Raw genomic sequence first — 72,089 nt, 5'->3', positions numbered from 1 at the left:
TTGTCTATTAACATAACGAGTTTGCAATAAACTAAGAGCTGACGGTGATGAAAAACACACCATTTTGAACTCTGTGTAAAGTGGGCACGTCGGATGTTTCGCAGACAGCTGAGAACATGAGAATAAGTTTTTCAACAAATGATACCACACAAAAGGATGCAGCTGTTGCGTATTTGCGGAGCTACTGAAGATAGGCTCATTTTATTAAAAACGGGGCGAGATAGTTGCGTAACGGCATTCAAAACTGCTGAAAAGAGGACTTTGGGGTTTCAGACGCTTGTTTTTAAATTTTCGTGAAATTAAGAGTGAAATGTGTGGTCACCGAGAAGTTTCTGTTAGTGCAGTACGACGTCACATAACAGGTGGAAAAATTCAGCGACCCTGCCATCATGGTCACCATATTTAGAACGTTAGAACATTGCTCATTTTCTCCCCTGAAGAGTCATAACAAGTTAGAACAAAAACCATTAACTATTCTCATCCACTGAATGCCTGCTCAGCTTGCACTAGTACCCACTTTCACAAGAAAAACATAGTTCCAGCAATAGCTGTGTGTATATGGAAATTTGCCGTTTGAAAATACTGTCATCACTTTTACAGAGTCTTATTTCAGCATCGTAAGCTAATTCTGGTCTATATACGTCTCGTTTAATACTCCGTATATGTCAGACAATGTTTTATTGCTTTATATTTATATGTTAAGTTTTATTTTGATTCAAGTATAGGGGAGTTACCTCTTTCCTTCACAAGTTTTTTGTCTACGGTGATTATTATTTTGCAACTTAATTTGAAACTGGTGCAATAGTTGCGCAGCAGCCAAACAGAAACACAAGACATCGAAATATCTTTTTGCGGAATATTTCGTAACGTAAATGGTAAAAACAGTCATTTGTGCTTATATCGTTACCTGGAGATATTGTACCTGTTGACCAAAAAAAAAAAAAAAAATGGCTCTGAGCACTATGCGACTTAACTTCTGAGGTCATCAGTCGCCTAGAACTTAGAACTAATTAAACCTAACTAACCTAGGGACATCACACACATCCATGCCCGAGGCAGGATTCGAACCTGCGACCGTAGCGGTCGCTCGGCTCCAGACTACAGCGCCTAGAACCGCACGGCTGCTCCGGCCGGTTGTTGACCAATCACACGCAACTGTAAGGGCGATCGGTGGTATAAATGGTGTCCGATAGGAGTAAGAACAAAGTGTTCTCAGCTTGTTTGAAGCTGTATTTTGTTGAAATGTTACTTGGACACCCCAATGAAGTGTTTTCAACTGTAGAATTTGTACAAATCTCTGATTACTAATTCCGGTGAACTACGATTTTCATATCGGCACGTGTTAATAAAATGATATAGGTAACATAAGGTACTTTAGAGATTCATGGCCAAACGCAGATCGCTGTGAAGATCATAACTGCTGGACGTTTTAATTAAATAAAATATTTTAATAAATCTTACTACCAAGACTGACACTAATTCTACTATATTTTGTTGTTACTAGGAACTGGGTTGAATCGCGATTCATCACCGGAAGAAATTGATGGAATTCTCGCGTATGCTGCCAGATCTTGACCCAATGGAATCACGTTTTATTGACTATTTCGAAACGACTTTAGTTCCTGTTCTGTTTAAAGCCGAAGTCAAGTAACAGATGATACGGTTAAACAAACTGAATTAAACCAAACGTGCCAATAAAAGAGTATATCCAGAGATATTAATTTTTTTGCTTATAAATTAATCGGTCCGCAGCTCGTGTTCTCACTTCCCGAGCACGGGATCCCGGGCTCGATTACCAGTGGGGTCAGGGATTTTCACCTGCCTCGAGATGACTGGGTGTTGTTGTGTCGTCTTCATCGTAATCTTTCATCCCCATTACGGTCGGAGGAAGGCACTGGCAAACCACCTCCACTAGGAGGACCTTGCTTAGTCAGCGGTGGGGGTCTCCCGCATCGTTTTCCTATGCTCAGTCAAAGAGTATGGGACTTCATCATCATCATAATTTAATCTGTAGCTTTGCAGTTAAAAGGCACTGATAATGGGAAGTTTGAATTGTGTCAATAATCCGACATCAGTTGCCTCGTAACAAATATACTGCATAACCATGTTTCAAGGATTTGATATCTGCTCTTCACTGTGCACGATAAATCTTGCATAAAATGCAAGTCCACGGTAGATGAAGGACTAGATTCTCGAAACCGTCTGTGCGGTTATAAAAAATATTACGGTATTCAGCAATTTCCAGGGGGTAATTGATGTAAACAAAGTGCAGGAGCGTTTCTACCATTAGGCAAGACTACGCGGCCGCCTACGGCGGCAAAATTTTAGGGGTGGCAAAGCGCGGAAAAAATAAATTTCAAATCAAATAGCGAAAAAATTGAGCAGATGACGAAAAAAAGGGAAAGAGGAAAAATTGAGGCACCGAATTGTTTTCAGAAGCTTACGAAACAGTTACTTAATAAGTCGTTACTTATTTTCACGAAGGTAAACACATAGCCTTCCTGTCTACCTGAAAACTACAGCCGGACGGCGTGGCCGAGCGGTTCTAGGCGCTTCACTCTGGAACCGAGCGACCGCTACGGTCGCAGGTTCGAATCTTGCCTCGGGCATGGATGTGTGTGATGCCCTTAGGTTAGTTAGGTTTAAGTAGTTCTGGGCTCTAGAGGACTGATGACCTCAGATGTTAAGTCCCATAGTGCTCAGAGCCATTTGAACCATTTGAAAACTACAGCTGCCGCTACTTTGTGCGAAGCGGAAACAAACACGACCCTGATTCATCTCTGTCGAGCCCTGGAATGGGTCACGTGCTCTTGCGATCATGTTGCGACTTGATGCGAAAGCTCCCTAAATCCCTCTAATCTATTTTTTTTTCTCTGCAGATCATTTGATAAGCGTCAGTTGTATAGTGTGGTTCTGCTGATGATTTTAGTTCTACTATTATTTCCTGCGGAAAATCAGTTACAAGCTTGACTTTGTACTCCTTCTTCAACAAAAGGCGTAAAAGATAGGTGCATTTCACAATACCAATGCACAAAAATGAGCTGATGTCTGCCTTAAGTCTGTCTCTGAGTGTCTGACACTCGTAGCACGAGAAGAGAACTACATTGTCTCCCCGAAACAATACACCTGTCGTTTTCTTAAAATTTGAAGTATACGCAAACAGTAAGAGAGTTTCATGAGTTGGCTATCGACGAAACACAATCGTAGAAATTATTTTAAAGGAACTGAGGATAAAGCATGAAAATTGAGGTCTGTCCCCAGAAAATGGGGACATCTGCCGGAGTGAGTTGGGATGGCAGTTAAAAGGACCGTCCGTCAGTTTATATTTCCCGCATAGAGCTGCACAACACCTAGCAACGGCCCTAATAAAGTCAAGTATTATCAGTTACTAAAAAAAAAAAAAAGAGTAAAGCTGTAGTGAACTGAAAGTTTGCTTCATCGCCGTAACGCTTTACTAGGCATAGACGTACTGGGTGGATATGGTATGCCTGACCTTTGAACTGATTTACACAGCCGTTTACAGGGGTCCTAGCCTTAACATGGATATCGAAACACAATGCAACTACCCATTTTTTATGAGGAACTGATTTAAGAAGCTATAAGTGAAAACCAAAAATATTACCTCGGGATCTTGTGCTGTACAGTCGTGGACAAAACGAGCGAGACCCCTCGCCTTTTCGTTATGCTGATCCGCACATCTTTAAAGTCTGCTGCACAGCATAACAATAAAGGCGACGAAGTGATACCAACATACTACGCACAGGCGTGAAATTGACAGACTAACCGAACATTGTCACGCTGTTTTCAATCATGTGTATGACTATGCTGATTAGTGTGTTAAACACAACACGTAAATATAAGATGTAAATGAAAGAAGAAACGATAGTTAGTATGAACTGTACTAATAAAAATGAATTTCAGTTTATCGAGGCAACATAACTGTTTTAGTAAGGCAAAGTAGCCCAGATCGTTACGAATTAGCAAAATTATTATGCGTATTCGGCTGTGAAACGGTCTGTGTGAACGTTCAGACCAGTCATACTCGATTACCGTTGCTGACCTACCATGAAAATGTGCAAATTTAGCAATGTATGAAGGTTAATAACGAAATTCAGTCAAAAATCATTCAGTGGCACACATAAGTTGGTTGGTTGGTTGGTTTGGGGAAGGAGAACAGACGGCGTGGTCATCGGTCTCATCGGATTAGGGAAGGATGGGGAAGGAAGTCGGCCGTGCCCTTTCAGAGGAACCATCCCGGCATTTGCCTGGAGTGATTTACGGAAATCACGGAAAACCTAAATCAGGATGGCCGGACGCGGGATTGAACCGTCGTCCTCCCGAATGCGAGTCCAGTGTCTAACCACTGCGCCACCTCGCTCGGTCACACGTAAGTCAATTCAGTTATTGACAGAAGCGGAAAAAGTAATCAGTAAGAAGTATGAAATTCTACAAGATCATATTTACATCCACAGGACGCCGGTATAGAATAAAGGTAGCAATAAATCGTGTTGGGGACGCGAGAATTTCTTAAAATTGCTTTACTGCCAGTCTATCTGTCTCCACCGTGATTAGAACCGAAAACAAACCAGACCTCCCTTGCAGTAGCAAACACCTTTCACTACGCTAGCAGACAACCCAGGCAAACAGCCCTCTATTATTACCCACGGCTTGAATAAGCCGGCAATTTCGCAACAAAAATTGCAAAATGATCTGCAGTTTCCATTGCACAGAGCTTTCTGGACTCAAAAACAAGAATTTTCTACCTTTATGTCACCGCTTATGTGCCAGTCATTCGGGATATTTATCGAAATAACAAAATACCTACGGTTGCAGGTTCGAATCCTGCCTCGGGCATGGATGTTTGTGATGTCCTTAGGTTAGTTAGGTTTAACTAGTTCTAAGTTCTAGGGGACTAATGACCTCAGCAGTTGAGTCCCATAGTGCTCAGAGCCATTTGAACCATTTTTTTAACAAAATACTGTTATTAGCGAGTAAATTTAGTAGGATAATTCTGCTCCACCCCAGGAAATAAACGGCTACATAGCTGTCAAACGTATTCTACAATGTTTCGAATTCTACATTAGACTCGCCACAACCAGAAAACGTTCATTAAAAAATGGTTCAAATGGCTCTGAGCACTATGGGACTTAACATCTGAGGTCATCAGTCCCCTAGAACTTAGAACTAGTTAAACCTAACTAACCTAAGGACATCACACACATCCATGCCCGAGGCAGGATTCGAGCCTGCGACCGTAGTGATCGCGCGGTTCCAGACTGAAGCGCCTAGAACCGCTCGGCCACAACGAAAACGTTCATTAGCCAAAGTATTTCTTAAGCTACCTGGCAATGGGAATGCTCGCACTTCTAAAACGCGGCGGCATTAATACTGGGATCTGAATTACCACGTGTATAGGCAAATGGATTTTATTAGCATTCCTGTAAACGTGATTTGGATCGAAAGCATAGCTACGAGTAATATGCTGATGTATCTACTGCAACTAGAACATTTCTAATAAAGAGTAGGGCGGGTTATTTATGCGGCCCTCATCTTCAGTAACTGTCGTAGCTATTTTCGTTATTAGTATTTCGTCACCTAAATCGGTAAAAATGGAACCCTACTAGTCTCACTTTCTTGACCGTCTGTCTGTCTAGCCAGCCCTTAAAACCCGTTTTGCTAATTCGTAACGATCTGGGGTACTTCGTCTTACTAAAACAGTTGTTATCTCAATAAGCTGAAATTTATTTTTATTAGTACAGTTCATACTAATTAGTGTTTCTTCTTTCATTTATATCTTATATTTACGTGTTGTGTTTAACACACTAATCGGCATTAATATACTCATACACATGATTGAAAACAGTCTGAGAAAATTCGGATGGTTTGTCAATTTCACGCCTGTGCATAGTATGTTGGTAGCACTTCGTCGCCTTGCCTGTTATGCTGTGTATCAGACTTCAAAGCTGTGCGGATCAGCATTACGAAAAGGTGAGGGGTCTCCATCGTTTTGTCCACGACTGTACATTTGTATTTGTGGGCTGTAGGTAATCAATAAGTCGCCGATTACATTTAAATCGGACATACGAAATCCTCTGAGTTCTTGTTTTCCACAAAAATGCTAACATATTGTGGAACAAGAGAATCTGGAGTACGGTTGTTGGTGTACTTACGAGTTTCCCTTCCACTTGTAGAAGTCGAGAGGACCCTGCGTGGAGGGCGCCTGGAAGTTGGGCACGATGCTCTCGAGCTTCATGGTGACGCTTGGCTGGCGTGTGACAGCGGACTGCCTGCTGTCTTCTGGCAGCGGCCTTTTATCTGGCCGCTGTGGGCCCCGCTTCGTCATTCCGCGCCTGTCGGCTGCGTCACGAGCGAGGCTGCTTTGCGTAGCACTTCACGCCAGCAACGGCAGGCGGGGAAACGCTGATATCACGACTGATACTGGCAGAGCCTGCGCCTAGGCCAGTCTGAAGTTCTAGCCAAGTGCTGTGATTGGCCAAGTGCTGTGGTTCGCCTGTTTGTGTACACACACACACACACACACACACACACACACACACAACACATACTGATTTACAGTTTTCTGGAACTTGCTTTTTAAATTTTCTATTATTTTAATTTTATTTCACTTTATTTTGTTTGTCTTCTTACTAGTTTGTAGCTTTCAGACAAGACTCGTATATGCGTGTGACGTTCTCAGTTTTTTAGTGCATATGTTCCAAATGCTACTTTTCTTCACATTTTTGACCCTCTACGACTCGTTCTAGTTCCGTACACTACTGGCCATTAAAATTGATACACCAAGAAGAAATGCAGATGATAAACAGGTATTCATTGGACAAATATATTATACTAGAACTGACGTGAGATTACATTTTCACGCAGTTTGGGTGCATAGATCCTGAGAAATCAGTACCCAGAACAACCACCTCTGGCCGTAATAACGGCCTCGATACGCCTGGGCATTGAGTCAAACAGAGCTTGGATGGCGTGTACAGGTACAGCTGCCCATGCAGCTTCAACACAATACCACAGTTCATCAAGAGTAGTGACTGGCATATTGTGACGAGCCAGTTGCTCGGCCACCATTGACCAGACGTTTTCAGTTGGTGAGAGATCTGGAGAATGTGCTGGCCAGGGCAGCAGTCGAACATTTCCTGTATCCAGAAAGGCCCGTACAGGCAGGACCTGCAACTTGCGGTCGTGCATTATCCTGCTGAAATGTAGGGTTTCGCAGGGATCGAATGAAGGGTAGAAAAAAATGGCTCTGAGCACCATGCGACTCAACTTCTGAGGTCATCAGTCATCTAGAACTTAGAACTAATTAAACCTAACTAACCTAAGGACATCACACACATCCATGCCCGAGGCAGGATTCGAACCCGCGACGTAGCGGTCGCTCGGCGCCAGACTGTAGCGCCTACAACCGCAAGGCCACTCCGGCCGGCATGAAGGGTGGAGCCACTGGTCGTAACACATCTGAAATGTAACGTCCACTGTTCAAAGTGTCGTCAGTGCGGACAAGAGGTGACCGAGCCGTGTAACCAATGGCACCCCACACCATCACGCCGGGTTATACGCCAGTATAGCGACGACGAATACACGCTTCCAATGTGCGTTCACCGCGATGTCGCCAAACACGGATGCGACCATCATGATGCTGTAAACAGAACCTGGATTCACCAGAAAAAATGACTTTACGCCATTCGTGCACCCAGGTTCGTCGTTGAGTACACCATCGCAGGCGCTCCTGTCTGTGATGCAGCGTCAAGGGTAACCGCAGCCATGGTCTCCGAGCTGATAGTCCATGCTGCTGCAAACGTCGTCGAACTGTTCGTGCAGATGGTTATTGTCTTACAAACGTCCCCATCTGTTGACTCAAGGATCGAGAAGTGGCTGCACGATCCGTTACAGCCATGCGGATAAGATGCCTGTCACCTCGACTGCTAGTGATTCGAGGCCGTTGGGATCCAGCACGGCGTTCCGTATTACCCTCCTGAACCCACCGATTCCATATTCTGCTAACAGTCATTGGATCTCGACCAACGCGAGCAGCAATGTCGCGATACAATAAACCGCAATCGCGGTAGCTACAATCCGACCTTTATCAAAGCCGGAAACATGATGGTACGCATTTCTCTTCCTTACACGAGGCATCACAAGAACGTTTCACCAGGCAACGCCGGTCAACTGCTGTTTGTGTATGAGAAATCGGTTGGAAACTTTCCTCATATCAGCACGTTGTAGGTGTCACCACCGGCGCCAACCTTGTGTTAATGCTCTGAAAAGCTAATCATTAGCATATCACCACATCTTCTTCCTGTCGGTTAAATTTCGCGTCTGTAGCACGTTATTTTCGTGGTGTAGCAATTTTAATGGCCAGTAGTTTAATTTGTTTCCTTATGTCCTATAATTGTGTCTTCCTCTAGGTAGCATTCCGCATATGCTTCTCACTGGCCGAATCGGAGAACGTCCTCATTTGTTTTCTTATCAGTCCACTTAATATTCAAGATCCTCCGCGAACACCATACCTCATGCTCTCCGAATCCCTTGCTTTTATGCTATTCCATAGTCCGCTATTCACTTCCGTACAATGCTGTCCTCCAGATGGGCATTTCCCAAAAATGTGTTTCTCAAGCTCAAATTATGAGACACGCAAACATTTTTGGCGAGGAATGCCGGCCGCTGTGATCGAGCTGTTCTAGACGCTTCAGTCGGGAACCGCGCTGCTGCTACTGTCGCAGGTTTGAATCCTGCCTCGGGCCTGGGTGTGTGTGATGTGCTTAGGTTAGTTAGGTTTAAGTAGCTCTAAGTCTAGGGGACTGATGACCTCAGATGTTAAATCCCATAGTGCTTAGAGACATTTGAACCATTTGAACATTCGAGAAATGCTCTCTTTGACAGAACTAGTCTGCTTCTTATAGCCAGAGCTCTCTTGTCTCACCCGTCATCCGTTTTTTGCAAGGTGGTAGAATTCCTTAACTTCATGAAATTTGTAGTAAATATTGCTGTTAAGTTCGTAGCTAGTCTAATTTCCGATGCTCCGAAATACTTTCGCTTTGTTTGGTTTGTTCTCATACGTTTTTTACTCTCCTCAAATAGTTCATTCCACTTAACAAGTTCTGTAATCACTATATTCGCAGAGGATAGCAGTATAACAAGCAATTCGAATATTTGTTAGATATCTTTCACCCAGAATTTTTATCCTTTGTCCGAACTATTTTTGTTGTTGTTGTTGTGTTTCATAGCTTCTTCCAAAAACAGGCATCCCTGACCTATCCCCTTTTTAATCATTGCACTTCTCTCTTGCTTTTCCTCCATATAGAAATTACTTTTTCTGATTTAATCGTATTGGTTATTACGAGAGATGTATGTTGCAGGCAATAACTTCACTCATTCCCGTGATTTATCGCCGTTTCAGAATGTTATATCCTTCGAAGTATCTCTGTGTTGACATAAAAACAAAAGAGTTAACTTATTTACCACATTGTCAGTACCTGTAGTCGTTTGTAATTATCTTACCAGGCATTGCAACTGAAGTGAATAAAGTGTTTCCAGAATGAAATTTTCACTCTGCAGCGGAGTGTGCACTGATATGAAACTTCCTGGCAGATTAAAACTGTGTGCCGGACCGAGACTCGAACACGGGACCTTTGCCTCTCGCGGGCAAGTGCTCTACTTGTCGTCGTGAATTGTGTTTGGGTAGCTCAGTTGGTAGAGCACTTGCCCGCGAAAGGCAAAGGTCCCGAGTTCGAGTCTCGGTCCGGGCACACAGTTTTAATCTGCCATGAATAAAGTGTTTGTTTAGCGGAAGCGAGCAATAAGAATATTGTATAAAGTAGATAACCGGACATCTTGCGGCTTTTTGAGGATCTTGGAATTCTTATACTCAATCCGATTAGATTTACCACTTAAATGTTTTTTCAGCTGATATCAAAAATCAGTTTCACCAACAGTAGAGGACGCAAAAATAGTTGTCTGTGTAGACCTTACCTCCTTGTATAGGGTTCTGAGTGAGGTTACATACTATGGTGGGAAAATGTTCAACGAACTCCCGTCTAACACAAATTAAACAGAAAATGAAAAACGTACCTCATTAGTCACTCTTTACCCAAATTAGGAAAACCTGGATCCAGGGATTGAAAAGTTCTGTTAGCTACAATGGAGGTAGCAATGATCATTGTAAAGCGGAATGTCAAGTAGCAATATATTGTAAAAGGGACTTTTTCTTTGAAAATACCATTGTAATCAATCAATTGTTGTGCTAATAGTAACTGATAAATCGCAGCTGCATCAAATAGGGGCTATGTTTTTAATTTAGTCGGTTAAATTTAGCTGACATAAGCATCAATACATTAGCATTAAGCAGTTTGATGACAGTTTATTGTTAATGCAGCATACATATTAAGTTTCTGTGCCTCTTTGCCTTCGGTAGTGAATTCCTTGACTCTTTCCACACGTCTGAAGATTCTCTTACTTGATAGAATCTATGGAACACGACGAACGAATGAATGAATGACGGAACAAGTGTAGTCAAACGGCGTCGGATCCTTCCGCCTGTGTACGAGCAATACATTACATTTATCTGTGTACAGAGTCAGATGCCAATCCTTCCATTCAGTGAATTTTGTTCGCTATACAGTCTTCAGTCCTCTCGCATATACACTGGGATGTTCTTTACGCACGTATTTCGTTTACGCGCAACGGCGCGGAACTGACCGAGTTCTTTCTTGACGTCACATATCTTTAGTCGACAACGTTGTGACTGGCAGTCCAGGAGAGGTGGCCATCTTGAACTCTGCACAGAGACCTTTTCTCACGGCCGGCAGTAGAGAGAGAGAGACGGTGATAGACAACAGCAGCTGCGTCATCGGCTCTGCCGTGAATCAGCACAGCGCTAGTAAGAAAGAGAGAAGGCTGCGTGATAAGGTGAAGAATCTACAGCACTGGCCAGCAAATATATTCCTCCTGCAAGTCACAACGGAACTTTACTTAAATGAGGCGCTCAGCCCTACCATTGACAAGTACGTACGTAATCTAAGGCCGACATTTCATTCAAGAATTCTACACCAAAAACACATATTGAAGGTTCTAGGCAAGAAATTTTCACTTGGGTCTTAATAATTCAAGGTATTAATGAAGCGAAATGTATGGTTTGGCAGTGTAACAATATTCCTTTGGATACTAGAACCATCCTGAATACGTTGATAACAGACAAAAATCACGAAAAAACAAACACGACTAAACCTGTCACAAAACTTTAATTTTTCAATTACGACACTTTTCTAAGGATTTTCCCCATCATTAGTGACGTGTTTCTCTACAAACTGATATTATCGCGTATTGCAGCATTTACTGCTTCATCAGCATCGGAGTTGTAAGTGCAGTCAGTTCCACAGGAAAGTGTAGACCATAATTTTAAAATCTGTAATCAATGCGGTTTTGCACAGTACAGGACGCAAAAATAGTGTTCTGTGTAGACCTTTCCTCCTTTTATAGGGTTCTGAGTGGGGTTATACAGGGTGAGTCACCTAACATTACCGCTGGATATATTTCGTAAACCACATCAAATACTGACGAATCGATTCCACAGACCGAACGTGAGGAGAGGGGCTAGTGTAACTGGTTAATACAAACCATAAAAAAATGCACGGAAGTATGTTTTCTAACACAAACCTAGTTTTTTTAATGGAACCCCGTTAGTTTTGTTAGCACATCTGAACATGTAAACAAATACGTAATCAGTGCCGTTTGTTGCATTGTAAAATGTTAATTTCATCCGGAGATATTGTAACCTAAAGTTGACGCTTGAGTACCACTCCTCCGCTGTTCGATCGTGTGTATCGGAGAGCACCGAATTACGTAGGGATCCAAAGGGAACGGTGATGGACCTTAGGTACAGAAGAGACTGGAACAGCACATTACGTCCACATGCTAACACCTTTTTATTGGTCCTTTTCAACTACGCACCTGTACATTACCATGAGGGGTGAGGCACACGTTCGACGGGCGTTTCGTAGGACGTGGAGGATGCATAAATTGGCCAGCCCGTTCTCCTGATCTTACACCTCTGGACTTCTTTCTGTGGGGTACGTTAAAGGAGAATGTGTACCGTGATGTGCCTACAACCCCAGAGGATATGAAAGAACGTATTGTGGCAGCCTGCGGCGACATTACACGAGATGTACTGCAGCGTGTACGACATTCATTACGCCAGAGATTGCAATTGTGTGCAGCAAATGATGGCCACCACACTGAACATCTATTGGCCTGACATGTCGGGACACACTCTATTCCACTCCGTGATTGAAAACGGAAACCACGTGTGTACGTGTATCTCACCCCTCATGGTAATGTACATGTGCGTCAGTGAAAAAGACCAATAAAAAGGTGTTAGCATGTGGACGTAATGTGCTGTTCCAGTCTCTTCTGTACCTAAGGTCCATCACCGTTCCCTTTGGATCCCTACGTAATTCGGTGCTCTCCGATACACACGATCGAACAGCGGAGGAGTGGTACTCAAGCGTCAACTTTAGGTTACAATATCTCCGGATGTAATTAACATTTTACAATGCAACAAATGGCACTGATTACGTATTTGTTTATATTTTCAGATGTGCTAACAAAACTAACGGGGTTCCATTTAAAAAAACCTAGGTTTGTGTTAAAAAACATACTTCCGTGCATTTTTTTATGGTTTGTATTAACCAATTACACTAGCCCCTCTCCTCACGTTCGGTCTGTGGAATCGATTCGTCAGTATTTGATGTGGTTTACGAAATATATCCAGCGGTAATGTTAGGTGACTCACCCTGTATACTCTGGTTGGAGAGTGTGCAACAAATTCCCGTCTAACACAATGCAAGAACTGGGAATCCCTATGAATTAAACAGAAAATGAAAAACTTATCTCATTAGCCACTCTTTATCCAAATTATCGGAAAACCTGGATCCAGGGATTGAAAAGTTCTGTTAGCGACACTGGAGGAGAGTGGAATGTTTTGCTTTGTCGGCTGCAGTTTTAAATGAGTGCAAAATAACTGAAGCGTCACTTATTTTTATTTATATATTTATCAAAAACGTCTTCTGAGGTCCGTTAAGACGCTATTTGGTTCCAATGAGGATAATGATCCAAAACATCGCAGGATTTTCTGTACAGTGTGGAAACAAAACAATGGAGTGTCAACAATGGATTGCAGTGTCTCGGATGCAAATCCGATCTTAAATGTTTGGTCGCATAATAAGTTGAAGCTTAAAGGAAAGCCAATATATACTTTGTAGCAGCTGTCATGTCAAATCAGGACCATACGGAGATCGTTACAGACACAATATGCAGAAAATCTCGTGAAAAGCATGCCAAAAAGGTGCCAAGATATAATCGATAATGACAGCGATTGGATTAACTATTAGGTAATTGTGCAATTAGTAATAACATGTATTTTCACGTAAACATATATTTATAATAGTGTCTTTTATTTCCACTTTCTTGTGAAACTGATTGTACCTCGATGAAACAACACGTACCTTGTATTATTTCGTAGTAATTTTATTGTTTTGTTTTATGAGTAAAACTCATACTCTCACTGCTCTGACGTACGGTACTCTTAGAGTAAACATGCATGTTTGGCTGACAGTTCGGAGCAGGAAACAGAGTTCATTACTTTTACCTGCAAAATAAAACTTCATAATTATTAAGTCAGAGAAGGCCTTCGTTCAATGATGATACACTCTAAGTTCGACTGTATCTGAGAATAATATTTTCAGTCCACGTATTTAATATTTCCATTTACATGACGTTTCATTAATTTCAGGTGCAGGGATGTGAAATATTTTTCTTGATATAAAATACACATAATTCCCATATTTTTTTCTATAATAAATCTTCTCAGATCGATGTTTATTATCTCTAAGATACATGATTAAACACCTCTCGCACTCTATACAACTATTCTCAATGTTAAGCGGATCAACTCCTAAATATTACTAAACATAATCGTTACATCGGTAACTAAATTACAACGCTTCTGGCTTAAATTACTTTATAATTATTGTAACAAAGCACAAAAGTACTGTCGACAAACCGGATCCTATTTTCTCGTGATCGCTGGCCGTGGCTTAAACAGCGCCGCGACCTGCACCTCAAAGCGCCGCGTCCACACCAAAGTTCGACGTCGCATTATCACGATCTCATAGACGCCACATAAAAAAATGAAAAAATCTGTGAATATTTGGAAATAGTTCAATGATAAATACATAGAAAAATATTATTAGCATGTACCTGACGTCGCTCAGGCGGGGAAGGCGTCATTGTTACCGTCAAAGGTTGTAACACTCCATCAGATGAATTTAATTTTTATCGGCATACTGTATGCACTTTCTCCAGACAATGTTTCCGTAGCCATCGAAAAGTCACTAAAGTAAGGCTACGAGTTATATTTTCATCGCTATTTTGTCGCAACGCACGCATCTGAACTCACATCGAAGTTGTAGTCACGGAATGAGGCTGCAGTTACAGGGAAGGCCATTGAGTTCTCAGGTAGTCAACAACGCACAACGCACTAGACTGGGTTATGTGGCGTTACGTGATACCCCCAGTTCGTGAAAAGCAATGCTTCTCAGTTTCCCATCAGTGGATCAAACATACAGTTTTTCTCTGTTTTTCGTATTGCATCTGTATAGTGGATCCTGAGGAAATGCTCGCTATCGGAGAGCGGCGTGGTCGCGAGGTAAGAGGCGCCATGTCACGGATTGCGCGGTCCCTCCCGCCGGAGGCTCGAGTCCTCCCTCGGGCATGGGTGTATGTGTTCTTCTTAGCATAAGTTAGTGTAAGTTAGTTTAAGTAGAGTGTAAGTCTAGGGACCGATGACCTCAGCAGTTTGGTCCCATGGGAATTCACACATATTTGAACATCTGAAATGATCGATATCCTTGAACATTGCTGGTCTCTGTTTTCTATTTCGTTTTATGTGCCTACTCGATAGAGCGGTCCCGGACTAGTCTAGTTCGATATTCGTTTTATCGATATGTATTAAAACGGACGGAATAATCAGTAGCGACTTGTGTGCTGCCCTGTTCCGCACTGTCTGTTACAGCCATGCAGCAATGCTATTCCAAAATTGGTGACGTTTTAGAGAAGCTCGAAATTTAGCGCTTACTTCAGTGCGAGATGCTTATAGTGGCTTACACAGTGTAACTCTGCCTCCAGTACTCACAGAAAATCCAAAGACATTCTGGTCGTATGTGAAGTGCAGCAGCGGCAATACACAATGAAAAACTGCAGTGCAGGTAACAGTGCTACTGTTATCGATGACAGCACCACTAACGCGAAGTTACTAAAGACAGTTTTCCCAAACTACTTCACCAACAAGACCCGTTGAATATTCCAGAATCCAAATCGAAAACAGCTGCCAATATGAGCAGCTCAGCAGCAGATACCCTCGGTGTAGCGAAGCAGCTTAGTCACTTATGATAGGAAAGCATTCCGTTCCAGACTGTGAACGAATTAGGTTCCTTTAGGCGTACGTTGATCTACGCAATTGCTCCACACATAGCTCTCTCGGTGTAGCTAAGGAATATAAAATTGCACATATCACACCAATACACAAGAAAGGAAACAAAAGTAATACGCTGAATTATAGACCCATACCACTGACATCAGTTTCCAGTAGGATTTTGGAACATACATTGTGTTCGAACTTTATGAATCATGGCGAAGAAAACGATCAATTGGCAAATAGTCGGCACGGATTGAGATAATATTATTCTTGGGAAGCCCAACTCGTTCTTTATTCACACGAAGTAATGAGTACTATCATCAGGGTACTTCAAATAGACTGCAAACGTCTGTATTTTCATAAGGCTTTTAACATTGTTACTCACAAGAAACGTCTAACGGACTATCGTCTCAGTTGTGCGACTGGATTCGTGATTTCGTGTCAGAAAAGTCACAGTTCGGAGCAATTGACGAACAGTCATCGAGTAAAACGGAAGTGATATCTGACGTTCCACAAGTGGGTGTTATAAACCCTCTGCTGTTCTTATTCTGTATAAACGATTTAGCAGACAATGTGAGCAGCCCTCTTAGATCTTTCGCAGATGATGCTATCGTTCAATATCTAGTGAAGTCATCGAAACAAAACCAATTGAAAATGATTTAGTAAGATACCTGTGTGGTGCGTAAAGTAACAACCAACTTTAAATAATGAACAGTGTAATGAACACATAAGTATTAAGAAAAGCGCGTTAAATTTCGGTTACACGATAAATCAAACAAAGTTAAATGTTCAAAATGGTTCAAATGGCTCTGAGCACTATGGGACTTAACATCTGTGGTCATAAGTCCCCTAGAACTTAGAACTAATTAAACCTAACTAACCTAAGGACATCACACACATCCATGCCCGAGGCAGGATTCGAACCTGCGACCGTAGCGGCCAAGCGGTCCCAGACTGAAGCGCCTAGAACCGCACGGAGTTAAGTGTTATCGATTCATCTAAATACTTAGGAATTACAGTTATGCACAATTTAAATTCGAACCATCACATAGAAAATTTTGTAGGGAAGGCGAACCAAAGGCTATATTTTACTGGCAGAACACTTAGAAAACGCAACACATTCGGTACAGAGACTGCCTGCACTACACTTGTCCTCCTGTTCTAGAGTACTGCTACGTGGTATGGGAACCTTACCAGATATCATTGACGGAGGATATCGAAAAAGTTCAAAGAAGGGCAGCTCGCTTTGTATTATCGCGAAAAAGGGGAGAGAGTGCCACGGATATGATACGCGAGTTGGTTAGGCAAACATTAAAACAAAGGCGTTCTTCGTTGCGGTCAGACCCTCTCAGTAGATTTCAATCACCAACTTTCTCCTCCGTTTGGGCTGGTAAACATTAAAACAAAGGTGTTATTCGTTACGGCGAGATCTTCTCACGACATTCCAAGTTCCAAATTTTTCTTCCGAATGCGAAAATATTTTGTTGACGTCCACCTACGTAGGTAGAAATGACCATCGTAATGCAATGAGGGAAATCAGAGCTTGCTCGAGGAGATTTCAGTGTTCGTTTTTCCTGCTTACTATTCGATGGTGCCGGCCGAAGTGGCCGTGCGGTTAAAGGCGCTGCAGTCTGGAACCGCAAGACCGCTACGGTCGCAGGTTCGAATCCTGCCTCGGGTGTGGATGTTTGTGATGTCCTTAGGTTAGTTAGGTTTAACTAGTTCTAAGTTCTAGGGGACTAATGACCTCAGCAGTTGAGTCCCATAGTGCTCAGAGCCATTTATTCGATGGTCTGGAAGTAGTTCGATGAACTGTCAGGCAAACACTTAGGTGGAAATTGCGGAGTAGTTTTGTAGATGTAAAAAGTGTCACCCCCTTCCAAAATCTTGGTTGTGGTGATAGACTGATGTTCAGCGTAGATCAAGAACTAGATTAGGTTGAAAGGTGGGAATATGATTGTGAATTGACAAAGGCAGCGAATATAAAAGCGAAATGAAGGTTGTGGTAACCCACTGATGTGTAACCTAGCCCAATATCTATGTTCGCGACTTATTTTCCCTATACAAACTAAAGCTACAACGTAAATTCCGAAAAACTTTAGTACATAACAGACAAATCTTCGTTGAGTATATTTCTCCACATCAGGGAAAAATGTCGTAAATCAGCTATGAAAATTGTGAGGGAACCACGACATAATTACTACCAAAAATTGAAATACAATCACATGCGAGAAGTCATCTTTTACAGAAACAGAGTTCCACAGTAGAAAAATTTTAGTTGTACTCGAAAAGCATATACTGTCTCCACTAAAAAGAAAAACAAAAGAAAAGAAACCGCGAGTAGGCCACTTGCCGACACACTTTCCGGTGGCGTGATTGTCTCACTGCTCAAGAGCAATTGAATCAGACACTTCAGCAGTCCCCCTCATTGTCTCGATCAGCAAATTGTCTCTTCCTCTACAGTAATTTGCCTGATGCGCAGTCCTAGCTCCATCCTCCCTGTTAGTGACTAACAGCGCTGTGACCAAGTGTGCCAGCTTTTTTCATTTAGTTGCTTATCAGCGTTTCATCCAGATACCAGGTAAGTAGAACGTTATTACTGAGACGTTACGTTTGATGTTTAAAAAATTTTGTGTAATGGCATACAGAGCACATAATAGCGGATAATAGACCATAACAACATATCGTGTTAACTGGCGATGAACACCATTCCTTTATATAAATGAGGGGAGAAAAGGGTGAAGAAGAATATAATACACTAATTTGTTCTGAAATGAAATTGTTAAGTAATCTTCTGATTATATTATGTATTCCACGAGATGAAGACTAAAGAATATGTAGATAGGGCCTTTTCACGTAAGAGACAGTTAACGTGACAGTAAATAAAAAAAATTAAAAAAAACTCTCAATGGAACAGACATACTTATACAAGATGTCCCAGAAGGTATGGTTAAGATTCAGGGTTATGACAGGAACTATCAGTAGAAGAAAGAAAGTCTAGTAAACATGAGATTTAAGATGTTTACCTTAGGTACTATGAGCACTTCTCCATGTGAAACAAATCTCTTCTGCTGAACAAGTGCTCATAGCTTTTAAGGTATGAATTTTAAAGCCCATGTTTACTAGGCAGTTCCTCTTGTTGTGGTCCATACTGTCTTCTCTCAAAATATCGAAAGAAAGGAGCTTGAAGTAAAAGCGTTTTGTTTTATGGTACCGAAAACACTTTCAAGGAATGCTTTTCAGAGCACATGTTCACTAGATTTTTCTGTTTCTAGTGATCGTTTCTGTCATATCCCTGAAAACTGACCATCCTTCTGGGACACTGTGTACGTGCAGATTACAATCTAGGATAAAAATGTCTATTTGTAAGATCTGACGTCGTAGAGAGATGGAGACAAAGAGATCTACATTGTCAGTGTTTATGGTCTTCATTACAATATAACGTAAGAAGAACTAGATGATATCCGGTTTCGGTCGATTAACAACCATCTCAGATCTACGGAAACAAATCATACAACTTAAATTTCTTGAATATTCTTTGTTTTAAACATTAATGTCGGTAATTAGTTCTGTTCCTACGTACTTTTCTGTACATATCTTCAGAGCATTACACTGCGGTGACAAAATTCGAGGCGTACGTTCTAGTAGCGTGTCGGACCTCCTTTTTCCCGCTGTAGTACAGCAACTCAGCGTGCCATGGACTCAACAAGTCGTTGGAAGTTTCCTGCAGAAATACTGAGCCATGCTGCCTCTAAATCCGACCACAATTGCCAAGGTGCAGGAATTTGGTGCACGAACTGACCTCTCTATAATGTTCCATAAATGGTCGATGGGATTCATGTCGGGCTATCTGGATGGGCAAATCATTCTCTCGAACTGTCCAGAATGTTCTTCAAACCAATCGCGAAAAATTGTGGTCTTGAAGCATGACGCATAGTCACCCATAAAAAATTCCACCACTGTTTGGGAACATGAAGTCCATGAATGGCTGCAAAGGGTTTCCAAGTAGCCGAAAATAACCACTTCAAGTCAATGATCGGTTCAGTTGGATCAGAGGAACCAGTCCATTCCATGTAAAGACAGTCCAAACCATTATGGACCCACCTACAGCTTGCACAGTGCATTGCTGACAACTTCGGTCGATGACTTCGTGAGGTCTGCACCACACTCGGACCCTACCATAAGCTCTTATTAACCCCAGTCGGGACTCAGCTGACGAGATCACGATTTTCCACTCGTCTCGGGTTCAACCGATATGGTCACGCCGGCCGGTGTGGCCGAGTAGTTCTAGGCGCTTCAGTCTGGAACCGCGCGACCGCTACGGTCGCAGGTTCGAATCCTGCTTCGGGCATGGATGTGTGTGATGTCCTAAGGTTAGTTAGGTTTAAGTAATTCTAAGTTCTAGGGGACTAATGACCTCAGATGTTAAGTCCCATAGTGCTCAGAACCATTTGAACCATTTGATATGGTCACGAGCCCAGGAGAGGCGATGTCATGCTGTCAACAAAGGCACTCCCATTGGTCGCTTCCTGCCGTAGCCCATTAACGCCAAATTTCGTCGAACTTTCCCGACATATACGTTCGTCGTACGTCCCACATTGATTTCTGCGGTTATTTCACGCAGTGTTGCTTGTCTGTCAGCACTGATGCAGACGACTCTGCTCTCGGTCGTTAAGTGAAGGCCGTCGGCCACTGCGTTGTCCGTAGTGGGAGGTAATGCTTGCAATTTGGTATTCTCGGCATACTCTTGACACTATGGATCTTGGAATATTGGATCCCCTAACGATTTCTGAAATGGAATGTCCCAACGTCTAGCTTCAACTACCATTCCGCGTTCTGAGTCTGATAATTCCCTTCCTGAGACCATAATGACTTCGGAAAACTTTTCACATGAATCATCTGAGTACAGATGACAGCTCCGTCAATTGTGCACGCGATACTACCGCCATCTACATGTGTGCATATCGCTATCCCATGGCTTTTGTCACCCCTTGTTTCTCAAAATTGCAACTGGACGCTCTTGTGCGCAACCTGTGAATTATAAATGAGAAACGCAGACCACAGCGGTCGTGGTCAAGCACGCACAGGGATTAGTCTCCTACCGATTTCATGTGCTAACATGGTCTGACCAGCGTTTGGACACTGAGTAGCTACGCTTAGTAACGATGTCGTGGTGGTTAACATTGTATTTAAGTATCGATTACAATTAATCAAGGTAGGCTTCTTAATATTGTGAATGTTTCAGTATTTTTATAAGAAATAAGTTTGTTTTTATATGTTGTTATGTGGTCTTCACATTAACTGAAAGGCAATTTTTCTATTTGTTTCCGTAGATTTGAAACTTTTCGCTAACCAACCGTAACCGGTCATCAATTATTTGTCATTACGAAGTATTGCGACCAAGACGATTAAAATTTGTACGAGGGGTGTTCGGAAAGTAAGATCCGACAGTTCGCGAAATGTAAACCACAGTGAAAATAAAAAATTTTTTATTCGCTACAGTTAGCCTCATCTTCCGGCTAGTTCTCTAAATAGTCGCGGCTCCGACTTAAACATTTGTCGTGGAGTTGTAAAAACTTTCCAATACCCTCATCACAGAAAGCAGCCGCCTGTGCTTTCCGTCAATTCTCTACGCTGGTCTGCCTTTCGTTGTTTGTGCCAAAATGTGTCTTCGTAGTCACCGGTTCATGTGAGCAGAGCTCAACAACGGAGGGAGCCAATTAAGGGCTGTACTGTGGATGATCAAACACTCCCCGTCTTTTTTTCCATTTATGTTCGTTGTTGACCGATTGACTCAGTTTTTTTATTACAGAGGGCACGTAACCCTCTGACCGAACACGCTGAGCTACCGTGCCGGCATCACTTTGCGCTCTGAACTGAAAAGAGCGACGTGAAGCGATCGACGGGCAAACTAAAGACGCTGCCCAACACATACGTGCAAAGTTCCATCAGATTTTTGTAGTGGTTTCCACTTCGCGCCTAATCGGACCTTTCTTTCCGAATACGCTTCGTAATAAAAAGTTCTATGGTGATTCTCTAACTTATCGAATCTTTTGTTGTGAAGACGGCGTTGATACTAACTGATGTTTCAGGTTGCGGAACAATGTTGTGCTACAGCCGATTTGTCAGCATGTACCAGGCGGTAATTCCTTTTGTGTTCGGCTACGCGGATGTTGACACGTCTTTTTCTGTACTAGCGACACCTGGGATGTATAAAATCCAGTGTAGTTGTGGGCAAGCATACATTAGAGCAATAAAAAATGTATGTTGACACCTGCTTAGCGAAACACAAAAGGAACTGCCGCCTGGGACTTACTGACAAATCGGTCGTAAGAGAACGTTCTGAAACGGAGACTACGAAATAAAATTCAGTGAGACGAGCGTGCAAAAACAACGCATTAATACGCGTACATGTATAGAGGGATATTAGAAATTCACGAACGTCATAATAATTTTAACAGAAAAGAAGAATCACTTAGAGGGTGAGTCAATAAATAAGTCGCGAACACCAGAATACCACATATCGTGTTAAATTTCGCACCTATACGTATCTAGAAGGTGGCAGCAGACGTCGCGTGGAAAACAGCTATACACAGTATTCCGCGGCCAGATGGTAGCTGTGCTATGCATGTGTATCCTGCCTAGAACAATGCGATTTTTATGAGCCGACGTCCATACCGAAATTCCACCCGTATGTGGTTAGAACTGTTTTTCATGGAAATTTGTGTTCAACTGGCTACAGGATTTCAGGAAAGAACAAGAAAAAGCCACAAACAAGGAGCGTCCTGGACGTCCTGGTTATCCAAAGATTGCGTATTTTTTCCCCGTCTATGGGTATTTCGCTACCCCTAGGACACATCGGTCTTGTGGGTTGCAGCAATGTAAGGAACAAAAAAAAAAAAGAACAACTTTTTACATCCTGAGAGATCACTCGTCATCACTCGTCAGATGCTAACGTTGCCACAAGAGACTATTCTGCAGACTTTTAACACCTTGTCGAACGATGGTATGCAGACGAAATGAATTAAAATTTGTGCTGCGGCCGGGACACAAACCCTGGTCTTCTTGCTAGGTAGAAAAAGCTAACCATTACACCACCGCAGTACGATGGTCAACATTTCTGCTTGAACTACCTAAGCTGAGTGCCTCCGCAACACATACTTCATTGCCAGGGTTCTCCGATATTCGCACCCACCCCAGCATTGGACGTAATGGCACTAAAGTTGCAGCGATTGTTGCTGGAATAGGTGGCTGCGCTCTGGACATAGCTTCTCATCCTATTTACGCCCAAATCAACTAAAAATTTAATGCAATATTCGTAAAATTTCGGCCGGCCGCAGTGGCCGTGTGGTTCTAGGCGCTACAGTCTGGAACCGCCTGACCGCTACGGTCGCAGGTTCGAATCCTGCCTCGGGCATGGATGTGTGTGATGTCCTTAGGTTAGTTAGGTTTAAGTAGTTAAGTAGATGACCACAGCAGTTAAGTCCCATAGTGCTCATAGCCATTTCAACCAATCGTAAAATTTCCTTATTTGCTGCCCTTCGCGATATTGCCGCTTTAGTGTCTGTGTATTTCGAGCAGACACGGTCTGGGCCTTGACCCATTCGCTGGCAGCCACTTCCGCTGTTGTTTGCCCGCAGCCTACTATAGGACCGCCTAGTCACTGCCCCCCTCCACAGCGAGCACACGTCGCCTGTGCGGGCACGCGGCGACAGCTCTGCACTTCAGTCTCTCTCTGTCTGGTCCCTGGCTCTCTCTCTAGCAGAGATACCGCGTCATTGCGGCCGCGTCCCGTTCACGTCCCCCCCTCCACGCTGCCTGTGACTCGCCGTGTTTACGAACCGGCGCTCGTCTCTAAACAAGGACGCCTTCCCCTTGCAGTGACCTGGCGCGCCGCCCCTTGCAGTGACCTGGCGCGCCGCTGGTTGTCTCAGAGCCGGCCAGTGAGCGTGCCTTCCGTCCGCTGACGAAGCTGCCCGCCTGATTCTCGAATGTAACGAGCGGAGTGTCGCAGTGGTGGGAAACTGGAATTCTGCAGCGCGCAGTTCCATACCCTGTCCTGCCATCCAGATTTAGATTTCCCATGTTTGCACTAAATCGCTTATGATGAAATTGGAGATTAGGCCTCTGATAAGGGATATGGCCGATTTTCTTCCTCTTTTTAAGGTTCTGTACCTCAGTCGATGAAAACGGAACCATTATAGGATCGCGTTGTTGTCTGTCTACTTCTCTGTGTCTCTCTCCGACTGCTAAGACACGTTGCTAACACGCGTTGTTGTCTGTCTACTTCTCTGTGTCTCTCTCCGACTGCTAAGACACGTTTTCCTTATGGACGGGTGGTCGTATGAAGTTGAAATTCATGTCGCATACTAAGATTTATGGTCTCTTGGCGGTGTAAAAATTTGAAGCTTCTAAGTCAATGCAAACGGAAGATAATGCCATTTATGTGGTATATTTTGATACTAGCAAAGTCACCCATCAAAAGCTGTAGGATACTTCCGGTTGAGCTAGAACTATAAAATTTAGTAATAACCAAGGTTTCACAGTACCAGTAAAGGAAAAAATCAGAAGTGTGAAATGGTATCATATAAAAAATATCTTTTCGCCATTACCACTTACTTTGCTTGTATCATCAGTCAAAACCATAACAGAAGAATTTTGCTGCATGCAAGCGTGACGTGTAAGTTGTAGTCATGTTTTAGTAAGTAAATAAAAAAGATATTTTATTATTTCTTCTCTTTCTCTACATACATAAACTGAAGTTCCCTGCTCGCTTCCTTTTGTATGTCCGGCCTAGTCTCAGTACTTATTTAGAGATTTTGATGCAGTCTTGGAATTCCCGTATTGGCATCGACAATAGGCAAAAATCATCGAGATTCTCGGTTCTCTGGATGTATGTACAATTTCTACGTGTTACTAAATTTGTGCCGGCCGGGGGGGGGGGGGGGGTCGAGTGGTTCTAGGGGTTCTAGGCGCTACAGTCTGGAACCGCGCGACCACTACGGTCGCGGGTTCGAATCCTGCCTCGGGCATGGATGTATGTGATGTCCTTGGGTTAGTTAGGTTTAAGTAGTTCTAAGTTACAGGGGACTGATGACCTTAGGCATTAAGTCCTATAGAGCTCAGAGCCATTTGAACCATTTGAATTTTCTACTAAATTTATACGGAACCCTCAGTGCGCCATTCCTATTCGCACTTGGTCAATTTTTTTTCAAGTCCCTGCCTTTACTCCTGCTCTACTGACTCGTTGTCGACGAGACTATAAGCTCTAATCTTCCTTCCTTCTCTGATTCTCAAATACTTTTACGTATGAAACATTTTTGCGGGAGACGAAAATATAATTTAGGGTTTGCTGCCGAATAAAAATATTCGTTTCACTGTTTGCTGTCCATTTTAATGCTTGTGTATTTCAATTAGCTCTTCCAATGGCTTCATTGTTACGAAGTGAGACTGTCAGTCTTTCGTAATCCATAAACGGGTTACCTTTATTCATAGCGAAACTGACGCTGGTGAATGTGATTACACTAGAAACACTCTAGTAAACGTAGGTTCACTTATGATAAATGCGAATGCTCAGGTACAAGCTGCCACTGAGTACAGTTGTGTAGGAAATGTGGCAATCCAGTTAGGACCAATTTTCATCAAAGGCCTACTTTAACAAGAATTACAATAACACTTTATCATGTTACAAGTTACAGTTTCATCTACATCTACATAAATCTCCGCCAGCCACCATATAGTGTGTGGCAGGGGTACCCTGTACCGCTACTAGTCGCATTATTCCCACTCTATATGCTTCCGTACGAGCCCTAATTTCTATTATCTTATCTTTGTGGTCATTGCGCTGAATAATCGTTCTGCATTCAGCTTCAAATGCCTGTTCTCTAAATTTTCTCGATTTTTTTTTTTCTGGATAAGAACGTCGTCTTCCCTATAGCGATTTACATTTGAGTTCCCGAAACGTCTCCGTAGGTTGTGACGTGTTATTCGAACCTACCCGTAAAAAGTATAGCAGACCGTTTCAGAACTGCTTCGATGTCGTCCTTCAATGTGTCCTGGTGTAGAGCCCAAAATATATGATCAATACTCACTAAAGGACCACACTAGCGTCCTTCATGCCGTCACCTTCGTAGATGAATCGCACATTCCTAACATTCTTCCAATACATCGAAATCGGCTATTCACTTTCCCTACTACAATCCTTAAATGCTCGTTACATGTCATACTGCTTTCCGGTGGTACACCTAGGTACGTATTTGATTTGACTGTGTCAAGCAGCACACTGCAGCTATATTCGAGCATTACGGGTTTGTTTTTCCTACTCATCTGTATTAACTTACATTTTTCTACTCTGCTGGAAAGAAAAATTAGTGCTCCTGGAAAGACGACGTCGATTTTGATCCGATTACATCATACGCCGCCAGGGGGATAGTAGATGTACTCATATAGGTTTGTACGTCGTGCGCTAACCTCGACAGCGTACTGGTATTGCTATCCTTTAATAGAGATTGCTCGCAGCCAGAAGGCATGGTGTGGTGCAAACGTTTGAATCAATCAGGCAACCACGCCACGTAGACGCACTCAGTCAACTGAGCGAGTTTGAAAGGGGTCAAATTGTGACCACCGGAGAGGAGGGATGTTTCTTTCAGAGAATTTCCATGCAAGCTGGACGTGCCGCTTGAGTAGTACAGCGGTTCTGGTGTCAGTGGTCACATACCTGATTTTACAGCACTTTCAACGAAATTCTACGTCGAGATAAGAGATGCCTCAGCGGGCTGTGAATCAGGCTGAATACTTTCAACCATTTAACATTTTGCTTGCTACAAAATAAATTTAACAATTTGAACGTCTCGCACTCACGCGTGACTTCTCTGGAAAGTGGCGTAGACTCACGGGCGGCCATTCAAATACCCGCAACAAGACACCCTCTACACAGTCGTGTGAAAGCCCTGTTGGACCATCAATGGTCTCGACGGCTTCTGTCATTTGAACAGAGAAGGACTTAATGAAGATAGAAGATGAAACTGGAGTCACAGGACACAGGCGTTCCAGTGTTACAGACGGAATTGAAAAGAGCTCTTGAAGGCTTGACATCAAATACTTCCATCGGAACTTATCAAGTTATTGGGGGAAGTGGTATGTAGAATTATGAGACTGGCGACGTGCTATCAGTCTTTCGAGAACATATCATCCACACTTTTCCGAAGACAGCAAGGGCAAGTAATTACGAAAACTATCGGACAATCAGCTTAAGAGCTCAGGCATCCAAACTGCTGACAAGAATAATATACAGTCGAATGGAAAGAAAATTGAGATTCTTTTAGACGACTATCAGTTTGGCTATAGGGAAGGTAAAGGCACCATACCGACTGTTCTGACGTTGCGCTTGATAATGGAACAAGACTAAACAAAAATCATGATACGATCATAGGATTCGTCGACCTACAAAAAGCGTTCGACAATGTAAAATAGTGCAAATGTCCAAAATTCTGAGAAAAATAGGGGTGAAGTTTAGGGAAAAACCGCTAATATATATATAACATGCGCAAAAAACAAGAGGAAACAATGAGGCTGGGGAGGAATGTAGTCTTTCGTCTTTACTGTTGAAACTATACATCGAAGAAGCAATGATAGAAATAAATGAAAGTTCAAGAGTGGAATTAAGACTCGAGATGGAGCGATATCAAGATTATGATTCGCTGTCGATACTGCTATCCTCAGTGAAAGTGAAGAAGAATTACAGGATCTGTTGAACAGAATGAACACTCTAATGAGTACAGAACATGGATTGAGAGTAAACAGCAAAAAGACAAAGGTTATGTGACGTAGCAGAAACGAGAATAGCTAGAAACTTAACATTAAAATTGGTGCCCACAAAGTAGACCAAGTAATTCTGCTATCTTGGAAGCAAAGTCACCTATTGCGACCGAAGCAAGGAGGGCACAAAAACCACTCTAGCACAGGCGAAGACGGCATTACTGCCCAAGAGAATTTTGCTCGCATCAAACATACGCTTTAATTTGAGAAAGAAATTTATGAGAATGTACGTTTCGAGCACAGCATTGTATGGTAGTGAAACATGGACGGTGGGCAAGCCAGATCAGAAAAGAATCGAAGTATTTGAAATGTGGTGCTACTGAAGTATGTGGAGAATTAGGTGGGCTGATAAAATAAAGAATGAGGCGGATCTCCGCAGAATCGGCGAAGAGGAGAACATATGAGGAAGAGTTACAAGAAGAAGGGGTGACATGACAGGACATGAGTTACAATATTAGAGAATAACGTCCATGGGAGTAGTGGGAGCTGTAGAGAGCAAAAACTTTGGGAAAGGACAGAAACATGAATACATCCACCAAATAATTGAGGACGTAGTTTGCAAATGGTACTCTGAGATATAGAGTTTAGCGCAGGATGGGAATTCGTAGCAAGCGGCATCAAACCAGTCAGACGACTGATGACACCAAAAAATATGTCGTTTCGCGCAATGATGACACATAACTTTATATGCCTTAAGGAATCCCTTTTGCAGGGCAGTCGACTCCAAATGTCCATTGTATCCGATTGTCTTCGCAAAGTTAGAAACTGGTTGTGATGAACCTACATTTACTTTCGGGCAGTAATTTGTATCATAGTCATTGACAAGGCTTGTGGCACTTGTTTCCTGTTCGGGCTGTGCTTATGATATCCAGTGTCGCTCACGGCAGTGGTTCGACCTTTCTAGAAGTCGGAAAGATGTTGATAAGCTGCTCGTAAACGTCCTCTGAGTATATTCTGGACACTTTCACCTATAAATCTCCAGTAATGGTGGACAAATCCAACAACCATCGTGTACTGACGTTATTCTTAATCAATAGGAATGGCTTTTCTCTGTACTGAAAACACTGAAAATAAGCTCGCGTAAGAATGAAATTTTCGTCTACGCACCTCATGTAAGAATACTGTAATTCAGTTTGGCAGCGTTCGGTCAGTGTCTTCTTTGAACAGTACATTTCCCTGAGTGTAGTTCGTGATAATTAAAAAATATTTCATAGGTGACTTCGAGAATTATCGTACAATCAGCTTAACAGCTCTTGCATCCAAGTACATTATGATATGAGACCAAAGACGCTGCTGTGTTTGATTATATTGTTTATTACAATAGGCCTATTACGGTGTGATTGCCATCCTTAATATATTCAAACACAGCAGCGTGTTTGGTCTCATAACACAATACTGTCCTTATATGACATAAACGACGCAGCGAACCCAAACGAGTAAAAAAAATCATGCATCCAAATTGTTGACAAGAGTAATATACAGAAGAATGGAAAAGAAAATTGCGGTGCTGTTAGACGACGATGAGTTTGGCTTTAGGAAAGAAATAGGCACCAGAGAGGTGGTTGTGACATCGCAGTTGATAATGAAAGTAAGGTTGGAAAAAAATCGAGACACTTTCATATGGTTTGTCGACCTGGAAAAAGCGTTCGGTAATGTAAAATGATGCGAGATTTCCGAAATTCTGAGAAAAATAGAGTAAGCTGTAGCGGAAGGCCGTTAGTATATAGCATGTACAAGAACCAAGACGGAACAATAATACTGGAAAACCAAGAACTAAGTGCTCTGATTAGAATGGGTATAAGGCCGGAGTGAAGTCTTTCGCTCCTACTGTTCAATCTATTCATCGAAGAGGCGATGACAGAACTAAAAAAAAAAAAAAAAAAAAAAAAAGGTGCAAGACTGGCATTAAAATTAGAGGTAAAAAGATTCCCTGGCGACATTGTTATTCTGAGCGAAAATGAACAATTACAGACTCTGTTAAATGGAATGAACACTATAACGAGTACAGAAAGTAAATCGAAGAATAGCGAAAGTAATGAGAAAAAGCATAAATGGGAACAGCGAAAACCTTAGTGATCACCATCAGAATTGATGATAACGAAGTAGACGAAGTTAAGGAATTCTACTATCTCGGCAGCAAAAACTGTATGACGGACGTAACAAAGAAGACATAAAAAGCAGATTAATACTGGCAAAAAGAGCATCCCTGGCCTATATCATACATAGGTCCAAATCTGAGGAGGAAATTCCTGAGAATGTACATCTGAAACACAACTTGGTATGGCAGTTAGTCAAGGACTGTAGAAAAAATCGGAACAGTAGAGAATCGAAGCATTTCAGATGGGTGCTACTTAAGAATTTTGAAAATTAGGTGGGCTGGTAAGGTAAGTAATGAGGTTCTCCGTAGAATAAGCGAGGAAAGGAATATAGGGAAAACACTGAAAAGAAGAACGGACAGGATGATAGGACATCTGTTAAGACATTAAGGAATAACTTCTATGGTAATGGAGAGAGCTGTAGAGGATAAAAACTGCAGAGGAAAACACAGATATGAATACATCGAACAAATAATTGAGGACGTATCTTGCAAGTGCTACTCTATGAAGAAGAGGTTGGCACAGGAGAGAAATTCGTGTCGGACCGTATCGAATCAGTCAGCGGACAGAAGTTAAAAAAAAAAAAATACTCTCATGGATGCGGGCGGTATCGATAATGGATAAGCTTTGCTTTAATTCAAGGAATAAAATCGATAGCGCCAACAAGTTGACTGAAGGTGAGTGGACAATTTTAGGAAAAACGTACGACTAACATCGGTTTATACAACTGGAGTCTGTAATCATTTATTCAGTAGTGAATGTCAAAGAGCTGCTGCCTGCTGCTGGTGCTGCCGATGATGAGGATGATGATGATGATGATGGTTTCTCCAAACTGAAACAGTGGTTGTGTTACTGGGATACCAACTCGTAATTTTCACTCATCGATTGTCTTTTGGATTGTGTGAACTTTGTACAATTCCACACAGCATAGAGACTATGGTAACTGGGCGGATTCCTCTCTTGTGTGGGTTACTTACGTAACAAAACAGGTTATCACTGGCGAACAGAGAGCGCTCTTGTTTGGCGCAGATACAGATACTGCTTATCGGCGCCGCGAGCGCTTCTGCGTCGAGGGCACTCTAATGGTGTACTCCCGTTCATGACAAAGCGAGTGGATTTAGTGTGAAATGGATTTCTGTGATAAGATACTCGCAACTAAGTTCACCAGTAAAATTCCTACTTAAACTGATGTCATGTTCCCCTGACATTTGATAATTTCATAGGAGCAGTGACATTCTGTCAGGAAGTTCGCCCAAATAAAGTAAAATTTTGATACAGAATATTTTCCCTCAGTAGGGTTCTTTAAACGAAGTTGAGAATTTTGTTTCAGCATGAAATACTGGAAGGTATGGAAAGGGGTCAGTGGCAAGTTGGAGCATGGATACGAGAGCTATCTTTTCAACTTCCGATTAGTCGCGAAACAGAAACCACAATAATTTTTTTTGTTACATTAGCTACACCTTCCATCTGCTTCTCTACATAGTCGCCGCTACAACTTAGACATCTATCGTAGCGTGGTACCAACTTTAGGTCGTATAGGTGTTATGGTGTGGGGAGGCGTAATGTAGCGTGGGGGTAATTGCCTCCAAATCTTTGAACACTGTACATCCACTGGGCAAAGTTATTGTGACCGCGTATTCCTTACCCACTTGCTTCTTTTCAGGAGTGTGTTCTGACTTCATTTTTGTGCATAAAAAAAATGTCGTGTGACTAGGGCCTCCCGTCGGGTAGACCGTTCCCCAGGAGCAAGTCATTCGATTTGACGCCACTTCGGCAACTTGTGCGTCGATGGGGATGAAATGATGATGACTGGGATAACACGACACCCAGTCCCTGAGCGGAGAAAATCTCCGACTCAGCCGGGAGTCGAACCCGGGCCCTTAGGATTGACACTCTGGCGCGCTGACCACTCATTTAGTTCGTTTTCGTTCGTTGCATCTGCTCGGGGCCGACGTCGTAAGACACTCGTTTAAGTTCGTCATTGATCCATTAACTCAGTTTTTTTTATTACAGAGGGTAGCTAAGCCTCTGACCGAACACACTGAGCTACCATGCCGGCTTCTTTAAATGGCTCTGAGCACTATGGGACTTAACATCTGAGGTTATCAGTCCCATAGAACTTAGAACTACTTAAACCTAACCAACCTAAGGACATCACACACATCCATGCCCGAGGCAGGATTCGAACCTATGACTGTAGCAGTCGCACGGTTCCGGACTGAGCGCTTAGAACCGCACGGCCACCGCGGTGGTACCGGGGCGGACATTTTTGTGGATGATAACACATGACTGTATCGAACAGCATAGATGGAGGATCTCTTGGAACGTAGGATGTTCAGCAAATGGACTGACCTGCCCATTCCCCCAACTTAAATCTCACCAACCCCGAGTGGGATGCGTTAGGTAGACGTACTGCTGCACATACGCATATACCAAAGACCATCCAATTACGCTGGTGGAGGAATGAAACGCCCTACCACAACTGCTTACCTACTGTGAGGCAAGCGTGGGAGCACATTACAGAGAGTGCATTGCCATCTGTACTGGTCACACACCCTATTTGTGGTGTCACGTATTGATACTGCCCCGTGGGCATCACAGTTGGCAACAGAATTGCAAGTTTCCGTCAGATACCGATAGTAGTCGTGCGGGATTCGATGGACCCAATGTAGCATGCCTGCTGAGCCATGCCTCTAGCAGCTCTGCCGCTGTGGTATATGACGGTCGGTAGCAGCCGCTCATCCACTTGCACTTGGAGCCTCTTCGCTACGACACCATCGATCGCACTTAGTAAAAGTGCCTCGTCCTTATGAACATTGAGAGCAGAACTTTATTTCTTGCTGCATTACTTCTAATGAGTCTTTGTACACTTGGAGTAAATTTTCTTTATTCCATTTAAAAATTTCTCAGTGTATAATTTTTTTGAGTCAACTACTAAGTGTAACTTGATACACCCACCACATTCTCCTCTCATATTCTAGTGTCTTAGTGGCAGTTACACACATTGCCCTAAATTTTTTATCCTATGTATTCGAGTCTCTATCTTCTCTAGAGTATCGCTTACACCCAACATCCTAAATTATTCGTTGTATAAATTCCATACTCTGACTTTCACTACAATTATTGGATTCTAATTCCTTGGAAGTTATTACATGACACCTCAACAAATGTCCTGTCATCTTGCTCCCTTCTAATTTCCTTGCCGATTCTGTGGAGAATGTCCTTATTTGTTATCTTATTAGTCCACTTAATTTTCAGCAGTCTTCTGTAACATCACTTCTTAAAATCATCAACTAGTCCCTTCCGTTCTTCCATAGTTCATGATTTACATCTGTGAACTGCCATCGTCCAGACGCACGTTGTCAGATATTTCTTTCTCTAGATGACCTGCGATTGATCCCAATAGGCTCCTTTTTCGCCGGGTATTCTCTCTTTGCCTGTGCAGTCTGTCCTCCTTGTTTCGTTAATCATGCGTTGTTTTGCTTCCACTCTCATTTACATGGTGAGACGAACTATAAAACTTCGGAATTTGTTCATGGATATTTCTCTGAGTATTTTGGTATAAGGGACCTCTGATTTTCGATGACTTGTTACACAGTAATTGAATCCCATTTAATTTCTTATCCCTGTGTATCTTTGCACTCTGAAAATACTCGTACAACAGTGCAAATGTCGCCGGCCGGAGTGGCCGAGCGGACGGTAGTTGGCCTTTGGCTGTGCTGCGGTGAGGACGCGCTGTTTGTGTTCCTGCCGCGGAGCGAGCGCTTGTGTTGTTTACATAGTACTCGGCCGTTTCGCGCGTGCCGTACTCAGCATATAGATCACTATGGCGCACCAATACAGAAAATCGACGCTCAAATTTACGTTCCGCAACGAATTTGCACGGCCCAAAGCACTCGAAGTCGAACGATTTCTACGAGAAGAAGTTAAAATCCCAGCGAGCGACATTCTCGGCATTCACTTGTCCATTGTGAGCAGTATCGTATATGTGAAGATCATCAACGACGCAACATGTGAACGGATCCTTCGGGACACGAAACAGGGCCTCCGTTTCTGCCATGCTGATGGCAATGTGGGGACTGTGCACGTCGATTATTCTGGCATGGGACTTCGCACGATCAGAATTTTCGAACTTCCTTTCGAACTACCGGCGGAGGACGTCGTGACAGCGCTGCGCCCCTACGGCACGGTCCATGATCATATTGCGGAAAAATGGACGCAATTCCAGACATATCCTGTGCTGAACGGCGTCCGCCAGGTCCGAATCGAACTTAAACGACATGTCCCTTCATATCTGACTATCGGTGGCTGCCGTGCCATCGTCATCTACGATGGGCAACCGAAGACCTGCTCTGGTTGTGGGAAGGAGGGACACCTCAGATCGGAATGTATGCAACGTCGCATCACTCAACTGCCGCCGGCTGAAGCGGACCCGCCATCGCAGCCGACGCTGCTTCCTGTGACTTATGCAGCAGCCCTCACGACAGCTACCACTTCACCACGACATCCACTGCTATGTCGCGGCTCCATGCTCCAATACAGGGCGATGATGCCACACCCGTTCCACAAGCTACGGATTCAACTCCGATGCCGCCGCCTCCGTCGACGGATAACAACATACAGGAAGATAGCATGGCCGTCGATTCGCTTATTGTGCCTACGGCTGCCTTTGTGCCGGAACGTCGTGAATCTTTGCCATCGTCTGACGCAGAAGAACACACCAGGAAGCAACGCTCTCCGAAGCGACGGAAGCGGAGGCGTAGAGCAACTTCCGAACGGGATGCGACACCGCCTCCAGAGGATGACGATTCCACCTTCAATGACGACGCTACCACAGAGGCAGCCGCCATTTGCTGCAGTGTGGCACCATCGAACGATACTGAGGACCAACCACATATATCTACAGTGGCACAATCGGATGCCGAGATGCAGGACAGATGCTGCCCACCACCTTCTGGAGTGCAAGCACCAATGCCGTGTCCTAAGGACGCTAGGGAAGCCGATCTTGCTTTCAGTTCCCCGACGTGGGCGGATGACCACGATGACGAAGGAACCATGCAAGCTACGCCAACAGGGCCCACGGCGTTGGCGCCGGCTCTCTAGAACAGCCTGCAGGTGAGGTTTGGGGGGATGCGGAGGTGTCAATACAGTCAGAAGCGTCATAGGTAATTCCAGTCTTAATGAATAACTTAACACCTGCGGTTCGTCAACAAGCTTATCGTATCGCCACGCTTAACCTCAACACGATACGAACGGCAGCGAAGATCCAGTTGCTGCGTGAGATGCTTCGTTCTTCGGATGTTGACATTGCCCTGTTGCAAGAAGTATATATAGCGGCCCTCCCCGTTTTCTACGGTTATGTGACATATGTGTCACCGGCGGACCGGAATGGCAGCGGTACGGCAATACTAGTGCGCGACGGCATTGCCATCGAAGAAGTGACTTACCTTCCGTCAGGAAGAGGGCTGGCGATCACAGCACTGGGCACGCGCATCATTAACATTTACGCTCCATCAGGAACTGACCAACGCCGCGAACGATCGCTGTTCTACTCGGAGGATATCGCCCCCCTCTTCATCAGCCGCGTCGATCAATATATCTTCGGCGGCGACTTTAACTGTGTGCTTCACCGCAAAGACCAAGTCCCACATTTCTCGACTTGTCAAGAACTTCGGCTCCTGGTTCGAGACCTGCTTCTTACCGACACGTGGGAGACAGTGCACGGTGACCGTCCCGGGCCGACATACCTTACTAGTCACTCAGCCAGTCGCCTAGACCGCATTTATGTCTCACGAGCTCTAGCGCCGGGAGTATTGGACGCCGAACGTTGGCCGCTTGCCTTCTCCGATCATAGCGCTTTCATATGCACACTCACTCTACAACAGCAGCGGATATGGCGCAGCCGAGGACCCTGGAAGCTGAATGTGGCACATCTTCAAGCCCCGGAATGCCGTCAGATTATCGCCAACACTTGGCTGGATTGCGAACGTCGTCTTCCCCGATACCCATCTGACTTTATCGACATCTTTCAGCGCCTTTTCCGTGGAGCTGCATCCCGTGTACTGGTGAATGGACGGATTGCGGGTCCCTTTCCGATCCGACGGTCAGTTCGCCAAGGATGCCCACTCTCCATGATTGTTTACGCGATCGCACTCGAACCACTTGTCGGAGGGTTGAAAAACAGGCTCTCGGGCATTTCATTGAGGGATCATACCTTTCAGTGCCGAATATATGCTGATGACCTTCTATTACTTGTCCGATCTGATGACGAGGTACGCTCGGTGATACAATGGGTCAATCGCTATGGTTTGGCAGCGGGCAGCCTCATGAATGTGGCCAAGTCGGCAGCGATGCCGATTGGGAGAGGTCTACAGGAGGACGCTTTAGCCCCACTCCCACTAGTTAACAAGATCCGGTTCTTGGGCATAACATTTACACAGGATGTGCGCCGCACGGCTGCCATGAACTATGCACGATTACTACAGGCAATACGCACAGAAGTTCGCCGGAACTTACTTCGACGGATGGACCTCCTACAGCGTGTGGAATACCTCAACCTTCACGTGGCGACTAAGATGATCCACATGGCCCAGGTCCTACCGATATCGACAGCGATGGCACACAGACTGCAAGCAGCGTTTGGATATTACCTTACCGCCGGACACCTATTCAAAGTCCGCTACGAAACACTCACCCTCCCTCCGCTTGATGGCGGACTGGGACTTATAAATGTACGAGCGAGGGCTACAGCATTATACTTGTGCACAATGATGAAATTGTGGACCTACCAAGATGCTTCCCTTACGGGTCGTTTGTTAGAGGAATTGCTGCCGGCGTCTCTTATGCCACCTGTCACGGTTGCACACATTACACCCTCACTCTCGCACCTCTCGGCATTTATTCTTGAGTATAGTTACGTGCACCCAGACCTTCCCAACACTCGCACTCCCAAGGCGAGAGACTTTTACAGACTGCTGCTAAGGTCCACACCTCGCAATGTGATTGAGAGGAAGAGCCCTACGACCCTATGGCCTGCAGTGTGGAGAGCGGTCCAGAAGTCGTTCCTCCCCACGCGGGTACGAGCCGCGTGGTACCAGGTGGTGAACGGGAAGATTGTAACACGACAAAGGCTGCACGCTATTGGGATGGCGGATTCCCCCCTTTGCCCACGTTGCCACTTCGTGGATACTGACGAACACCGTTTAACATGTGGATCGGCGTTAGAGGTATGACTGCTAGTGCAGAAGATCCTCCTTTGTCCAGAGGATACCTATTTCCCACCTGCGAAGACTCACGCTCTCACATGGTTTAAAGGCATGTCCATATACTACCTCTTTCGAGATGATGAGAAGATGGTGCTTGATTACTGGCAATTTCTCCAGGACAGTCATAGCACACTTGAGTGTACACCCCGATACCGACAACTATTTGCGAACTATTTGCGCAGTGTCTTCGATAACCCCCCTCACAGTTGGGGAGTACCGGGCAGAGGATGACCGCCTTCATGGGGCTCCACACGCTGCGAAATGTTGTACCAATTTGGAACATGGAATCTGTACGCAGACGGGCCATGCACATGGAATGGCGTGCGGGATTTGGTTACTTTTTTCTTTCTTTATTATCTATCATCACAGTCTTGGTTTCAAATTCTATTTCATAGTATAGAAGGAACTCTTGTTCTGTTGTTGCTACGGAAGTACATTCTAATTTTGTTTGTCAAAAAAAGTCGGTAGAGCACTTGCCTGCGAAAGGCAAAATAAAATAAAAATTAGGTAGCGTTCAAGCCCCGTAATCACTGGATCGCAAAAAAATAAAAAAATAAAAAATGGTCAGCGTGACGGACTGCTGTCCTAAGGGGCTCGGGTTCGATTCTCGGCTGGGTCGGGGATTTTCTCCGCTCGGGGACTGGGTATTGTGTTGTCTTCATCATCATTTCATCCCCATCCGGCGCGCCAGTCGCCCAATGTGGCGTTAAATGTAATAAGACCTGCACCAAGGCGGCGGGACCTGCCCCATAAGGAGCCTCCTGGCCAATGACGCCAAACGCTCATTTCCGTTTCATTTCATTTCTCTATAGGCAGCTACAGCCGTTTGCGCGTCGCAGTCAGAGGAGTATTTTACTAATGAAGAATAAATGCGTTTAATACTGGATGCATGATGCGGCATTTTTTTCCATAAGACTCGGTCTTTATGACGTGATATCTGTCGCCGTAAGTACTCGGAACACAACTGAGACCTGATTTAGGACACTGACTACAACCATCAATTCTGCCTCAAAGTACGTCGAAATTGGGCCTTATTCTGAATTTGAGCAGAATAAATGTGTGTTTCGCCTGTGGCCTAAGCTAGCTGAAAACGGAGAACTTCTATGGTGGAAGTAATAATTTACGATGACGATGTCTCTGGCGATGTATGTCTCAAGTACTGCATTTGCAACGACTTACTTGAAACGTTGAAAAGTTCTTACGGAAAAAAATTGCAAGATCTGCTTATGTATAGATCGTAGCTCAAAATAGACCTGAGCACTAAAAAAAAAAGCGGTTAAAGGCGCTACAGTCTGGAACCGCACGACCGCTACGGTCGCAGGTTCGAATCCTGCCTCGGGCATGGATGTGTGTGATGTCCTTAGGTTAGTTAGGTTTAAGTAGTTCTAAGTTCTAGGGGACTTATGACCACAGCAGTTGAGTCTCATAGTGCTCAGAGCCATTTGAACCATTTTTTTAGTGCAAATGTCGACGGTATGCACTTTGTGTTTTGTTTGGAAACAAACTTGTTTCATCCATTAGCGGTGCTTGGTGCTGACTGTAGTATGCCCCCACTACAGTCTGCCCTTGAATTTACATTCAACACTGGTCGATTCTCTCTTGGGTTTAAGGTAGCAGTGCTGGTTGTGCAATAATGAACGACAGTATAAATAAGTTTACTGATGAAGCGCTTCACGATACGTACACGTATATGGTTTTACATCACAATGTACGTGTTTCGTCTGAAGATTTTGCATCACTCGTGTTTTGTGTTGTATATTTTGGTGATTGATTACTATAGGCTTCACCGCTGTTGTGTAAGTATTTTTACAGAAACAAAAGTAGTTGTGACAAGAAACCAAATAAATCATAATTGCGTTATTACCACCGGAGACCATGGGTCCCTTATGCCAGAAATCTCAGAAAGTATCCCTGAAAAACCGCCGAAGTTTTGTTCAAGTAACTGAAGTGGATGCAGCCGGCTGAAGTCGTGGACAACCGCCTATATTTCAACATGCGACCACTCTGTCATATTCAAGGCAAAACTGCAGCAGGTAAGCCTTGTGCAGGAAAATTTAAAACTTCGATGCACACACACACACACACACACACACACACACTCTGCAAACACTAGCGGTACCACATAACCAAAGATGACTGACACCTGAAGTTACCGGTAGTGAAAATTACTAACCAACTAAACAACGGATGAGGTAGTGTTAACTCTGTCCCTCTGTTTTTTGACAAAGGAGAGAGAGCAGTATTCTACGCAGAATTTAAACAAAAATCTCCATCTTTATTTACAAGTTTACTTGCTAATTTAATATCACCTGCTTCCTTAATAATACCATCCCAATAGCTGAAAGTGCATGCCAGAATCTTTGTGTTGTTACATTACATAAGATAACCGGGGCCCAGACAACGTTCTGCAATAGCCGATCTGCTCGAAAGCATGTCTGGCGCTTATTCTCACTACAAAGGTCCTCCACAGTCCCAGTAGTCTGTCCAATGTGTGACTACAAAAACACGATAGACACCCACCTTACACAAACTAAGGTCATCTTAAATGGAACCCAAAATGACCCTGATATTAGATGGAGATCGGAAAACGCATTTCACATCACATTTCCGCAAAACACGATCCATCTTGTTGCTTCCAGCGTACAGCAGAAAGAGCGTAAACGCTGGTGCCAACTCATTATAATCGTCACTCGTAAGTCGCACTGTTGGTCGATAGCGCAATGCATGTCTGGTCTGCCTTTCGCTATATCTGTTCTGACAAGAGGTAACCTCAAAATGGATTATTTATTTATTTTTATTTATTTATTTATTTAACCTGATCAGATTAGGGCCATCAGACCCTCTCTTACATCGGACCAGTGTTCCACACATGCAGTATTTCACACATCAGAGTTACCTCATTACAATAGTTTAAATGAGAAAATTAGATTACTCTAGTGACAATATGAATAAAGAGTAGTGACTAAGACCTAATAAAGTAAATGCGGCAGTATTTTTACAACAGGTGCTATACATACAGATTATGATACAAGCAATAATAATAACAGTAAAATAAAGGTCAAATAATAATGATAAACATGACTAAGACCTAATAAAGTAAATGCTGGCAGTATTTTACAACAGGTGCTATACATACAGATTATGATAAAAGCAATAATAATAACAGTAAAAAAAAGTCAAATAATGATGATAAACATGATTAAGATCTGATAAAGTAAATGCTGGCAGTATTTTACAACAGGTGCTATACATACAGATCATGATAAAAGCAATAATAATAACAGTAAAAAATCAAATAATAATGATAAACATGAGAAAAATTGGCAATAGTAATGAAGATTTGTGCAGATGTACATTAATATCTTGGTGTGTAAAGTAGATGTTTACTAGTGTAGCGAGTTTTGGGGAAGGGAGATTTAAGGAGGGGGAAAGAGGGAAGTAATGAGGTGAAGTGCATTCATGTACAGAGGAAGGCATTACTGTTGCTTAAGTAGATACGTCATTAACTGTTTTTTGAAGCCGGACATGTTTTTAAGTTCTCTAACATAACGAGGGAGGTTATTCCATAGTCGGGTTCCTGCTACTGTAAAGGACTTGGAGAAGGTGACTGAGCGATGCAGTGGAACAGAGAGGATTTTATTATAATGGGAACGTGTGTTTCTGTCATGTTGTTCCGACATGAGCGTTAGGGACGAGGAGAGATATGAGGGACAGTGTACATTTATAAGACAGTAGATGACACAGAGTGTATGGAAATCTCTGCGTTTGTCTGCACGCAGCCAGGACAATTTTGCATATGCTGGTGAAATGTGATCAAAAAGTCGAACGTCACAGGTATATCGGACGCAGGCATTCATGACCAGTTCTAGACGTCGCGAATTTTCCTGAGAGAGGCCTTGTGGGATAATATCACTGTAATCAATGATTGGGAGTATAAGCATTTGTACTAATTTCTTTTTCAGATCGAAAGGGAAGAGTTTTTTATATTTTTGTAGGACATGAAGGGATGCTGATGCTTTTTTGCACACTGCAGCTACATGCTCTGTCCAATTTAGACTTTCATCTATTATAACTCCCAAACTCTTTGCTGAGGGAGAGAAGTTAATATTTGTTCCATTTAGGATAAGAGATGATACGGATTCCCGATGTTTTGGGCTAATGAGCTTAGAGTGACCAACAAGTACCGCTTGGGTTTTAGATGGGTTTAGTTTTAGACCTATGTCCTGTGCCCATTTAGACAGTGCATCGAGGTCAGTATTGAAATTTTCAATAGCTTTCTTGAGATTGCTTGGTTTCGCACTTAGATACAACTGAAAGTCATCAGCATACATATGATATTTGCAATAGGTCAGAACCGATGACACATCATTGACATACAGAGAGAAGAGTATAGGACCTAATACTGAGCCTTGGGGAACGCCTGACACTACCTGCCGCCATTGTGATTTTATATTCCCAGACAGGACGCGTTGCTGACGAGACGTCATGTATGAGCGAAAACATTGCACTGCACTTGGTGAGAAATTTAGACCGCTAAGTTTGGCTAGTAAGATGTCGAAATCAACAGTATCAAATGCTTTGCTGAAATCTAAGAAGCAAATGATAGTCGCTTCTTGTCTGTCCATGGCAAGTTTCAGGTCATCTGTCACCTTTATCAGTGCGGATGTTGTGCTTCGATGTTTACGGAAACCTGATTGGTATTCGTCTCGTAGGTTGTTAGTAGTTAGGTAGTTGGTGAGCTGGTCATGAACTATATATTCTAAGGCCTTTCATAATGCAGGAAGAAGGCAGATGAGGCGGTAGTCAGAGGGTGCTGTGGCGCTGTCCTTTTTAGGCAGTGGCTTAATTTGTCCCAGTTTCCAGGCCTCAGGGAAAACACTTGTGATTAATGAATCGTTGAAAATGTCTGTTATAGAGGGCAGTAGTTGGTCAATAATAAGTTTTACCATCTGGGTGGTGATGCCATCATGTCCAGTAGATGCTGATCTAATCCGCATTATGGCTTTCTTGACAGTACTGCAAGTGACGTGCTGTAGATAGAATTTTTCTTTCCTACAGTCATTCATCCCCATGAAGTAATCAATGATTCTCCGTTTTATTTTGCGGTTCAATTGTAGTTGTAGGTAATGTGAAGAAACTGTTTAGTTCTTCGGCTGGGACCATGGGATTTTCTGCAACTTTTATTTTGCCTAAACCGAGACTGCGGAGATTTTTCCACAGGATAGCTGGTCTACATCTATTGTCAGCTAATGTACGGGCATGCCTGAGCTTTGCGTTTCTCACCGCTTGACTGACTTTGTTTCGTTTCTGCTTGTAAACAGTATGATTTTCAGGTGTAGGGTGTATCCTGTATGCTCAATGTGCAGCGTCTCTGAGATTCATGAGCTCTTTTAGTTCCTCAGTCAGCCAAGGTGCAGGTTGCCTTTTTACTTTTCTGGTCTTTATTGGAGCATATTTGTCATATAGTTGAGTAATTTTGCTAGTGAAATCCTGGAGTTTGTCGTTTATGTCCATGAGGGGAGTAGAGGTCATCCCCCAAACTATTTCTTGTGCCTCAGTTTCGAGTTCAGGAAAATTTATGCGTTTGAGGTCTCGGTATGTAGACAGTTTTTGGTTCTTTCTAGGACATTCTAGTGAATACGTCATGAAAATGATGTCATGGGCAGACATGCCGGGCGCAGATATTTGAGAGGTGCGGATTATTCTGTTTGGAGATTTCGTTGCGACTATATCTATGAAAGTGTGGCTGGTAGTCGTGTGATGAGTAGGTGCCAGCTGAAGTAGCGTCATATTTGAGGAAGAAAGCATTCTCTTGAATTTCCCAGTGGAAGGACTATTGCGCAGAAAATTAATGTTAGTGTTACCTGCTATAATTACATGTTCATATGACGATTCGAGGCTAGAGAAGGCAGTTTCGAAGCACCTACTTTAGGAGGTTTGTAAAGGACACATATTAAGCACTTTCTGTTAAGTGATTTGATCTCTATGAACATACACTCCTGGAAATGGAAAAAAGAACACATTGACACCGGTGTGTCAGACCCACCATACTTGCTCCCGACACTGCGAGAGGGCTGTACAAGCAATGATCACACGCACGGCACAGCGGACACACCAGGAACCGCGGTGTTGGCCGTCGAATGGCGCTAGCTGCGCAGCATTTGTGCACCGCCGCCGTCAGTGTCAGCCAGTTTGCCGTGGCATACGGAGCTCCATCGCAGTCTTTAACACTGGTAGCATGCCGCGACAGCGTGGACGTAAACCGTATGTGCAGTTGACGGACTTTGAGCGAGGGCGTATAGTGGGCATGCGGGAGGCCGGGTGGACGTACCGCCGAATTGCTCAACACGTGGGGCGTGAGGTCTCCACAGTACATCGATGTTGTCGCCAGTGGTCGGCGGAAGGTGCACGTGCCCGTCGACCTGGGACCGGACCGCAGCGACGCACGGATGCACGCCAAGACCGTAGGATCCTACGCAGTGCCGTAGGGGACCGCACCGCCACTTCCCAGCAAATTAGGGACACTGTTGCTCCTGGGGTATCGGCGAGGACCATTCGCAACTGTCTCCATGAAGCTGGGCTATGGTCCGCTCACCGTTAGGCCGTCTTCCGCTCACGCCCCAACATCGTGCAGCCCGCCTCCAGTGGTGTCGCGACAGGCGTGAATGGAGGGACGAATGGAGACGTGTCGTCTTCAGCGATGAGAGTCGCTTCTGCCTTGGTGCCAATGATGGTCGTATGCGTGTTTGGCGCCGTGCAGGTGAGCGTCACAATCAGGACTGCATACGACCGAGGCACACAGGGCCAACACCCGGCATCATGGTGTGGGGAGCGATCTCCTACACTGGCCGTACACCACTGGTGATCGTCGAGGGGACACTGAATAGTGCACGGTACATCCAAACCGTCATCGAGCCCATCGTTCTACCATTCCTAGACCGGCAAGGGAACTTGCTGTTCCAACAGCACAATGCACGTCCGCATGTATCCCGTGCCACCCAACGTGCTCTAGAAGGTGTAAGTCAACTACCCTGGCCAGCAAGATCTCCGGATCTGTCCCCCATTGAGCATGTTTGGGACTGGATGAAGCGTCGTCTCACGCGGTCTGCACGTCCAGCACGAACGCTGGTCCAACTGAGGCGCCAGGTGGAAATGGCATGGCAAGCCGTTCCACAGGACTACATCCAGCATCTCTACGATCGTCTCCATGGGAGAATAGCAGCCTGCATTGCTGCGAAAGGTGGATATACACTGTACTAGTGCCGACATTGTGCATGCTCTGTTGCCTGTGTCTATGTGCCTGTGGTTCTGTCAGTGTGATCATGTGATGTATGTGACCCCAGGAATGTGTCAATAAAGTTTCCCCTTCCTGGGACAATGAATTCACGGTGTTCTTATTTCAATTTCCAGGAGTGTATATTCCACTTGTTTATCTACATTGTTGTCGAATGTGTGTAGTACTGTAGGTGACAAATCAGAGCGTATGTACGCCCCTACTCCACCCCCTCGTCTGTTGCATCTGTCGTGCCTGCGAAAGATATAGCCATCTAGGTTTACGGAAGTTGTAGGAATACTTGGTTTGAGCCAAGTCTCTGACAAAAGTATTACGTGTATATCAGCAGTTTGAAATATATATTTGAACTCGTCGAAGTGAGCTGGCAGAGACTGGACATTTGCATGTGCAATATGCAGCTTGGTGCGTTCGGGTGTAGATTGCCCGAGGAGGCTGCCGACCGATGTTTGCGGGTCGTGGTTAGCGGTGACAAGAGGGTCTGGCATGAGGAAATGTCCTCCCAGTTTTGTGCAGTGAAAGCGGCCGGGAGGGGGAGGGGGTGGGTCCCCAGGGAGGCAACGGGATCTGCGGCCAAGGTCAGTTGATAATCTCTCAGGGTCTGAACTAAGGTACGAAATCACATGATAATGAAATCAAGACCCTAAGCTGTCGACATGCATTGATGTATATCAACGGGGACGGTTCAAAATGTGTGCCCCGACCGGGACTCGAACCCGGGGTCTCCTGCTTACAGGGCAGACGCTCTATTCATCTGAGCCACCGAGGGCAAAGATGATAGTGCGACTGCAGGGATTTATCCCTTGCACCGATGATATCTGTTATTTTGGACATGTCCGAGAGAACAGATACTATCTTCATATATAGCAAAGGCTAACCGGCAATTGACCATCTTCTTCTGTGCTGGATGCACAGGCATTGCCGGGACTCGGTAAGATTGTCTCCGCGAGTAATGCGTGTAATGGGCAGGGACACTACGAATGTAGTGTGTCGTGACTAAGTTGGGAATGTGGGTCTCACGGGGAGAGTGCACGGGATAAATCCCTGCAGTCGCACTATTGTCTGTGCCCTCGGTGGCTCACATGGATAGAGCGTCTGCCATGTAAGCAGGAGATCACGGGTTCGAGTCCCGGTCAGGGCACAAATTTTCAATCGTCACCGTTGATGTATATCAACGCCTGTCTTGATTTCGTTATCTTTTCATTCTAAGAGAGCTGCATGGTCACCGATGGTGTCTGTTCTTTCGGACCCTACCATCTTCATATAAGGTATGAAATAGTCCTTCACGCTGAGCCGTGTGAGTGACGATAATATCGAGTTAGCTCCAAGATTTATGCCCTTTATGCCGTACACTGGAAGCATTTCCAATAAGATGGGTCGTATTTTGCGGAAATGTGATGTGAAATGAGTATTCCGACCTCTATCTGAGATGAGGGTCCCTTTAGGTTCCGTTAAAGAGGACCTTGGTTTATGTAAGGCGGACGTCTACCGTGTTCTTGCAATTATAGCATGTCATACATTGGTCAGACAATTAGGACCGCGCAGGCCCGGTGTACTGAGAATAGGCGTCACATACGCTTACAACAGCCGAGCATATCGGCTATTGCAGAACACTTTCTTGGCAACAGTCGTCCTATAGAATATAACAACATGGAGATTCTGGCATCCACGTACATCTACTCGGATAATGGTTTTAAGGAAGCAGGTGAAATTAAATTAGCAAGTAACCTTGTAAATAAAGATCGAAGTTTTTGCTTGAATTATGTATGGAAAACTGCTTCACCCCCTGTCAAAAAACAGAGGGCTAGAGTTAATGCTACCTCACCCATTGTTTAGAAATTTTCACTACCGATTACTTCTGCCGTCGGCCATCTTTGGTTGTGTGGTGGCGCTAGAGTTTACAGTTTGTGTGCACGTGTGTGTGTGTTGCTCTACAAACCGAGGTTTTAAATTTTCTTGCACAAGGCTTACTTGCTGCAGTTTTTCCTTGAAAATGACAGGGTGGTCATGTGTCGAAATATCAGCGTTTATCGACGACGTCACCCGGCTGCATTCCCCTAAGTTATTTGAACATGGTATACGCCGGTAGAAAGTCAGGTCTCACGTCGAAGTTTTATCCGTTTAGTTTAGTTTCATTCTGTGTAATCTTGCATAGTATCAATCCAAAGAAGACTCCTTGGCTCTTTGGACAGTAATACAAGCCAAAAGTCTTGTTTCGAATCATTTATCGGATGTTGGAGACGGGTACTGTGTATACTCTGTACCAGAACCTGCTGGATCTACGTTGCACTTCAACAGACATCATTACACATTACATTCACGCCAGTCGTAAAGAAGGACGTCACTGCATGAACCTCGAATTCTATGCTGGCAGTGGGCGTGTATTTGGAGTGCAGATAACGGCTCTCAACATTGCTGGTTATCGGCCAGACTTCGGCAGCTGCCGAGTCACGGTGTGAGACAGAGAGCGACCGGGACTGTGCGAGTGAAAGAGCAAAGCTGAGCGCTGCTGACTTTGCAGTCTTCTCTCTCTCTGTCCCTCTCTCTCGCTCCTCCCACCCAACTCCTCTCCGCCTACTTATATAAGTAGGCGGTGGCCCAGCAGCCGCCAGTCACTTGTTCAGAGACGCACAACAGTTGCCGCCGCTACAACATGAAGCTCGAGAGCATCGTACCAAACTTCACGGCGCCCTCCACGCAGGGGCCGCTGGACTTCTACAAGTGGAAAGGGGACTCGTGAGTATTTATTTATCTATCATTTGTGGTAAATTCACTCTTCGTTTTGTTTGTAACATTATGATGATAACCTTCTGCTTGTCTTTTAGTGTTACAAAATGTTCCTTTCATTCTGTGAATAGGCCAATAACCTCGCCTGAACATTTCTGTACGCCATTGTAGACAGGGAGAGCCCGAGGTGGTTTTGAATTACTTGTTGTGCAAAGACTTCTTTCTGCAAGCGTATAGGTAGCTTCCATTCTTGTAATGCGAATGTATTGTATCTTAAATGTAAATGACTCTGATTTGATATGATTTGCGTGTATGTGTCTGTATGTATGTGTGCGTGTGTGTGAGAGGGAGAGAGAGAGAGAGAGAGAGAGAGAGAGAGAGAGAGAGAGAGAGAGAGAAAAGGAGTGGGTGTAACCCAGTGCCGGCACACAGCCCGCTCTTGTCGAACAGCACCGATTGGTGTGTCGTGTGCAATGCCGCCATGAATAAATTATCACCCATGTGTCACACCTCGTTATTTCGTGAGGTACTGATGAGAGGGTGCCGGCCGCGGTGGTCTAGCGGTTCTGGCGCTGCAGTCCGGACCCGCGGGACTGCTACGGTCGCAGGTTCGAATCCTGCCTCGGGCATGGGTGTGTGTGATGTCCTTAGGTTAGTTAGGTTTAAGTAGTTCTAAGTTCTAGGGGACTTATGACCTAAGGTGTTGAGTCCCATAGTGCTCAGAGCCATTTTTGATGAGAGGGCTTCTGTTTAACCCAAGCATTCGCACATAGTCGTCTGATGTATTCTCGTCTTTTCGGCCTATGGCTATTGAAAATTGATCTGCAAACAGACGAAATACCTTTTCATATATTCTTGTTGGGTTGGTGACCAGTTTCCGCTAATGGCCATCTCCAGACTTATTCCAATTCTATCACTTCACCGTAGAAAATTTGGTCTGAAGATAGTTATTTAACCGAAAACCAGTCACAAAAAACAAATAAAAAGTGGTTACGTGTATTGCTTGACCAGTTTTTGAGAACCAGTTGCTGTAAGTACATAGACGTTATGTCTGAAATTAGTCGCAACACATTTTTTCCACCATTGGTTTATGAACTGGTCCTCGAGGTGGCTGTGACTTTGCTGTACCTCCTGCTGAATAATATGCGCTTTCTGTTACCGTTTCTACATGTTTTTGTTACAGTTTTGTTGTTCAAAACATTTGTATGGCCGTCCTCAGCGTGTTCGAACGGAAATCTGAGGTACATTTGCATTTCTGTTTTAAACATGAATCCCTCATTTGTACATTTGCTAAATAAACAAAAAAGGCAGAAGATGTAAATCTGTTTTGTCGTTTATTTTCCTTATTTTGAATGTATAGGAGCATTTTTAAGTTTTTCAACCTGGAATATTCGTAACGTAGCGCGCTTATATGGTGGCTTTGTGTTTACATTGAGAGCCAAGCTAGTGACCTAAAAACACAAATTGTTTCCGTTACTTGCTCGCTTTGGGTTCTAAGACAAGACACTGAAAAGTGGAAACAACGGAAGTTACATGCATATTAAAGCCATTTTCACCTAACGGGAACATAAACTCTCGTAGGGCTTTAATTTTGCCAATGAACGTCCCCCGCCCCCCCCCCCCCAAAAAAAAAGAAAATCTTTGCGTCCAGGGTCTGTAATAGTGTCTGTCTGTGTCTCAGATCCAATTTTGAAGCATTTCTTTATTCAAATGTAGCTGCTGAATACGCACACTGATACTAACCGCATTCTCCAGTTTAAATACTTATCCAGTTTTTATTCACCTATGAATAATCACAGAGTTAATTTTTTGTAAATTAACTAACAAAATAATCTTTAAGTATAATGTGAATATCACGTCACCAAATTCTCTGTGAAAGTTGTTGATCTCCTTTTGCATCCTCAGAATGATCTACTCAAAGAATAATTTTATCGTGTTTTAAATCGATGCATGTTCTTCAGGTCTCCCAAGGTCTAGCGAAGGCCAGTGACCGGCATAATCAGACACTAATGAGCAAATAATCCCTTAATTTACGTCATAAATTTCTACTGTTATCGTGGTAGGACATTTTATAGATTCTTAGGTAGACTGTAGGCCTTGATTGTGTTTTCGCTTGGTATATGACGCAACAGAGGAACAACTTCATGACAGTACAAACATGTCAAATATTTTCAGATTTTTTCCCTTTACGTTAGAGAGATAGCTTTTTCAAGAATTTGAACTGTATCTCTTATTAACTGTCATAACGCAAAGTTCTAGCCGTTACTGGCGTTCCAGTTGGCGGATGGCATTAACTCCACAGGTAAATTATATTGTGTCGAGGACTAAAAGACGAGCTGCACGAATCAACTTCGTCTCGCACAGAAATGCTGTAGCAGATGTGCATCACTTTTATCGTTTACTACGTTCTATAAGGTTGTTGTGTTTGTGTAAGTTCTGTGGCATCGTGTTAGAATCTTTGATGCATTAACTGCGTGCCGTTCATTAACGGTAGAAATATTCGTGGCACCGGGAACACGAAAGTACTAAAAACGCGCTTTATGAAATAATAGACCTTAAAACGTTTGAAATTTGCACTCTTCAACTATGTATCAAGTGCAAGAATAATTCTACACAGTGGCTATAACTGCATTACACGTGTTGTCACGCATGTATACAAAGAATATGCTTGCAAAAGACGTATTTAACTGTGCATTTGACAACTGCAGTAACAGGTCTTACCAAAATGGAGCATTTTAAGATTTTGATTATTGTTTACAGTTCTGAAATGCACAATGAAATGCGTGTTTTGTAATTATCATATATTGGTTGTATACTTAAATAACGTTCTGAGCGTAATGCATATCTTGTTAAAAATGTTTTATGCAGCACTGCGCACCATTATAGTGTGCGCTTGACATTCGAGGGCTGGAACTTAAAAATAGTGGCAACTATTTATTCACAACCGATAAAAAAGAGTTACATGTTTGCCCCTGTTACTATCCTTCAAAGTAGTCACCAGCGTTGTGTAGAACCCGTTGCAAGCGACGTGGAAGGCGTAGTATACCGTTAGCAGAGCCTCTTCTGTTGATGGTGCGAATGGAGCGGTCTACTGCCTGTTGAATCTCTGGAACAGTTCTGCAGCGAATACGGTGGTTCCTTCATCTTCGGAATCAAATCAAAGTCACAAGGACTTAAGTCCGGGGAGTATGGTGGATGGTACAGTACTTCCCAGTAACATCGACCGAACAGAGCAGCCATAGCTTGCGCTGTATGCGCCCTCGCATTGTCGTGCAAAATGATGGTTGGGGGCAGAAAGTGTCGCTGTTTGTTTCGCAAAGCTGGTCGCAGGTGATGCTCCAAAAACGAAAAGTGCATTGACGGTCTGCTATGGAGGAACGTAATGCGTTAGTGTAACACCGTCACAGTCGTACACGAGAATCAACATAACTTTAGACCGCTCCAATCGCAACATCAACAGAACAGGCTCTGCCATCGGTGTACTACGCCTTCCACGTCGCTTGCAACGGGTTCTACACAACGCTGGTGACTACTTTGAAGGATAGTAACAGGTGCATACATGTAACTTTTGTGTATCGGTTGTGCATAAATAGTTGCCACTATTTAAGTTCCAACCCTCGTAAAATGTTCCTCTGTCGCAAAGATGATCCAAGAATGGTCAGACTTTGATCGAAATCGACTGTCAAAACAAAAATAAGTACAGCTGCGTATTTCGTGATGCAGTTCCCAATCTTCAATGTTGGCATAAGAATCAACAGTAACAGACCAAATCACAGTTTCTTTTCTTTGCAGTCATGGTGGCCGATTTCGGTTATCATAAGCTTCACCTGACAAAGATGAATTTTCCCTGAGCACATGAGTGCCGTTGCCCGCAGTCGCTGTGTTCTACCGAAGATAACCGTCACCGACTCATGTTCTAAGACTAAATTAATGTTAATCAGATGATGCTTAAGATAATCGAAATCAGTCACTTTCAGTAGAAAGAGAAGAATTTGTGGTTTGAACTGGCACTATATACTGCAACATGTTATCGAAACTTCTTTCTTCAACCTTTGCTAACTCGTTGACTGGAGGGATATATTTCTTCGAAGGAAATATCGCTGAGAAAATGTGAAAAACTGTGACAGTCTCCCGCGTGTTTTCCTGCATGTCGTTTTTTCCTCAAAAACCGGCCTGAGAATAATTTCGTTTCCCCGATGATTGCAAGGTGAATACAATATTGCTTTCTCCAAAAGTTTTCTGTAAAAAGAAACGAATTCGTAAAACTCGTATTTTATGCTCTTGTGTCAATAACCTGGGACATAACGTTGGAGTGGATATTTCACTCAGCGATTGTTCATAGACAACATTTGTCTGCTTTTTTCTGTAGTAAATGAAACTAGCGAAATAGAAGTAAAATTACCAGCATTAAATGAGTGGTGGATTTCTCTTTTATTTACAAATTCTCTTTTGTAGAAAATTTTTGAGTACAAAATACGCGAACTAGTGAACTGTTAAATTTAGTACTCGATTCGCTCTCGCCTTTTTATAACTACAACTGATCGCTCAACAGGTCTTTTTCCTTTCATAAATAACTGGTGACCAATTCCATGCGTAACTTGTTGACCTTTCAGCCGTACATTGACAAAAAAGTGCATTCTTCAATATTAGTTATCTTCAAAGAATTACCATGTGCTGCATCTTCATGTCTTTAAACACGACTTCTCAGTCTTTTCGTTTATGAACTTCTAACTGTGCTCCAGCATGTTTGTGTAGTTGCCTCCATTGTCAATACAAAATTGTGGTGTGCGGTTTCTCACCTCCTGTGCCGGAAATAGTGCTGTTTGTCAATCAATCATTGCTTTCCGTACAGTCAGTGTGAAATTTACGTAACAGTTAATTTACATATTAATTTACATAAACAGGAACGGACTGGCTCGCTATGTGCTCTGCGTCTATGTTGTGGTACCGAACCGTAGCGGCATAGAATTCAGTCATACAGACCGAGATAAACAATCTGTCTAGTTGAGGTTAAGAATTCAGAAGCGCCGGAACAAAACCCAATAAATCCACTTTTGCTGTATTCGCGTGTTTGAACTGTAGGGGGGAGATACGGGAGTAATAATACATGCTGCCACAAAATAATTTTCAGCACAACGCGACATCAAGTGTTTTATGGTGCGTTTCTTCTTTTTATAGCTTATGGAGCCATTTAGAGATCACTATTTGTTACTTTCTGTATTAACAGCAAATGCGGATTTATCGGTTTTTGTTCCAGCGCTCCTCAATTAATTTATCATTCAGAACTAATATTTTGAGAAGTTGAGGTTCTTCCTTTTAACTGAATTTTCCGATTTCGGAGGCTGAGGCGATTTCCTTTCCCTCTTTACACAACTCGTTTTGACATGGAGTTGTATAAAATTTGTTACGTGGTGTCGGAGGGGAGCTTGGCAGCGCAGGGGAGTGAGCAACCATAGAAAAATTACATAAAAAAGTGCCAGAGAGTGCCACCCTAATATTACTAGGCCACGCCCGCCAAAGCGCCTGACAACAGCGATACGACGCGGCCTTCGACGGTGTGCTCGTGGCCGACCTCTTACGTAACCGGTTCGCCAGCTCCACTGGAGAGCGTCCCCTCCTTGTGTACTCAGCGTGCACGTGTTTATCTTTGCGCATCACGAAGTAACGCCAAACAGGTGCCAAGAGCGTAGAAGACGATGTGGACTTATCTACAAGGGAAAAACAGGAAAAGCAGACCTGATGACCATGGGACAAAATCGACCTTTAAGAATTACTTTTGGACTGTTACAGTGCCGTTAGTGTTCACAATATATATAAATCGTGAGTGAATAGCGTCTGAAACTCCTTGAGGTTGTTCATAGGCGGATTCAGAAAATATCGTTTTTGGCAAAAACACAACTGGCTCTTTATTCGCAAGAAGTAATGAGTTAATATTTTTTCATAATGTGGGGCCACAGTCATATATTTCTTTAAAGTCAGTACCGCCATTAGACTTTTTTTATTTGCAGTGCTACATTTACACGATCATGATGTCGGCTTCAAAGTGCCATTATCAAGTGTTTTAAGTGTTATACAGTGCCCAAGATGGCATACTGTCGTATTTAAAATACACTATTAGAAACATTATTTAAGGGTCGATATTTCTGGTAAAGCCTACTGCTTTGTTTCATCACTGAGAATAGCATCTTGAGTCAAGATGGTGTACTCAGTGATAAAACAAAGCAGTAGGCTTACCAGAAATATCGATCCTTAGACAATGTTTCTAATACTGTATTTTAAATACGAGAGTATGCCATCTTAGACACTTATAACACTTAAAACACTTGATAATGGCACTTTGAAGCCGAAATCATGATCGTGTAAATGTAGCACTGTAAATAAAAAAAGTCTATGGCGGTACTGACTTTAAAGAGTAATGAGTGCTATCGACAGGGGATCTTAAATTGATTCCACATTTCTATGTTTGCACAAGGCTTTTGATATGCTTCCTGAAAGCGGCTTCTAATCAGACTGCGTGCCTACGGAGTATCGTCTCAGAGTTGTGCGACTGGATTCGTGGTTTCCAGTCAAAGGTTACAGTTCGTAGTAATTGACGGGAAGTCATTGATAAAAATAGAAGCGGTTTCTGGCGTTCTCCTGGTAAATGTTATAGGCTCTCTGCTGTTGCGAATCTTCATACATAAGCAATTTAGGAGATAATCTGAGCAGCCCTCTTATAAGAGGCGATCAAACAGTTCACGTTCGAAGGCCGTACAGTCCAGGATCGGTATGCCAATAAGGAAAAAATCGCCGTGAGCATTGAGGCAATCGTCTCACCGGCGCACCGGGTTTGAAGGTACCCGTTTGGTGGAACACCGTGTCCTGCTGCGCGAAGAAGTTCGTAGCCGCTAGTTGCATTTCATTAACCGACAAAATTGTCGGCTCCTTAAGGCTTCGTTTACAGTACCGCAAGCGTGATAAACGCACGTGGAGAGATCAGGACTATAGGTCGGGTGTCCAGCGCTTGAGTTGGCGTAGCTTCTGCGTTACGAAATTTTGCGATACGGAGAGGTGCGTTACCATGAAGCAGCAGCACCGCTTGGCGCACCATTTCACAACGGTGGCTTTCGATAAACGTGCTGCCCCATACATATTCTCCATTCTCCGATGGATATCTATCGGTGTTTGGTCTTCGGCAACCGAGAAAAGAATAACAGCACGTTGGTCCTGTTTGGACTCATTGGGTAATAATGGTATCATAGTTCATATTTCCGCTTGTATCGCACGCACGACGGGAAGACGATGCCACACTAATCACCTACCTACGTTATACCCGCATCCGTATGCGCGCCACGTTGCCTGTAGCAACGACCTCAAATGGATACTTTTTGATCGGCGCTTATGGGCTGTTTGGAAGTGATGCTGTCGTTTAGCGTGTAGTAAAGATCAAAACCAATAGCAAAATGATTTAGACAAGATATCGACTCTAAACAATGAAAACTGTTAGGTCCTCCACATGAGTACTAAAAGGAATCTGTTAAATTTCGGTTGCACGATAAAGCGCTGAAGTTTAAAGTTTGTCGATTCCACTATATATCTAGTAATTACAATTACAAGCAACTTGATTTGCAACGATCACATAAAAAATGTTGTGGGGAAGGCGAATCAGAGACTGTTTTCTATTGTCAAGAGCACTCAGGAGATGCAACAAATCTACCCGCACTACGCTTATCCGTATTCTTCTGGAGTACTGCTGCACAGTGCGGGGTCGTTATCAGGTAGGACTGATGGAGGACGTTACTTTTTTATTTGTGAGTGTCACGTAACAAGTTTTTTAGTGGGTGGACGTAACAAGTTTCGCCAAAGATGACACAACTTCTTCGTGGCTAGCATTAAAGGCTTCTGGGATTATGTGATTAAAGAAGCCACCGAAATAACAATCACTGATAACACCCTTAATAAACGATAAGGTCTGCAGGTCAGCAGGGCTCGGGATCCAGCCATCGCGATTTTGATGCGGATGCAGCACACGCAGAGTCTGCGTATGTGTGACGATGCCGTGAGCACCAGTGACGTCACAGCCGGCATTTGGAGGCATACCAGCAGCCCGTCAGCGGTCATTCTGCTTGACAATGGCTAAGAAGTGCTTTGTCGAAAGCTGGTGACATTTTAACCACTTGACGCCGCTGGAAACCTAAGAACATTTTAGTCATACAGTAGAGTTAGCCAACAAATCACAATCAAAATCTAAAAAGAGTAGTTGTGTATACTGAAACACTGCTTTATATCGTCAGTTTAGAAAGGAAAATGGCAATCGGCAAATAAATCCGACAAAATGAAGTCCCAACGCGCGAAATGAAAACTTCTCTCTGTAACCAGCTGTGTCTCTGTAACCAATAATTTGTTGCTCTTGTTATATGGAATATGTTATTCGAGTCAGTCTCCACTACCACTTCCTAAAATGTTCTCTATTGCTCTCCAAAGACCCTATATATTCTGGTTTTTGTTACACACTCTAAGACAAAAATAAACGACGCAACACATATGAATTGTCCGAATGGGACGGAAATCGGCAACTGTGATTACATATATAGATAAACAAATGATTACAATTTCAGAAAAATTGGATGATTTATACAAGAGAAAGACTCTCACAAATTGGGCAAGTTAGTAACGCGTTGGCCCACCTCTGCCCCTTATTCAGCCGTTATTCAGCCGTTATTCATTGCAGACTTGTTGGGTGTCCTCCTGAGGGATATAATGCCAAATTATGTCTAATTTGCGCGTTAGATCGTCAAAATCCCTATCTAGTCCTGCCCATATAGCTCCTAACGTTTTCAACTGGGGAGACATCCAGCAACCTTTCTGGTCAATGTAGGGTTGGCAAGCACGAAGACAAGCAGTAGAAACTCTCACCGTGTGCGGGGGGCCATTATCTTGCTGAATTGTAAATTCAGCAAGATAATGGTCCCCCGCACACGGTGAGAGTTTCTACTGCTTGTCTTCGGGATGGCTTTCCATGAAGGGCAGCAAAACGGGGAGTAACACATTCAAGGTACCGTTGTGCTGTGAAGGTGCCACTAATGACAACCAGAGGCGTCCTGCTCTGAAAAGAAATGGCACCCCGGACCATAATTCCTGGTTGTTGGGCCGTGTGGTGGGCGCAGTCACGTTGATATTCCTCAGCTGTCCCGGGCGTCTCCGTACATGTCTTCGGCCTGGAATCTCATTGACCGGAGTAGAGCCATGATGACCAGCGAAGATATGTCTGGAGACGCCTCTGGTAGTCATCTGCGACACCCTTACAGCACAGAGGTTCGTCACGGTATTTTACGCCTCGTTTGCTAGCCCTTCATGGCAACCTATCCTGGGCTTACATTTCAGCAAGATAATGCCCGTCCGCATCCGGCGATAGTTTCTACTGCTTTTTCTTCGTGCTTGCCAAACCCTACCTTGCCAGCAAGGTCGCCGGATCTCTCCCCAATTACAAACAATTAGAGCATTATGGGCAAGGCCCTCCAACTAGCTCGGCGTTTTGACGATTTAACGCCCCAATTGGCCAGCATTTGGCACGATTTCCGTCAGAAGGACAGACAACGGTTCAATCAATGCCAAACAGAATAACTGCTCTGACAAGGGCTGGAGGTGGGCCATCGCGTTATTATCTTGGTCAATTTGTGAAGCACTTTCTGTTGAATAAATCATCCAATTTTTCTGAAAATGTAATCATTTATTTGACTTTACATGCACATTACACCTTCTGTCCCTATTTGATAATGTGCTCGTACTGCATCGTATTTTTGGTCTTAGAGAATATTAATATTTCGATGAACTTGTAAAAAAATTCCTTTTTCTGACTTCTGCAACTTCAAGTTTATTTTTACACTATAGACACCGTCGATTAGTTTTCACTATCCAACATAAGTGTCAGATAAATGAGTAACCAAGAAATGCTGGGTAATCAGATAATAATAAATAAAACCAAACTACTATGTTTGTTTGCTTCAAAGGTTCTGTGAAATTCGCATGTTTAAGTCTCGTACTGAAGATTAATATTTACTGTTTTCTTCGCATTGTTGTTTTCCGATCCCCGACCGGTGGAATCGGTCATCATGTTTTGCGACTTACTGCTGACGTGATTCTCGTTCCGCAGGTGGTGCGTTCTGTTCTCCCACCCGGCAGATTTCACACCGGTGTGTACCACAGAGCTGGGCCGCATCGCTGTCCACAACCCGGAGTTCCAGAAGCGGGGAGTCAAACTTCTGGCGCTGTCCTGCGACAAACTGAAAGACCATGTCGACTGGGTCAATGTGAGTAAGCCAAATCATTTTTTTTTTTTTCTGGCTGTAAACGAATAACAGATTGAGGGGCTTGTAAGATGTTTCTTTCCGTGTCTTATCCAACACAGTTGTCAATAATCTTATTGCTCTAGACAAAAAAGTTTTTATAAATACGTGGTACACCACAGACCATGTTTAGTTATTTTCTAATAAAAATATGCGGAGAGCTATATTTTACAGTTGAAATAATTCAGAGGTGGTAGTCTTATCATCCGCAGGATTTGTTTCTAGATCCACTGTTGTTCATGATCGATGTGAACTATTAATTTTATATGAATTACTACCAGAATTAGTTCTCTTTGCAGATGATAAAAGTACTGTTGCCAAGCCGAGAATAGAAGTAACGAGGCGCAAATAACACATAATGTTGAAAAGTAATTGTTTCTTCTCAATAAACGAGCATGCTTTCACCATATAAAATAACAAAAAATACAGCATATCCAATTTTCTATTGGTAGAAATGTAATGCTACTGTGATTGTTTTATCAGCAAGATATTGTAAACACAGAGAAAATTTGAAGATATAGGCGGATATATTGAAGGAAATTTAAAATGGAAATGCCATTTAATAGATATGCTAAAATGTCTAGGTTGAGTCAGGTTGTTGTAAGAAAAATAGCTAACTCAAATAGTTAATATATTTTGCATAATTTCATTCATTGGCATCTTAAGAGAAAATTTTTTGGGGAACAAGTGTTCATTACATAAAATAAAATAATTAGAATTCCGTGTGAGGTTTTATATACATTCATGTTTTAGATATTATTTTGTTGAAATAATCTTTATTTATTGATGTAGGTAGTACAGATAACTGATTGTAGTTTGAGACTAGTGGAGGTTTTCAGAAATATTGCTGCGGTTCTAAAAGAAAAAGTGATGAACATAACTCACTCAGATGTTTGTTACAGAGAGAGTGGATTACACAGATGTATTGCCTTATAATCATCCGACCATGTAAATACGTTTTTTGAACAGTTGAGTTCAACTATTGTCTATTTGAGAATATAGCTAATAAGAAATGTAAAAAATATAACCAATCTGTCCACAGGACATCAAGTCGTACTGCAAGGACATTCCCGGCGACTTCCCGTACCCCATCGTGTCCGACGAGACGCGCGAGCTGGCCGTCAAGCTGGACATGATCGACGAGCGCGACAAGGACAACGTGGAGAAGGCGATGACGGTGAGGGCCATGTACGTCATCGGGCCGGACAACCGGCTGCGCCTCTCCATGGTGTACCCCGCGTCCTGCGGCCGCAACGTCGAGTGAGTGTCGCTACTCAGCTATTTACGTAACCAACATCCATTACAGGGTACATTCATCAGTAAGAGTGAGTGAGATGTTTTCACCTGCGGCTGCACAAAGCTTTGTAATGAATAGTACAAGTCATGTGATTGGCCCAAAGGCATGAGACGACTATCATGAGGTTTTTAGATTTTAACAAAGCTTCAGATACCGTTCACTTCCAAATTTTACTTGCCTAACTTGGCAGCCTAAGTTTTTTCCTCGTTTCGTTATTAACTGTCGTCTCAAATAAAGGCGTATTTGGGACCATCAAGTTGTATTGGACAGGTAGTACAAGTGTCCCACAGGGTTCAGTATTAGGTGTGATACTCTTCTGCCAAAGTCGTGTCATCAGTTCTGTCCCAGTGTGAATACAAAGTGTATGTTGATAGCTCCCAATGATATTTAACTGTAAATTAATTAACTCGACGAATGTCATTGCTGACCTATGCACATTATCCAAAAGGGCGCAGAATATGGATTAACACTCAATAAATCCAAAATGAAGTTAAGGAATTCTGCTACCTAGGCAGTAAAACAACCAATGACGGACGGAACAAGGAGCACATCAAAAGCAGACTCGCTATGGCAAAAAAGGCATTTCTGGCCAAGAGAAGTCTACTAATATCAAATACCGGCCTTAATTGGAGGAAGAAATTTCTGAGGATGTACGTCTGGAGTACGGCATTGTGTGATAGTGAAACATGGACTGTGGGAAAACTGGAACAGAAGAGAATCGAAGCATTTGAGATGTGGTGCTATAGACGAATGTTGAAAATTAGGTGGACTGATAAGGTAAGGAATGAGGAGGTTCTACGCAGAATCGGAGAGGAAAGGAATATGTGGAAAACACTGATAAGGAGAAGGGACAGGATGATAGGACATCTGCTAAGACATGAGGGAATTACTTCCATGGTACTAGGGGGAGCTGTAGAGGGCAAAAACTGTAGAGGAAGACAGAGACTGGAATACATCCAACAGATAATTGAGGGCATAGGTTGCAAGTGCTGCTCTGAGATGAAGAGGTTAGCACAGGAAAGGAATTCGTGGCGGGCCGCATCAAACCAGTCAGTAGACTGATGACAAAAAAAAATCCAAACAGTCGTGGTAAGTTATTCTAGGCTCATCAGCCCTACATTCAGGAACATATGCCATCTTTTATTGTGAAGGGGACAAACACACATTTTTGTCACTGAGTGAAGGGTTCAGGATTGATAATCGATGAAAACATATACTGAGCTGAACACACATCAACAGTTTGAGAGAAGGCATCAGCATATCTCCACGCCTTAAAAAATACATAAAGAACTTGTAACTTAAAATGACACATTTATAAATGCTTTGCTTTCAGTTTAATACACAGCGATGTTATACTGCATGATTTTTCTCATGTTATTCCAACTGACATCACACACAGACACAGACACTCTCTGTCTCTCTCTCTCTCTCTCTCTTCTCTCTCGTCTCTTACACACACACACACAAGTCAGTTTTATGTTCCTATAATTGCTACTTACATTTATGATTGTTTAAATGTGATGTAAAAAGTCTTGTACATGTAAAACACTGAACTACCTTTAATTCGATGATGACATTCAACTGTTTGCTAGAGTTTCAACAATGAACAGAACTTAATAAGCGAACTCGAAAATATGACAGAGAACTAATTACATTAAGGCTCAAACAATGTATAATTAGCACACTGAAAATAAAATAACACAAATTAATACTGGAATGATACAACCAGTTGATCAGCTGCTATAATTAGTGCAGTGAAACAGGATTGGATGGACAAGGAAATAAACAGAGGAGTAAAAATAGACTTTTGCAAACCATGTAGGATATTCAAGTTATTCAAGTGGAACTTTGTGGCGTGTAAAGAATAAAGTTCACTGTGTACCTTGCCACCTACGACATATGGTAAAGCAGCTTGGATTTTAAATGTGAAAATTATTCAAAATTAAGAGTTTCTCCAAGAGAAATGGAGAGATACATGCTGGCAATTATATATTTCATACTCCAAGAAATTGCTTTATTAAAAAAATAATTTTTCTTATATAATCATGTAATTATCTCATACACAAGTAAATGAAACTTAACATAAAAGGATGAAAGGAAGATGTGCCTGTTCATTTTAAACTACAGCAACATCTCACATTACATTGTTATTGATTCACGTTATTTCACCTATCATAGATAAAAAACTGATATTACTGAAAATGTTTCTAAGACAAGTATTTCGAAGTTCCAGAATACTGAAAAAACAGTTTCATATTAGATCACACTGCATTGCTAGAGAATATGACTTTCATTTAAGAGCTACCTTTGACCACAAGCCCATTCTCATGTTGGCATGGAATATATTATATTAAAAGCACATATGTAGGTGCAAAATGACGTATCCTGCTACTAACATTTGAAAGTTGAGTAATGTACAACAATATTATAGTCTGAAAATTTTGCATACTGAAAACATTTCAGCGATTAGTTATTGTTTCAACTTATTGGAAATATTTAGTTTTCATGATGGTACTATTACACTTGTGCATCTACATATATATATTCCAGATGTTTTAGAATGGTTCTAGATGACCAGAAGTAGTTGTTCAAGAGATATTATACCCTCAAGAAATGTATGATATATACAAAATAAAAATATTTCAATGTATATAAGACATAGTAAGTGATCTTTTTGTCAATTAAATTAAATTTGAATTGTGTATGTGTGACTCAGGTAATTACACTAGTAAAATAACAATTTATTTTTGTGAGAATTATAGACTGCTGTGCAGAAATTAAGGACGAATGTAACTTTCGCATGATGAGTCACCGACAAATAACATATCTCGGGGAACTTGGACCACAGATAGAATGATCTGCTACAGTATAGTACAGAAGGTAACTGTAAGAAAATGATGCGAATAGAAATGACACTTTTGATTCAAAGACAATAATTACACTGAAGTCACTGCACTCCATTATGGTCCTTTGGACATTACAGAAGGCAAAACGTTGTCCTTAACAGGGTGCGTGTTCACCACGGGCAGCAATACATGCTCTATAACGTACACCCATGCTGGCCACAATGTTGGTAAGGAGTCCTTCACGTATGATGTTCCAGTCCTCCATCAGCGCGGTTGACAACTGTTGGATGCTCGTTGGTGAGAGCGGACGTGTTGCAATACTTACCCTCATAGCATCCCACACGTGATCGACGAGACTTCAGTCGGAGGATGGGGCTGACCAGTCCATTCGTCGAATATCCCCTCGTTCCAAGAGCCCGCACGGTTCGATACGGACGCGCATTGTCATGCATAAAAATGAAGTCCGCGGCGAATTCTCTCATAGAAAGACGCACATGATGGAGTATAGGGTCACTTTAACGTTGACCTGTGAATGCACCATGTTGAAAGATTTCGAAGTCAATATACCCGTGCAACGTTATGGCTGGATCACTAAAACGACTATGTTCGGAAATGGTCCTGACTGCATTATATGTTTCCTCCTGTCGCCAAGTGAGGGTATGTCCAGTTGAAGTAGTTGTCTACTGCTCAACCGGAGACTTCCTTTCTCACTTTAATAGAATGGATGATACATGCAATACTGCTACCCCCAAACTTTAACTAAAGTGAAAGTGCAGTCAGTAGTTGATAATATTCTCCAAATGATACTTAAACTGCATTTATAGAAAGGCCCACATCCACACACATTCTCCGCAAGCTACCATACGGTGCGTGGTGGAGGGTACCCAGTATCATAACTCGTCATTTCCTTTCCTGTTCCACTCGCAAACAGAGCGTTGGAAAAACGACTATCTTCATTGCTCTGTATAAGCCCTAATTTCTATTATTTTCCTGGTTCTTACGCCAAATGTTCGTTGAAAGCACTCCGTGTTCAAGTCACAAGTGGCCCACCGGGACCAACCGACCGCCGTGTCACCCTCAGATAAGGATGCGGATAGGAGCTGCGTGTGGTCAGCACACCGCTCTCCCGGTCGTTACGATGGTTTTCTTTGACCGCGGCCGCTACTATTCGGTCGAGTAGCTCCTCAATTGGCATCACGAGGCTGAGTGCACCCAGAAAAATGGCAACAGCGCTTGGTGGCCCGGATGGTCACCCATCCAAGTGACGGCCACGCCCGACAGCGCTTAACTTCGGTGATCTGACGGGAACCGGTGTATCCACTGCATCAAGGCCGTTGCCAAATGTTCGTTGACGGCAGTAGAATTTCCTGGGAAAGAACGTTGCCTTCCCTACAGGGATTCTCATTTGAGTTGCCAAAGCATCTCCATGGTACTTGCGCGTTGTTCAGAACTACTGATAACTAATCTAACAGACCGCCTCAGAACTGCTCCGATAACTTCCTTCAATCCCACCTGGTACAATTCCCAAACGCTCGAACAATATTGAAGAATGGGTCGCAGTAGTGTCCTATTTTCGGTCTCCTTTACAGGTGAAGCACGCTTTCCTAAAATTTTCCCAGTAAACCATTCACCTTCCCTACTGCAATCCTTACGAGCTCATTCCATTTCATGCGTCTTTGCAACTTAACGTCTAAATATTTAACGGAGATGACTGTGTCAAGCACCACACTACTAATGGTGTACACGAACGTTGTGGGTTTGTTTCTTCTTCCCATATTCTACCTTTAGAGTTAGCTGCCATTCATCACATCAACTAGGAATTTTGTATACGTCATCTTGTAACATTCTATAGTCTCGCATCGATGACACGTTCCCGTACACCGCAATATCATCAGGAAACAACCACAAATTGCTGCTTGCCCCATTCGCCAGATCATTTACGTATATAGAAAATAACAGCGGCACTATCACACTTCCCTGGGGCACTCCTGAAGGCATCTTTGTGTCTGATGAACACTCGCTGCCGAGGACAACCTACTACATTCTGATACTTAGGTCTTCGAGATACTCTTTGATATAAAATATAGTCGGCGGCCACGGGCATAGACATGGCGTAACAACTCGAACTGAAGATTTCCTCCAGCAACTACCGTAGCCCACAGTGTTGCCAGATTGCGAAGATAGCCAAACTTTTACTATTATCAGCGTGGCCAGTTTATCCGTTCCTAAATTCTGCGGTGACCGGCCGCCAGCCAGGTTTTGTGTCAAAGAATGTACTGTACCTTCATTAACAGTCTGCAGTTGGGCACCGTGACAAATGCTTTTCAGGAATCCAGAAATATAGAATCTGCCTGCTGACCTTCGCAGGATATCGTGTGAGAAAAGGGCAAGCTCAGTTTCGCATGAGCTGATTTGTGGACAGAAGCTTTTCCACCTCCAGGAAATTTATTATATTCAAACTGAAAATGTGGTCAAGAATTCTGAAGCAATGGGATGTTAAGGATAAGGGTCCGCAATTTTTCTGGTATTTCTTTTGCTCTTCTTGTATACAAGAGTCATCTGCATTTTTTCCAGTCGGTTGTGTCTTTGAACTGAGAGAGAGATTCGCGATAAATGCGGCGTAGGTAAGGGGCCAGTGCTCTGTAAAACCGAACTGTGATTCCATCTGGACCTGTCGACTTATTTGCTTTCAACTCTTTATCTTTGCCAGGGATGTTTTTACTATGTCTTCCATATGGGAGTCCGTGTGACCATCAAACAACGGTATTTCATACGATCCTCCTGCGTGACGATTTCCTGAATGTGTGATATAAACCTTCAACTTTCCTATTGCTAACTTCTACTGCAGCACCAAACTCATCAACGAGTGACTCGATAGGAGCCTTAGACCTGCATATCAGTTTTACGTAGAATCAGAATTTTCTCGGGTTTTTGGCAAGATCTTTTGCTAAGGAATGACGGCGGTAGTTATATGCTGCGGGCATCGACCTTTATACAGCCGCACAAATTACTACTTACTTTGCCTGTCGCCCTTGACGCGGTCTCTTTCGAACCGAGAGTGCAACAGCCTTTACTTCCTCAGCTTTTTCTGAATTTCTTTGCCAACCACGGTGGTCCTTCTCTTCGTAATCCACTTACATTGCACATACTTCTCCAGATCACGATTTACAATCCATTTAAACTTCACGCATAGTTCCTCTATGTCCATCATACTTTTTTTTCTTTCTCACAATGTTTGCATCTTAGCTGTTAATGTGAAGAGTGTGTCTCTCTATGTGTTTTCTGGTGTTGCAGTGAGCTGCTGCGCGTGATCGACTCCCTGCAGCTGACGGACCGGCTGAAGGTGGTGGCCACTCCCGCCAACTGGACGCCCGGCACCAAGGTGATGATCCTGCCGCACGTGCCCGACCAAGACCTGCCCAAACTCTTCCCTGGCGGCGTCGAGCGCGTCTCCATGCCCTCCGGCAACAACTACGTGCGCACCACCACCGACTACTGAAATGTTCAATATTTCGTCACAAATATCATCATACAGTTTTTGTATTTCATTTTAATACCATAATAAAAATTCTCATTTTCTCTATAACATGTTGATTTTCTCTTTTGAGACCTGCCTATTGCATCAAGATGAGACTTTCATAAACTCAAAACTGCGATCTGGGTGGATAATCTCTCTCATCTTCAGTCATTAGAGGAGTTTATAATTTGTTCAAATACTGGAACGAAATCAATGACCATTTTTGTCAATGTTTTCACACAGTACCACCTACAGCACCACAAGTGAACCACTTTATTTATTTCTTATTGTCACGAGAATTGACACACAGGTTGTAGCAATTTATCCCATTACACACTCACATCAATATAATAGTGCGATTCAGCTTCAGTGCTATGAAAAATTGTCGCCTCGGCACATCCATATGAATTCTTACAGGTTGTAAAAGACATAAAATGTTTCTCTGTTAACTACATTATATGATGAGGTGCAGCATTCATGGCATCATCATGGGTAACATTCCTGGTTCAATCTTACAATTCTTCTACCACCCTATGCAGTACCTAACATGCACATGAACGATTAAGTGGGCATAAATTCTACTAACTCATTTTGAAGGGTTGTGGTGAGGGTAGTTGCGAAACTCTACTCAGTATATAGACTATCATGACGAGGTGCATTGTGTATGGGGAGCTGTAATAATCGTTGCAACGTAGCGCCTACGTATTTAATAGACTATCACAAGGAGGTGTGTTTTGTGGAGGGGGTTGTAATAATATTTTAATGTTCACTTTTCAGTTACTGCTGGAATTATATCATTTCAATAAATTCGCATTTCCTAATAAAAGTTTGTACTAGTAAAATATCAAATATGCGACAACATTTGTTTTTAATGGCATATATTGAAAACTCTGCATCTTGTTGGACGATTATCTGACCTGTAACACATATTAAGATTTGTTGCCAAACAACACTTATTAAGAATTCACGCCATGGACTTAAAGGAGGTCTTTACCAACTCTTGACAATTTACAGTCACTGTGTGGCAAGTGTTATTCATGGTCCAAATCGCTAAATACTTTACTTGATACTGCTAACAATACTATGAAACAGCTGTCACTCCATCTTGTTTCATGGTTTTGTATATAGTCTACACTGTAGTGTATTGATATTTAAATATGCCTTTTTCATACAATTCATTTTACTTTAATTTTCATCAAGAATATAATTAACAAAAAGTCACTAGTACCTCACGGCAGTTCATATGCGGTCTTAAATATTAATTAATCAGATTCTTCTTTTCTTGAGCTGAATTTCAATAGTATTCATTATTACATTTATACACAATGAAATTAAAACTGCTTCTATCATATAAAACCAAACACATGTCTATAATCAGGAAACTTAGTAGTTCAATGTAGTACAGGTTAAAGATCCAGAAAGGTATATTAGTGAGGTTGATATTTTTATAATACATAGAACTACAAAATTTCAAATATAAAATTCTCCAGCAAAATAAAAATTCTTCAGTATAATTAACTACACCTTAGGAAACAGAAAAACAGAAATTACTGACTGCATAATAAGGATACAGAAAACATAGCTAGTGAAGCAATTTTCCTATTGATTAAGTAATTATCCAAAAAGTAATTACAAGATGGAAGTTATTGGCACTAACTTACTCTAGGAGTGATGATAAAGCAACGAGATGTTCACTATGCTACGTTTTAGAGTTAAGTCCATTTTACTCATATATTGAAACTACATGATGAATTGAGATTATTAATGAGCATCTATGAGGATGAGTTACACACTGATAATAATCATATGTTTCACTATCGAAAGTGTGGTTATATTATACAGTGATGTTTAGTAGTTTCTAACACATGCAAGCAGTCCCAAAACTTTAGGGTCAAAATCATACTGACAGTAGAGGATGCTAAATGAGTACTTTGAGAACAGGAAGCATTGCTGAAAAGGAATTTTGAGTTTATTGTCATAAACAATTTACAGTTTTATAGCAAAAACTTCAGTTCTTAGCAACGGTTTAAAATGTTGCCTACCAGCCTCAAACCATGCCGTACAACGACCCAAATTTTTTCCACATTGTCTCAGAATTATCAGTTGTACATTAGTGCATGAGGCAAGCAGCTGAGACGATACCTAACAGTTCTTTCTCTATGTCTACCGTGTTTCATGTACCAAAGACTCCACAGAATCTCATAGAAAAAATTTACAGCAGTGAGATGTAGTAATTACACTTGCTACTGAACAGGTTCTCCAGTTCAATTCCAAAAATGATCGTATCTTGTGCTGTTATTAGTAACGGACTGTGTTCACACTACGTCTACTTGCGGCCAACTGGTACAGTTGTAAGGTCTCTATAATATTTTTCTAATATTGAAGTTCATTTTCCACATCTTCCAGAGCATTTAATAAATCATGCTGGGAGGAGCAGTCAGCAGCTGAATGTTTCATTATCAACCACAATTCCGTACATTCTCTGACTTCATATTTGTTCTGTACCCGCTCTACAAGCATAAATGACGTTTTACTAAATCTCTCCGTTCCTACCCCTTCCCCTCATTAAGTATGATGTTTTTATATTGTACTCATTCATCTTTCTCCGATTCCCTCGCAGAATGACAGAGTGAGTGAATGCGTCTGGTGGCAGGTAAACTTCTTGTCTGCTGCTGTGACAGTTTAGCCAGCTTTTGTGTAAGCCTGGAGAGAGGCGAAGAGGGTTTCGTTCCTTCTGGTCAAAGATCTTTTGTGCTTAAGTTGGCATGGTGCAAAAAGGATTTCTCTGACGACCCTGGCTACTTGTGGGTAGCCCGAATTGATTTTGGTATTGTTCACTGGTGCCTGATATTTGGGAGCTCCTTTACAGTAGTGAGTACGGAAACGGAGCGTGTGTAAGTTTCAGCCCGGTTGAGGTCTTAAGACGTTCATTTTCTGCTTCAGACTTAAGTGACACTGCAGAATCTGTCATTCAGAATAGAAGGTGATAGAGTTTCCGTAATTATTCAGTTTTCTACATCTACATTTACACTCCGCAAGCCACCCAACGGTGTGTGGCGGAGGGCACATTACGTGCCACGGTCATTACCTCCCTTTCCTGTTCCAGTCGCGTACGGTTCGCGGGAAGAACGACTGTCTGAAAGCCTCCGTGCGCGCTCTAATCTCTCTAATTTTACATTCGTGATCTCCTCGGGAGGTATAAGTAGGGGGAAGCAATATATTCGATACCTCATCCAGAAACGCAGCCTCTCGAAACCTGGCGAGCAAGCTACACCGCGATGCAGAGCGCCTCTCTTGCAGAGTCTGCCACTTGTGTTTGTTAAACATCTCCGTAACGCTATCACGGTTACCAAATAACCCTGTGACGAAACGCGCCGCTCTTCTTTGGATCTTCTATATCTCCTCCGTCAACCCGATCTGGTACGTATCCCACACTGATGAGCAATACTCAAGTATAGGTCGAACGAGTGTTTTGTAAGCCACCTCCTTTGTTGATGGACTACATTTTCTAAGGACTCTCCCAATGAATCTCAACCTGGTACCCGCCTTACCAACAATTAATTTTATATGATCATTCCACTTCAAATCGTTCCGCACGCATACTTCCAGATATTTTACAGAAGTAACTGCTACCAGTGTTTGTTCCACTATCATATAATCATACAATAAAGGATCCTTCTTTCCATGTATTCGCAATACATTACATTTGTCTATGTTAAGGGTCAGTTGCCACTCCCTGCACCAAGTGCCTATCTGCTGCAGATCTTCCTGCATTTCGCTACAATTTTCTAATGCTGCAACTTCTCTGTATACTACAGCATCATCCGCGAAAAGCCGCATGGAACTTCCGACACTATCTACTAGGTCATTTATTGTGAAAAGCAATGGTCCCATAACACTCCCCTATGGCACGCCAGAGGTTACTTTAACGTCTGTAGACGTCTCTCCATTGATAACAACATGCTGTGTTCTGTTTGCTAAAAACTCTTCAATCCAGCCACACAGCTGGTCTGATATTCCGTAGGCTCTTACTTTGTTTATCAGGCGACAGTGCGGAACTGTATCGAACGCCTTCCGGAAGTCAAGAAAAATAGCATCTACCTCGGAGCCTGTATCTAATATTTTCTGGGTCTCATGAACAAATAAAGCGAGTTGGGTCTCACACGATCGCTGTTTCCGGAATCCATGTTGATTCCTACATAGTAGATTCTGGGTTTCCAAAAACGACATGATACTCGAGCAAAAAACATGTTCTAAAATTCTACAACAGATCGATGTCAGAGATATAGGTCTATAGTTTTGCGCATCTGCTCGACGACCCTTCTCGAAGACTGGGACTACCTGTGCTCTTTTCCAATCATTTGGAACCTTCCGTTCCTCTAGAGACTTGCGGTATACGGCTGTTAGAAGGGGGGCAAGTTCTTTCGCGTACTCTGTGTAGAATCGAATTGGTATCCCGTCAGGTCCAGTGGACTTTCCTCTGTTGAGTGATTCCAGTTGCTTTTCTATTCCTTGGACACTTATTTCGATGTCAGCCATTTTTTCGTTTGTGCGAGGATTTAGAGAAGGAACTGCAGTGCGGTCTTCCTCTGTGAAACAGCTTTGGAAAAAGGTGTTTAGTATTTCAGCTTTAAGCGTGTCATCCTCTGTTTCAATGCCATCATCATCCCGGAGTGTCTGGACATGCTGTTTCGAGCCACTTACTGATTTAACGTAAGACCAGAACTTCCTACGATTTTCTGTCAAGTCGGTACATAGAATTTTACTTTCGAGTTCACTGAACGCTTCACGCATAGCCCTCCTTACGCTAACTTTGACATCGTTTAGCTTCTGTTTGTCTGAGAGGTTTTGGCTGCGTTTAAACTTGGAGTGAAGCTCTCTTTGCTTTCGCAGTAGTTTCCTAACTTTGTTGTTGTACCACGGTGGGTTTTTCCCGTCCCTCACAGTTTTACTCGGCACGTACCTGTCTAAAACGCATTTTACGATTGCCTTGAACTTTTTCCATAAACACTCAACATTGTCAGTTTCGGAACAGAAATTTTCGTTTCGATCTGTTAGGTAGTCTGAAATCTGCCTTCTATTACTCTTGCTAAACAGATAAACCTTCCTCCCTTTTTTTAAATTCCTGCAACGGCCTTATGATCACTGATTCCCCGTTCTGCACATACAGAGTCGAAAAGTTCGGGGCTGTTTGTTATCAGTAGGTCCAAGATGTTATCTCCACGAGTCAGTTCTCTGTTTAATTGCTCGAGGTAATTTTCGGATAGTGCACTCAGTATAATGTCACTCGATGCTCTGTCCCTACCACCCGTCCTAAACATCTGAGTGTCCCAGTCTATATCTGGCAAATTGAAATCTCCACCTAAGACTATAACATGCTGAGAAAATTTATTTGAAATGTATTCCAAATTTTCTTTCAGTTGTTCTGCCACTAATGCTGCTGAGTCGGGAGGTCGGTAAAAGGAGCCAATTATTAACCTAGCTCGGTTGTTGAGTGTAACCTCCACCCATAATACGAGGGTTATTCCAAAAGTAAGGTCCGATTCGCCGTAACTATTGAAATTTGGCGCCAATGACAAAACACGCATGCGCGCCGACTCCGGGCAAGCCTTGCGCGTCAAACGCCGCCATTCGCTTTGTTGCTGTTGCTGAGTGTAGTTCACAGTGTCACTTTACAATGTTTAAGACAATTGATCAGCCCGCCGATTGTGAAGTAAGGGCAGTGATACGGTTTTTGTCTGCAAGAAACAATTCAGCGGCGGAAATCCATCGGCAGATTACTGAAGTGTACGGTCCTAACATAATGAGCGACAGTAAAGTGCGCAAGTGGGTGCGAGCTTTTAATGAAAGACGGGATAATGTGCACGATGAACCACGGTGTGGCCGACCATCAGTGATTTCAGACGATTTGGTCAATGCGGTTGACAAAAAAATTCGTGAAGATCGCCGATTCACTATTACAGACGTAGACATGCATTTTCCGAATGTGAGTAGAACAACTTTGTACAGAATTGTGTCTGAACATTTGAAGTTTCACAAATTGTGTGCCCGTTGGGTTCCCAGGCTGCTTACTGAGCCCCAACGAATGAAAAGAATGGCTTTTGCTCTTGATTTTTTGGAGCGATATCATAAGGAAGGTGACAGTCTTTTAGACAATGTTGTCACAGGGGATGAGACATGGGTTTCTCACATCACTCCAGAGTCTAAACGTCAGTCAATGCAATGGCGTCACACGTCATCGCCAGTCAAGGTCAAGGCAAAGCAGACAATCTCAACACGTAAGGTTATGGCGACTGTGTTCTGGGATAGACGTGGAGTATTGTTAGTCGACTTTATGGAGAGAGGAACAACGATTAATAAAGCCGCCTACTGCGCTACCCTGACTAAACTTCGACGTGCAATCCAGAATAAGCGACGTGGTCTTTTGTCGTCTGGAATCTTGTTGTTGCATGACAATGCCAGACCCCACACTGCAAATGAAACGCAAGCTCTGATCAAGAAATTTGGATGGGAACAGATGGACCATCCTCCTTACAGTCCGGACCTGGCGCCAAGTGATTTCCACCTGTTCCGTTACTTAAAGGAGTTTCTCGGCGGCAAGCGCTTCGACACAGATGATGAAGTGAAAGAAGCAGTTAAGGACTGGTTATCGTCACAGGCGGCCGATTTCTATAACATGGGCATTCAAAAGCTTGTTGAACGATGTGACAAATGTTTAAATAAGTATGGAAGTTATGTAGAAAAATAGATAAAGATGTAAGGAATGTAAATAAAACAATTGTTTTGAAAAAACATTTTAGTTTTGATTTTTTTTTTATAACCGGACCTTACTTTTGGAATAACCCTCGTAATTCACAGGAACTATCCACTTCTACTTCACTACAGGATAAACTACTACTAACAGCGACCAACACGCCACCACCGGTTGGATGCAATCTATCCTTTCTAAACACCGTCTGTGCCTTTGTAAAAATTTCGGCTGAATTTATCTCTGGCTTCAGCCAGCTTTCTGTACCTATAACGATTTCAGCTTCGGTGCTTTCCATCAGCGCTTGAAGTTCCGGTACTTTACCAACGCAGCTTTGACAGTTTACAATTACAATACCGATTCCTGCTTGGTCCCCGCATGTCCTGACTTTGCCCCGCACCCGTTGAGGCTGCTGCCCTTTCTGTACTTGCCCAAGGCCATCTAACCTAAAAAACCGCCCAGCCCACGCCACACAACCCCTGCTACCCGTGTAGCCGCTTGTGGCGTGTAGTGGACTCTTGACCTATCGAGCGGAACCCGAAACCCCACCACCCTATGGCGCAAGTCGAGGAATCTGCAGCCCACACGGTCGCAGAGCCGTCTCAGCCTCTGATTCAGACCCTCCACTCGGCTCTGTACCAAAGGTTCGCAGTCAGTCCTGTCGACGATG

General features: G+C 43.1%; 2 protein-coding genes and 2 non-coding genes across 4 annotated transcripts in view; 2 read left to right on the top strand and 2 right to left on the bottom strand.

Annotated features, from left to right (window-relative positions):
- The window catches only part of LOC126483977 (peroxiredoxin-6-like), a 7,558-nt gene extending 1,280 nt beyond the window's left edge, over positions 1–6,278 (bottom strand). Inside the window, exon 1 of the mRNA XM_050107277.1 lies at positions 6,171–6,278. Within this exon, the coding sequence (XP_049963234.1) occupies positions 6,171–6,253 (83 nt within the window). The 5' untranslated portion in view covers positions 6,254–6,278. The remainder of the gene's footprint in view (positions 1–6,170) is intronic.
- Positions 6,279–9,693: 3,415 nt separating this feature from the next.
- Positions 9,694–9,767, top strand: Trnas-cga (transfer RNA serine (anticodon CGA)). Its single transcript has one exon. It is a non-coding gene; the product is annotated as a tRNA-Ser (tRNA).
- A 34,887-nt stretch (positions 9,768–44,654) lies between these two features.
- On the bottom strand, positions 44,655–44,729 carry Trnat-ugu (transfer RNA threonine (anticodon UGU)). Its single transcript has one exon. It is a non-coding gene; the product is annotated as a tRNA-Thr (tRNA).
- Positions 44,730–46,540: 1,811 nt separating this feature from the next.
- On the top strand, positions 46,541–64,740 carry LOC126483970 (peroxiredoxin-6-like). The gene is made up of 4 exons (XM_050107270.1): positions 46,541–46,695; positions 56,819–56,975; positions 58,054–58,271; positions 64,449–64,740. Exons 1-4 carry the CDS (start codon positions 46,613–46,615, stop codon positions 64,651–64,653), a joined length of 663 nt encoding a protein of 220 aa, XP_049963227.1. The 5' UTR covers positions 46,541–46,612; the 3' UTR covers positions 64,654–64,740.
- Positions 64,741–72,089: the final 7,349 nt, after the last annotated feature.

This window comes from Schistocerca serialis, chromosome 6 (genome assembly GCF_023864345.2).
Source record: "Schistocerca serialis cubense isolate TAMUIC-IGC-003099 chromosome 6, iqSchSeri2.2, whole genome shotgun sequence".
In the NCBI taxonomy this organism is placed as follows: Eukaryota; Metazoa; Arthropoda; class Insecta; order Orthoptera; family Acrididae; genus Schistocerca; species Schistocerca serialis.
Note: the sequence above shows the minus strand (reverse complement) of the source record. Positions and strands in the feature narration are given on the sequence as shown.

Bases quoted from the DNA above. Each gene is read 5' to 3' on its own strand.
- LOC126483970 (XM_050107270.1), top strand. From the start codon at position 46,613: ATGAAGCTCGAGAGCATCGTACCAAACTTCACGGCGCCCTCCACGCAG. The intron at 46,696-56,818 runs GTGAGTATTTAT...CTCGTTCCGCAG, and splicing joins TACAAGTGGAAAGGGGACTC to GTGGTGCGTTCTGTTCTCCC. The intron at 56,976-58,053 runs GTGAGTAAGCCA...ATCTGTCCACAG, and splicing joins ACCATGTCGACTGGGTCAAT to GACATCAAGTCGTACTGCAA.